Below are 72,089 nucleotides of genomic sequence, written 5' to 3' on the forward strand. Positions count from 1 at the left end.
GATGCCCCATATGGAACTGGAGAGAATTAACAGCTTTTCTACGTGCAATTAGCTTGTTTGGGAAAGAGAAAGTACTATTTGACAAATATCATCCGCATTTTTAAAGAAAAAGGAGCATTCTTTAGTGGCATGAAGGATTCCTGCACATCGATAAAAAGCATATAAAACAAAACTATGCACAAGGAGTTCTCTTCAAGGCTGCAAGTTGCAGCCTTGAAGATGATTGGAGAATTTAAAATCTCTTATAAATCATTAGGCTTGTCTTTTACCAAATAATATCATTGGAGGTGCTCGTGCAAACTGCGTTTTTTAATGTTTGTACACGTAAAAGTATTTAGCGAAGTTACAACGCCAAAGCGAGGCGAGGCGCATATAACTCTTAATAACCACAACAAAATAATGAAAGGTAGACATAATGGAAACAAACAGAATAAAATAAATTGTGCTCGAACGCGGGCACTCAGGCGTACGCACGAAGGGGGGAGGGTGCGCCCCCCCTAGTCAATTCAGACAGAGGGGGGGGGGGGCGCAATGTCTGCCCCCATACTTTGACTCTTTAGTAAGGCGGGGGGAGGGGGGCAGCGATTAACCTTCCTACTTCCCTCCCCCCTGATGGGGAACCCTGCGCACGTCTAAGTGCACACTGATGCTCGAGCACAGTTCAGGTATTTAAGGCGATTCGGCCACACATAGACATGAAAAAATCATTCGAACACAAGTCAAGTTTAACGAACGGCTCCCCGTGCACGGGTGCCGGCATTATCAGGAAACCTATGTTACGGATGAATTAAAACATCGGTACGAATTTAACGAAACGGAATGTATTAGCACTTAGGCGAGCTTCGCGCGGCGTACCTAAAACGAAGCAACATGCTGCGTTAAAATGACCCACACGCATCAACCCGAGCATCACTGTAGTTTTAGCGCACAAAACGAACACGGACGGAAAAGAACGACGCGGACACCACGTCGTTGTTTTTTGTCCTGTTTCTTTTTTTTTTTTTTCTTGTGCGACAAAAAATGCACTTGAATTACCAACAGGCCGAAGCATACGCGCCTTAGACACGCTTGACGCTTAGAGGTAAGAGGCGCCGTCACAACCCAACTATTCTTAAATCAATATAGTGGTTCATCGAGAGCGGGGCCCCCTTCCAACACCACCGCCGACAGGCGGGCACCGCCACAACTGCGTTCAAATCCCTCTCCGATTCACAGCCGCGCATGCGCACACTGCTTTCAACACCAAACAAAGCAAAGCCTGCCCGCGCCTAATGTCACACAACTTTGCCTTCATCCCGATGAAACAATGCACTCACATATGCTCGCTACGTTAACAAATGCTCACCGATCGTCAACCAGTTAAGAAAAGCTTAGTTAACGGCATTAGATCGCGCTCTCGGAGTTAACAAAGCGATGGCCGTAGCAACGTGATAGTGGTACATACCGTTTCAGTTCGAGTGCTCCACGATATGAAGCTGCAGGTCTCCCTTTGAGTATAGTGCATCTTCGTAATAAGCAGCACTGGCAGAAGGTAAAGGACGAGCACACAGAGCAGGCACACTTCAAACAACCGAAACACCGACTGCAAAACTCGACCGATCGAGAGGCGACGCACAACACACGCAGAAAACGATGGAGTCCGGCGGCGTGTCTGAGCCATGTCTGAGCGCGTTGCATAAGTCACGTGGTGATAGAGCTGATATAGAGCTGTTCCGCGCGCTGCGCACGCGCGGCGGCCGCGGCGGCTGCGCCGGCCGTTGTTGGGTCGCGTGGGTGGCGTGGGCGCAGCTTTCTTTCTGCGGCAGTGTTGTGTTTTGTTATGCTTTACACTGTGTATTCGAATCGCAGTAAGCATTGCGACGAAGGGCTGCATGACTACAAGCAGGGCTTAAAGTCTCCCTTCACTGGACGGGGGGCCCTCACAAAGCGGCAATATATATGTATATATATAATCTCAAAGAAAAGATGATCTTTTCGCCGCTAAACTGATGCTGCTGTGGTCTCAGCGGCTCTGCTACGCGCAGATCGTGAGTTGTTGGAACGCGGTGGGAGCTGTCATAGCGAAGAATAAACGCAGGATTTCTCGATATATCGGTCAAGATCCACTTTCGCGGTCGTATTATCCAGTTTTGGCAAAATTGTGATGGTATTAAACGCATGAAAATGCAATATTTTCAAGGGATGTTGGCAGGAAATAAAAAGGAGAACCTATTAGGCTGAAAAACGTATTATGTAGAATCGTGTCAACGAGATTTCACTGTATATGTATGCTATAGATTAAGCGTCAGGAGAGGTGTTTGCGATGATCACAGTGCAGTGAAGCCAACTATCTCTAAACTGAACAAATGCTTATAAATGCTAAACAAATACATATATTATTCCGAATGTATTTCGGGCATTAATTCAACGTGTCAATCCAATCAAGCAATAAATAAAATTATTTTGGAAACGATTTCTCAAAAATAAATCGGGATGTAAAGGCTTAAATATATGTGAGCTCAAAATAAGTAACATCAGTTGACTCACTGCATTCAGAACCTCAGGCACGACAATGCTATATTTTATTTTCACTACCACTTGCCTAATAAAGTAGGCAAAATACATGCGTCTTTGTAATTACAGCAGACTTGTGATGCACTACTAAAAGAATGAAAATTTAGTGGCAAGCTTAGCAGACCAATGTGAACCATTACTGATTCACGAGCAGGTAGCTTCACACTCAGGTGCCTCGTGAAACAGTATCCTGTGCCGAGACGCTCTGTCGAACAGGGTGGTGACCCGTGGTTTCAGGAGGCGTTGCCCGTGGTGTTCAGTGTCTCAGTTAATTGCATTCAGCAGTACAACGATACCTGTTTACACATATGGGTCAATTCAATGCGTGAATTGACCCATAGGTGTAAAATTCAAAGAACACCCATGGGTGTTTAACAGAACATACACCCATTGTACACCCAAAAATGAAAAAAGGGTGTGCGAAGGGTGTGCAAAGAAGACATTACACCCTTTCGGATAATATTGACAGAAAAAAAGGGTGTACGATAGGTGTTTTATCGCAAATACACCTATAAGGGTGTGAAACGGTTTGCAGTGTAGACAATCTGGAATAATCAGCTGAACCTTTGTTAACGCCTACGTATATCCTGGCATAGCCGAGCCATGCCACTGCAAGTTTTTCTTGTCAACCATTGTTCACAATCGAAATGAGCACTGGCGCCGCAAAATGTAATAATATATGCGACAACAGGGTTTGCCGGAACGAATATTTGAATGTATCATTAGCATTGATAAAAAAAATGTAGGCATAGTATGCAGATTTGATGTACGCAATAAATAATTTTGAACAATTCATTTCATGGCGATGTAGCCAAAAACGATAAGAGTCGTTTACATGCCTATTTCGTCGATCCCTTTTGTGTGGTTGTATACGTAATTTACGAACTTTTCGTGCAAAGCTAGACAACAGGACAGCGGCAAAGTCCATTTTTTCTAACCTTGTGGATTTCTGGTGTGTCGTACGATGCGTGGATGTGCAAGACGGCTTTAGTCCACTGTAGTGAACAATCAATCAAGAAACCGCTCATTCGCTTGCCACGACAGCCAGATGGCTTTTTCTTGCACATAATAATAATAATAATAATAATAATAATAATAATAATAATAATAATAATAATAATAATAATAATAATAATAATAATAATAATATATTATTATTATTATTAATCAGAATCATTACCATCATGAAGGGCGCGGAAATATATTTGCCATGGGCGCCGTCCTATCTAGCTACGCCACTGCGCGCGCGCGCGCACACACACACCAGGGAACCCCCCCCCCCCCCCGAAATTTTTTAGTTTTGCTTGCGTATATAGGCACGCACGAACATACATAAAGTATGGCTGAACCCCCCCCCCCCCCCCCGAAAAAAATTTCTGGCTACGCCCCTGACACACACACACACACGCACGCATATAATGCATATGTGTGACACGTTTCCAGAACACAAAAGCATGGCCTTCGTAACTCTTGTGCTGTAAGTATACACTGTACATACGTGGGTTTTGAGTCTAACACCAGGGGTGAAGAAGAAATCTCTCCATATAATTATCGGAAACAAATTTTAAGGGCTATGCCTTTGCGTGCTGCATGCGCCAGAACCAAATGCAGAAATTGGTGAAGCAGCGCACAAAAGACACAAGCGTGAGCACGTAAAATGACGCAAGCACACCGCTTGTGTTTGCATCATTTTTATGTTTGCGTGATTGTGTCTTTTGTGCGCTGCTTTGTCAATATCATGACTCACCAGCTAGCCCATTATTAGCAACTGCAGAAGCCGAATGCGCAGTGTTACCGCTATGCTTTTGTCATTATAGGGGAATTCACCATTCCTGAAATTCCCTGCAATATTGCAAAGATTTTCTTTTTCCCTTTCGTCCAAAATGACGGCTCAAAATTCCCCGAAAAAGGGAAAATAACATCGAAACCCCTTTTGAGAGCGCTGCTGTCGCGCGCGAGCTAGCGCGAGCACGCTGATTCGCCGATCGCGTTTCGCGCCACAACATTGGTTTACGTGCTCAATTTGAAGCAGATTAACTGCACTTCGACGCGGTCACCTTGCTACTGTGGAGTTCGCAATGCCACGCGCGACTGCTGGCACGGGCCGAACAACTAAATGCCGAGGTAAGGCTGCGACCAACGTTGGCGGGACGCCGATTTGTATGGGCGCGTCGAGTAGCGTCGCGGAGGCTTTCTGACGTGCGTTGTGACGTAGACGATGAAAACGCGGGAAAAGAAAGAAATTGATCGTAATGCCGAACCCTCCTTTCGTTTCGCCCAGCGTTGTCTTGCACCGTAACTTAATTTTATTCATGTGGGCATAGGCGTGCGCACGGGGAGGGGGGGGGGGGGGCGGGGCAGCCGCCCCCCCCCCCGTGCGCCTAGGAGGGGGGCGCAAAAGCTGCCCCATACATTGACCCCCCTGGTCACCTAAGCAGGGGTGGGGGCGAAATCTGCCTCGTACATTGGCTTAATAGGAGGGGGGGCGCGCTGCGATGAACCTTCGCCCCCCCCCCCCCTTATGGGGAACCCTGTGCACGCCTATGCATGTAGGCGTATGTACGATGACAGCAGGCCCGTAGCCAGGGGGGGGGGGGGCTGCCTAGGGGCCCCGAAATTTTGGTGAAGTAGGTGTTTTTCTCAAATAGTCAAGGTTCTCAGCAAGTGCCCCCCCCCCCCCCCCCAGAAAAGAATTCCTGGCTACCAGCCTGGATGACAGTGGTTTGAGGTTACGAAAGTAAGAAAAACAATTATTATTTCTGCAACGCATAATGTAGGGTTGCCACCTGTCCGGTTTTAAACCGGCCCGGCCGGTTTTTTAGATAGCGGGCCGGTTGCCGGTCCGCACCGGCCTCCATTGGTCAGTTTTTTTTTGTCATAATATCGCAAATATTTATTTTCTGGGGTGTTTTATAAACGTCAGTTTAACAACAACGACGGTAAATATTTATCGTCAATCACCAAAACTCTTAACACTATTAGTCAACCACTTTTTAAGATCCCTTTCAAGTGTAGCGATCATTGGAATAGAGCGTATTATTGCGCATGTATGTACACATGAATATCCGGCATTTTTGCAGCATATAGACTGTATACATTTTAACGTCAGTTTGTGTCTATAACGCCACTGTTGGAATCTTGTTGGATTCAGAGGCCAAGAAGAGCATTTTATGGACGAAGTATTGCGGTTCCTTTTCAGTGCAGCACATTCAGAGACATAAGTGAAGCGCCATTCCAGTCAGGGGTATTTTTATGCCAGCAATTAGACTATAGTTAACTCAGTGTGTTTGAACATGACGTTTATTTGGCTCAAGGAAAGCAATGTGACATTAAATGGCACTGCTGGCCGAAAGTTGGCATAGCGTCTATTGTACAAAATTATTTTAATCTCCTGTAATTTAATAAGGAGCTCTCTCTCTCCCCTCAACATGTTGGTGTAACAGAAGGAAAAAAAAGGGAGAAAAGAATAAAAGAAGGAAAGAACGCATTAATGTAGTTTCAAGCTAGGGTAGAGTTGAAGAAAGTGACACCTAAACGATTTTGTAAGCAACACGTTATACGACTTGACGCACACAAAATACTATCATGTGATTGATTGTCAAATTGTGCTTAAATGTTTCCACAGCAGGACAGAAGCGAATGCATTTGTGCTTAGCTCCGCCCTAATGGCGTGTCACCAATCGCAGAGGTAGTTGGTCTTTGTTGCTGGCACGAGAAATGGATGCGTACAATTTCGGCCTGATTTATATAATTTAAAACTTTCATTCTAATACAATAGTAAATATTTGTTTACCTTATATGCAAAAGAAGGCATTAAATAAAAATGCATGGCTAAGGAATAGAGCATCTGGTGCGAGACCGAATCAAAAGTTGTTTAGCAGTGCTGGATACCATGCTGTTTATGCTGCAGTATTAACCGGGAACCTGCCTAGGATGAGGCAAAGAATGCTTTGCACTAAAGAACAACTGCATCTTAGACAAAATGTAACAGATACATGCTGGATTTTCCAAAAAATACAGTATAACATTACGTGAAACTAACGTAATGTACTGCCTCTTGAATAACTGAATAAAATATAATTATACCGTGCAAATCGTGATACCGACATCTGACTGTTTGTAAATGCATGCTTTTATTGTGCAGGAGTGGACTAGGCATTATAAAAGGCAGCAGCATGAATTCACTGCAATGCTTCTCCCAGTCCTAAGTTCTTTCATAAGCTGACACTGAATATATGCTCCTTGGTAGCCAAAGCCACAGAAGTAAAGAAGGATGTTAAGAATAAATGGGTTGTAAACTATAATTTTTCAGAGGTACAGTATGAATTCAGACTTGTCTGGGTGGTCAAATGGCTGGCTGCTGGTTGCATGCCCACAGTGGGCACTGCAGGCCTTCAGATCTGTTTTGCGTATGGAATTTATATGTAGCAAATGAACGAAAGAAGGCAAAATGATCAAGGGGTCGATATGAGCTCGCTTGTGGCTTCGCAAAAAGACGGCAACCAAGCTGACCAAGTGAACACTCCAGACAGTGTGCATCATGATTGTGATTCCACAATTTCAATTTTTGGAGGGCAAATAAAAATTTTTTGGCACACCCAGAAACCTTTATGTAGTCATACCAATTGCTGACAACTCCGACAGGTGCGGTGAAGACTTCAAAGAAGAAGTGCAGAGCTCTACCTGAACAAGATCTTCTGGAAGCCCCAGCACGTAAAGAGTGCAAAATGGAGCTAACAATAACTAGCGCTGCACCTGTTGTGTACATGTTCAGTGATGCTGGCATTGGTGCCCTGCACAGTGTAACAGCACGAGCATGGTCTCACAAGCACACCGTGGTTACACCCAAGTGCATCCAGCCCCCAGCTAAGCGGCTCGCACTCAGAAATGTTCCAGGAGTCAAGTTTGTCCTAGAACCGACGGCCACATCCAAGCAGTTCATAATGTGCCTTGTCAAGGGCACTGCGCTCGAGGTCTTGTCAAGAATAAAATCTGCAGCGCAGCTCATCAATGATCGTCACGTGATTAAGTGGGTAAAGCTGCGATCCAGCAAGATCTTGCTGACTTACATCAAGCAATCGAAATCTGGTGCACCTGCATCAGACAATGTACCAGGAGCAGACAGTGCATCCGCAGCACCAGGAGGGTGCACTAGTGGTGGTGCAAGTGGAGGCCAGCAAGTTGACCATGAACTGAATGTTGATGATGATGTGTGTGACCTGGGGGACACCTCAGAGTGGATTTCGGTTAATGGTGAAACTTGCGTTCTCACAAAGCTTCCCAAGAGCTTCAATGAAGAGCAGTGAGCAATGGACGAACACAATTTCCGGTTATCTTTCTTTATCTTTTTTTTTCTAGTTTTTTTTTTGCAAATGTATGTGTTCCAAACATTTGCAAGTCTCCTTCTTGAATTGCACCAGGTGTTGTTTTCTAATAAGTTAGACAGAAAGCAGTGCTCTACCAGCGTTGAGCGTCACTTGTGTAGTGTTGACAGCTGGGTTCAGCTACTGCCATCGGCAAGTTGTTTCTTCGCCCACTTTCACTTCCATTTACCTTACCATTTCTGTATTTAAATTAAAACCACAGTCAATCTCCCCTATGCTTTCTTTGGCTTCATGTGATCTTGTGTAACAAAAATTGAGCTGCTCAGGTACCCTACTTAACGAGCGCACCATCTCTAGCGGTTTGATGCCTTCAGATAACATACAACGGTTTATTTGACAACTTGCCTGTACACTTTGTGATACCTGTGGTTAAAAGTATGTTCTACATTTGCTACTATGGTCATCAGCAGTACTAGCCACCTTCTCCCAGGACTATATCTTGCATACATACCAAATAACCAAGAAAGTGGATGAGAGAACAGCTGTTATCTGTTGGTAGGGCCGCACATGTGTAATGAAAAGGACACTGGCTTGGCTCCAAGTACAGTTCCTTTTTTGTTCACTTTGGTTTCCATATTTAAACTAATACCACAGTTAATTCTTCCCATGTCCCCTGTGACTTTATTGTCTTTTGGCTCTGTGTGGCAATATCTAACAAAAATGAAACTGCCCTGCTGCCCTTCTTGTTCACTTGCAAACAGCTTTTTTACAGGACTCCTAGACTGCACAGCTAACAAGATTCCCAAAGAAATAACATAATTAACTGAATGAGTGAATACTTACAACAATGAAGAAGACAAACAGGAAATATCCCCCAGAAATAGCTTCCAAGGCACAACATACAAGCCATCAGTCCTGTAGGCATGTACAGTTAAAACTCGATCTAACGTAACCTGATTTTACAAAGTTGCCGAGCTAACAAAGAAATTACTATTCCCTGGCAGGTACCAATAGGGCTCAATGCTGTCATCAACCCGAATTAACGAAACTAACTTGGTACCAAACCTTACTTAACAGTTTTTCTAGAAATAAATTAGTGAGAAAAGCCATTATCTTTTTCTAATTTTGACTCAGATGGCTTTTCCTTCGGGTGTGCGCTCCAACACTATTGCGTTAGAGCGTCTTGCTGCCCTAGTAACGACCTTAGCTTTATTTTGACGAGACTGCCCGGTGTGCCCGTGCACTGAACAATGACCACAGCAGTATGCAGTGCTCTTACATACCAGATTTAGCTGGTGGAGGCGATGCTTTAGTGTCCCTGTAAATGTTCCCACAGGTGGCACTGATTGCCTCCTCGCAATTTTCTTGCTCGGCCTGCTTGCACAATCTCTGCATTCGTTCTCCCCATCGTTGCACATCAGCAGCCTGTAATAGCCATGTGTGTCTGCCTACCTGGCCTGCATTGCCCTGACATGGAGCTTCCCATGCCTGGGTGACGAAGGATGCTCCATATTCAGGCTGCCGTCACAGACTTTTCACATGCAAAGGCGTGGGTTGGTGGCAAATACAATACCGCAGTAGCTTTTGGGTGTTGCTACATTACAATTTCAGATTTTAAAGGACCAAAAAAATGTATTCCTTCATTTTACTAATTTCCTGTTTTAATGAAATAACTCAAGCGTGGCAATCAATTCATTCAATCGAGTTTCAACTGTAGTGGAATATGACAAAATTTTTATTCTGTCAATGTCACCCACAGCTTACTTGAGAAGGTATTTATTCCCATATTAAATAATAAATAAACTGAAAAGGTACATATACGAAAGATAACTGCACTAAAAAGTGCATGGCTTATCATAACTGGACATCTGATGTCTTCACGCTCAATTTTCCAGGACAGTGACCTTTGGCAAAATCAACAGCAGCTTGTTCGAGTGATTTGAGATCCATATCTGGCCCAAACGATGCCCTCACATAACAATAAGTCTCTGTCATGTTCGTTCTGGAAGACATAATATTATGTAAGGTGACATAGGGTCCAACAGCTTTCACCCAAGCCTCCGCTTGAAATGTACTGGTCAAGAATTCCTGCAGACGAAAGAGAGGGGCAGGGGTGAGAGTGGTTAAGAAAGCAAATGCAAAACTATTAAATAAGAGGGACTTCGCAATACTTGCCTTCACCTAGTCCCATGTCTTACTCATTCACATCTCACCCTGATGGTATCACAATCTGTGTCATACAGTCACTAAACAGTATGAATATTGGTGCATTTGCTTGAACAGCAATGTCGAGCATCTTCACTACCATACAGCTATGACACCAAGGCCCTTATCAATGCTAGTCCACCTTGGTGGTACAGTAGTTAAGGTGCTCAGCTGCTGACCCGAAAGTTGCGGGTTCAATCCCGGCCGCAGTGGTCACATTTTGATGTAGGGGAAATGCTAGAGGCCCGTGTACTGTGCGATGTCAGTGCACGTTGAAGAACACCAGATGGTCGAAATTTCCGAAGCCTTCCACTACAGCGTGTCTCATAATCATGACGTGGTTTTGGCACGTAAAACCCCAGATATTATTATTATTTATCAATGCTATCAGTGCTTCTGAGCTAGTCCAAACTAGAAGGCTTAAAAAAGCCTGTACAGTATGAGAACACCAGCAAAAGCCAGGAGTCAGCCACAGTTGAGTGGACCCAATTAATGTGTCAATTGAGCAGCTTTTAACTTATTTTGAAGCCTGTAATGCTTGGCTGGATTGTGCCACTTGGTTTGAATTATCTCAAAATATGAATTAATTAGGTTTGACTTAATAAGCTTTGGCTTACAGCAATGTGACCACTGATATCTGCATCACATCAATTGCTTTTTATACTACAAAAGGGATAACTGCACTACCTGACACACATGTAACAACCATACACACACACTGCGCCTGTGTGTGTGTATGGTTGTTACATGTGTGTCAGGTAGCGCAGTTATCCCTTTTGTATTAAGATGCATTAACTCACCCAGCAACAAGTTCTTGTAAACTGCTTTTTATACATTTTCTCAAGGCCTTTACTTTGAAGCAATGTGTGAGCATGCCACAACAGGAAGTTTCCTAGCAAACACAGTGTTTATACACAATAAAAGAAAGCAAAACAAATGCTTTAGACTTACAGCAATGAAAGAACGTTAACATCGTTTCATGACACCTACTGTGCTGAGACCATTATGCTCTCCTAGTTCATTGTAAGTACAATTAAATGCCTTTTGTATGAAGCCGTCGGGACATCCAAACCTTTCGTTGTATAGGTCACTTGTTCACAAAAATTGTGCACTGTACTGCACACAATAGAGTAGGCTTAGCATGCTCAGCGATTAACATTTATGTAACATTAAGTCAAGAGGTACTGAAAAAAAGTTGGCAATTAGTTTTTACAGGAGTGACATAAGGTACAGCTTTTGAGCACTGGGTACCACCTTTGGCCTTCCTCATCATCAAAATTCATCGTATTTCTTGCACAACCTGCATCATTCTGCGGTTTCCAGAGCAAAGAAGCAAACAAAGGATGGATAGCAGGACTGAGCCAGTCCTTTTTCTGCTTCTGAGCTGTGGAAACAACACGATCACAAACTAGCCCATTCCCACACTTTACTTCTGCATCACTGCTGTCACTGTCTGCATCAGCTTTCCTACCGTCCTTAATGGCTTTTATAATGCTGTCGACTATCTATTCCAAGCAGATCATCACTTTAGTAAGACCATCACATAGATTCTGTGAAGTCTGGCCATTTCCTGCATGGTCACTGCGGTGGCGTTGGCCTATGCTCCCTAAGTGCACTGCAACTTAGTGGCAGCTACAGAGGCAGCGGTGCTGCTATGCGCGTTTATTGTAAAGCATCCAGTTAGCTGTAGAGGGTGCCTAAATTTCTTTTTCATACAGGCAAATTTGTCTTAGTCGTCTTAGCAGGAGGTGTTCACAACACATGTGAAAGATAGTATAGTGCATGGCTGCAATGCTAAAGTGGCACACACAAGAACATACACATGAAACACACACAGGCCTTAATGGGGGGCACACAAGAAAACTGAGATGTAAACATAAAATGGGCCTAATGAACAGTCCATGTTCGTCCAATGCATGTATGTGTTCTTGCCTATACCACCCTAGCAATGCAACCATGAACTAGAGTTAAGCCACAAACCAAACTAAAGGCTACCTAAGTTCAAGCACTTCTGGGCATATGATAGAGCAATGCAACAGGAAAGTAAAGAACCATTTGATGGTATGGTGAACTAAAGCGCATTGTCTCAACACTCCTCTAATGGACTGTGTGGAGTGTAGCCCACCTGTATCAATATTCTCACAATAATCATCTAGGCATTATTAACAATCATGATTATAACTCAAATGCTCTTAAAATTCGACCATATAAGTATATGCATCCAATCAGGTACGTGATGGCAGTGCATATTTTCTAGTCATTCTCATCTATTGTGTCACCACTCACGTGCACACAACTTCATAGCTTCGAAATAAAATTAGGCTGTTGACAATAATGGGCCGATACTATCGTAGAAGCTGTTTGACTCGGGTGACACCCCCTGGTTGGCTCGGTGCATGGCGGCCATATCTGAAGGCCGATACCATATGGCTGTCTTGTGAAGGCATAAAACCAGAAAATTGATACTATATTGAAGACAGCGACCTCTGCAGCTAGCTGGACAATACTATATTCCAGTGTTGAATAATTCGGCCAGGAAAGAGTCACCACTGACAAACCAGACTTTGGCTTTAGGATCCTCAAAAATTACTGCTACACCACAACTGCTACAGTGACGAACGTGTTTAAACAAATAAACAAAAAAACAATTCAGTGTCAAAGTAAAAAATTGACATATAAGCTGTATATTAAGGGACACTAAAGCGAAACAATAAATTGGTTTAGATTGATAAACTGTACTCTGAGAACTCTATAGTTGGATACAACTTTATCTGCGGCATTTCCTCATCAAAAGCAGATGCACACCAACCTGCACCAATGGACGCGCACTCCAGACTGAGGTCGTGAGCCGGACGGCCGGTGCCCCTGCCTTCGGAGAACATTGCCATGTGCATGAGCGGGGCTATTTCTTCAGTCGCAGAGGCGATTGACTGCCGCACTTCGGTCATGTGGGTGGGGCTTCTCCGGACTTCTTACGTTGTATCCAACTATAGTGTCGTTAATTTAACTATCATAGGCTTATTAATAGAGGAGATAATGAAGGTCAAAGAGTCATTTTCAAATTTCACGCTGAAATCTCCGCGTCCGACGCCATGGATTTCAAAGGGTATTTTTCGTATTCTGGCGACGTTGGCTCAACAAAATTTTCTGAAACTTGATATGTTGAATCTATGGCCCCCTCAGAGGACAATGTACTTCATTTTCACTGATTAAGAACTATGTAGGGCCTGGTGGATGCCATCAAAATCTATGACATCACGATGTCTGGTGCGGGAATTTCAAGGTGGCATCGCCACCTGCATTTTCTTTTTGCACGTTTTCTTGCTTACCAAGTGCCTTCTCACGTTAAGTGTGGTAATTTTGGAATTGTGAAAGAGTAATTTACTAAAATAAGACAAATCTTTTTTCTCTTTAGTGTCCCTTTAATAAAACATCACTAAAGGCAGTTTTTCAGGGTCTCTAAGCATTATGTGCTGAAATATGGAGGTAAATTTCACTCAAACATCTCAGACGTTTCCAACATTTAAGAAGAAAAATAAGCACCATACAAGAACAAAAAAACACTGCAGGACAGGAGGGATGCCTGTCTTCAAATTATTAAGACTGTTCAAACACTAATCCTTCAAAAAGCTTGAAAGGGCGAAATGTCAAATCTTTGATCAAATATGCTGGAATGAAGGACGCACCTTGGGGACAGCACAGTCTATGCGAAGTTGGTCAGGGTTAGTGTACACAGCAACAAAGTATGGCTTAGAACTGCACTTCTTGGATGCCAGCTTCGACACAAGGTTTCCATCCATGCAAGAGTCAAGGCAAGCCACAATAAAATCTGTGTGCTTCCAGTTCTCTAAGGCCCGGTCCAACATATTCAGCACCTGAAAAATATTTACGTTACATGACTTCATTTCAGCACCTCAAAAATATCTTTAGGCATACATTAGTCACTTGCAAAAATTGTCACAGAGTAATGAAGTTACCTTCGGCACTCCGAAATTCTGGTTGTACTTTCGGATGATGCTGTCTATATGACGCTCCAACTTGAGAAGTTCTGTCTCTGTTTTCCTCTGAAGCAGCAGGGAAATTCCACGTGCAGCTGCAAGCTGGTTTCATTCAAAAGAAAAATAAAGAAAGATCATGTTTAACTTTTAAGACATGTCAGGACACATGATCAATGTTGAACCAGATGGTAAAGAGGAAATTTGCATGGGAAATAACATGCACATACTTTCTGTTGACTTATTCCATCAAAATGAATACAATTTTCACTGAAAATGAAGCACTTTAAAAAAGAAGTGACACATACCTTTCTCACTTCAGTAAGTTTTCTCTTGCAAGCTGCCATTATTACATAGTCATCCTAAGAAAGAAGAAAAGATTGTGATGCTCTATGCTAACTGAATTGAGGCTGTTTCACTATGTAAATGTGCACTTGTTACATAGCAGTTACAAAAAGAGAAAAAAAATGTATTGTCTAAAGGCAACAAATAAAATCAATACACATAGTCTAATAAAGGGTACCTACCAGTGATGTACGGTTCAAAGCTTCAACTTCTTCAACCAGCTCACACATTTGCCTCTGGACATGCTCATCTCGGGAATGCACAACAGCAGCCAATGGCCCAGCTACAGCACGGATGGATCTTACCATGGTGCCAACAGATTGGTGCGACGTCACCACAATTTCTCCCAGGTCCGACAAAGATGAGACGTGCCTTTAGGTGACATATAAAACCACATTTAACACGCAAACTATATCCCCAATGAAAAGGGCAGCTCCCTTGTGATGTGAAACGTGCTTGTGAAAATGCGACTATATTGAAATGGCTGCTCATTCCCCTCAAGAAATTTTTAAAAATTCTATGCTCCAGTCCAAGCTTTTGCAGTCCCTTCAAATCTTTTGATGCAAAAAGGGCATGCGATGTACGCAGCGTAAAAGCTGTCAATAGGTTCATAACAACAGACATCACTAGTATGCCTTCTGCTTTGCCTTTGCCATACAGTCGAATGTCTGCTCTTCCTCACTGCCTCACTTGCCCGTCATGCACAATCCAGTATTTCCACCTCGCGTTTTGCATTTTGCACTGCACGTGCGACAGCAGCAGTGTGTGAATAAAAAGCAAGGAGACATGATAAGCAGAAGTTAATAGCATTTATACAAACAATAAAACAGCACCAACACCACATTTGGTACTAATTCAGTGTCCATGTGTCTTTTAAAAATGCATGTGCCAAGGACGAGAGACTGTCCATAGGGCAGTTAAAGGGTCCCTGAAACGATTTTTCTAAATAGTGTTTACGTTTAGACTACAGCACAATGAAATCGTTCGCACCGTAAATTAAGCAATGCCCTTTGTATCAAGGCAGCTGGGGGCAATTGCATGTTACTTTCTCCCTCAGCACTGCTTTTCCTCCTTAACTCGTTGAATGCGCAGCCATCGCTGGCAATCCGCCTTTTTCACGACGCCCAGGCGCATGCGCTCTCCAATAGTGGAAAAGTCGCGAAACGTCTCATCATCTCGGAGGCGTTGCTTCTGGCAATACCAGTTCTCCCGGCCCCTACCAAACCCCTACCAAAACGGCAGAGGCCAGCACAGGAAAATGAAAGAGGCGGATTACAATGCGCTCGACGGGTTGAGTTGCACTTTCTCTACATTGCCTCCGTGATCAGCTCCGGCGGTGCGCCGGAGTCGTAGAGTTTCTTACTATAATACCTAGAGGGGAATCTGGCGCTAGTGTCTACGCAGGCTCCTTCAGCAGCACTTCAACCACCATGGGAATAATGGGAAGTACAGGCTTCGGATCTGCTTCAGATGGCTTTCGTTCTTGAGATTCGCGACGCTTGTGCACAGAGTGTAAAACAAAGTGACATGAAGTTATCTCCAATTAAAACTTGCGTAAATCTTTTTCACGTAAAATTTATTGCAAGAAGTTTGCGTGACCGTGAGATGGAAGTGAAACCTGGACAGATTCAACCACCTGGGTATGCATTGCTCTACAATTGTGTTCCAGATTTGGCATCGCGATATAATGAATTATTTTTTTACAACACTTGAAAACAAACATGCTTGTTATTCCCTCGAAAGTACGCAATCTCTATTTATGGAAATAACAGTACCGTAATGGGTAAGAAACGCTTAACGTATCATCTGCTGTGATGCCAGGTGCGTCTGTCCAAGTGATCTGCCCCCAACGCATCTCTCGTTTTGTTGTGGAGTCAGAGGAGCGTGTCTCCTTAGCTTCGTCGTCGTTTTGCAGCCAATTTGAACGAGTTGTGGCAAGACGCGCTTATCAAACAAATGTGTACTTTATGCAACTTTGTGCACTGGCATGGGACACTACATCTACGCGCAGCGGTGAGTGCACGATACTTTGCTAAAACTATCAAATACAACCTGTAAACCTGCAACGTCGCAGCAAACCAAGAGATCTAGCGGTCTTCAGCATCTTTGAACAACAAAGGCACTGCTTGAGTGATTTGCAACGCACCCCGCTACCCACGCCTCACGAAGAACAAAACTGAAACTGTGGAAAAAGATCCGTAGACAGTTCGCTAGCTAACGCAATCTAATCTGAAGACTGTACTTCCCACCATTCCCATGGTGGCTGAACGATCGCAGCGCCAGTTTCCTCTCTAGGTTATTGTATGAAACTCTATCGCCGGAGTCAATTGTGGGGCCACACCTTCTAGCGCATGGTTGAGCTTTGCGTCGCCAGGTGCCGAAACAACACTGGCTGCTCACATTTTATTCTACAGTTCACCGATAAACGCCAATACAGGCACTATGGTGTTATCTTCAAGGGTGAAGTTATGGCCGAAGATGCGTAGGTTCTGGTGTTGATTGGAGAGTGAGAGCCCGACGCTTAAGGTACCAATGAGCTAAAGCGACTCTGCTAACTGATTGCCTTGCAGAGGGACATGATGCCACAGCTTGACATGTTGTGAATCACTAGATTTGCAGCCCACACCACAGCAAGGGTGATTCATTATGTTAGCAAAATGAAACGTTGAGGTACATACTGATTGTGCAGCTCTAGTCAACATGGAGCACGTTGTGTCACAGGCAGACGAGGTTTGCTGTCAACTGGAAGTCCCCAAGTCTAGTAGTAAACTGTGATTGTGCATTGTCTTTCTATTACTGTTTTTTCTTAAACAAAACAAATTATAAAGTGTTTCAATGATTACGAACAACATTTGTTCACAATTAGTTTGAAAATACTCAGTCATGTAGACTGGACATCCAATCAGCTAGGTCGCTTGCGTTACATCGCACATCCATATTATGTGCCTTGGAAGTGGGTGGTTGAGTACTCATTTGGCTGAGCCACCAAGATCTGTAGCAATTTGCAGGTTTAATGCCTCGTAATAAATTACATAGTATACGCAGAGAGCTTCAATCAGTCCGCTAATGATCTTTAAGGATGTGCTGTACTGGCTCAATGCGTTCGTACAAAATGGTCAAAACAGCTTCAGGGTTCCTTTTAAGGTGAGAGAGAAACCATTTACTTGCCTTCAAGCTCAATGGTAGGGGGCCTTTTAAAGGGACTTAAAGGGAATTAATTCGACATGCATTGTTAAAATACCTCTCCAGAAAACTCGTGGAGCCTGTTTTGTGCCAAGAAAATGCTTAATTAGGATAATCCCTACTGAAGGGTCCACATACCACTAGCACAATCCAAATCACGTGCCCCTAAGCAAGGATGTGTGATGCTGCATACACCAACATCGGCCTCTAATGCCCAACACGCAGTGCTATGATTTCTTGCCTAAAACACGAAGGTGTACCAGAGAGTGAGCTGACGACTACATGGATGTGGCGCCACATTTTTTTTTATTGCATGCAATTAGAGTGAGTTTCACAATTGAGCAAAGCCAACAAAGCCCTGCACATTAACAAAACTACTAAAACACACGTGCACAAGCGATGAAACTTTTCAGCCACAGGGGTCACCTGCACTGTTGTCAAGATTTGTCAGGGTTGTAAGGGTAACCTGCACTGTTGTCAAGTTTTAATACTGGCGTCAAGGCTGCCAGTCTTAAAACTGGCAGCCTTGATATGTTTCGGGCTTCCGCTATTGAATTTGATGTTCTCAGTACCCAAAAGCATAGCATTTGAGACTGGTGGCTGTCACTCAGAGAAAATCGTCACTGCGTTGTGAGTTTGTGCGCTACCTAGTCTAACTATAAAATTACATTTTCACCAAAAATCAAATAGGGATACAGAGTTAACATTTAATTGTGTCTTATAATATACTGTGAGGATTTTTTTGTTATGAGTGGTTGAGCACTAGAGACAGAATTGTACAGAGGAGGTGCTATGCCATCAGGTTAGTACAAGAGACAACTTAGACTAACAAAAATTCAGCAGCTCTTCCACTACCGATAAAATGGGGGCAAGCGAACCTTGGCGCATGCGTGCCTAACAAACTACTTCTTTTTCTTTCTTTCTATCGCATTGTGCAATGCTCCCTCCTAACTTTTTCCTTCCTCCACGCTGGAAGTCGGACCTTCATCTATCCAGTGCAACACTTCTGTTGCAACCAGCAACAACGACGGTCATGAGTTCATACCCAGGCAACAATGAAATGTGGCAATGTTAAATGACAAGTGACCTTGAAAAAATGCCAGATTGCCATATCAGAAATCTCTGATCGCTGACAAGCCCACGATCGAGAGAGCATCAATTATTTGAAAACAGTGCATACAATTATGCATGTGAGCGGCACACTTTTGAGGGTCGCATTTCTGCCAACTCGCCATTTTTCACGTACAACGCCGCCACTGCCACTGAAATCTGCAACTCATAACAAGCTTTGCTTGAAAAAGACAGAATGCTTAGACCAAGTAAGGATTCATGGTTTACAGACGACATTAGGTTAGAAAAAAATGTGTTCGCAGTTGACAATATGTTTGGAAAGATAAACGTAGCCATGCAGTGAAAAAGGCCAGTTCAATTGCAAGAAATGACCCCACAGGTACCATGCAAAGCACACACATGTTCACAGAAATGCCATTTTGGCATAGCTCATGAAGTTACACTTCGATGTCGCCACTTTTACGTAGTGCAGACAAGTCACTGCATTAATTGAAGATTAAGTGAGCATGAACATTCATCGAATGGTGGAGCATTGTCTAATCTCTGGTTAAATTGCCACAATTACAAATGCACTCTAAAATATACAGACAATGTATGCAAACAATGTAGTTCTGTTTAGACGTAGGAATGAAGAAGAGTACCCTATTGAGGAGCCAAGGCATATCAATAATAGCAACAACACATGTGCAAGTCAACACTCATTTCTCTCGCACAGAGAAGAATTGTCATGTTTAAAAAGTTTTCTTTTGGAAGTTCTTGTAAATGCATATGGCCTACATTTTCAAGTCGCAAATGTAGGTGCAGATGGTGCAGCTGTACCAGCCCTAAGTCTTACTTAAAGGGGTACTGACACAAAAATTTTGGCCTCGTGTTTTTTGCTGCAATATGTTGCTGGGGGCCTGTTAGTCATAACACGGCACATCGTTTGCTGCAGCATGCGACAGATAATTAACTACAGGCTCCTCATTACCGACCAGAGTCAGTTTCGGTTTCAAAAACGACGAGCTTCCGGGTGCAACTATCACCACCTAGCAGGTGCAGCGCTCGATCACATCAGCACACAGAACTGTGACACACTTCCGTGCGGTTCACGAGCAGCTGCCGAGAAGTACCATATTTACTCGAATCTAGGCCGGCCCCGATTCTAAGCCGACCCCCGAAATTTGCAAGGCCAGAAAAAAAAAAAAAAACTTCATCATTGTACTCGAATCTAAGCCGACCCCCCCACTTTCGCACATAGTTTTTTGGAAAAAAACCGGCTTAGATTGGAATAAGTACGGTAGGCTGCTGGAGCGAACACGGCAAAAAACATGGCAGCTATGAAGTTATCATAACTTGCTGCAGCATGGTCACATGAGAGAGGTAGGGGGTCCCCAAGGGTCCCCTTTGAGGGTGTCAGTAGCGCGAGGATGTCGATCGCTCATGCAAACTTCAAAATTCATTTAAAATAACTTCCAAGCTATATTCGCTGTTGGTATTTTGCAGATGATATATGCATGTTCACTGGAATCGATCCCGCAGGCTATTTCGGCCGCGAAATTTTGTGTCAGTACCCCTTTAGGATGCACTGCCTTCTCTTTCAGTTATCAGCACCATAACCATGACACATAAAACTGTGAGAGCTTACATGCAGCTAAATTTTAAAAAATACTACTCACATGCTGCCTAAGGTGATTATTCTGGACCTAAGTAATTTCAGCAAAAAGCTTTCTACATAACTAAAGAATAAAATAAAATAAAGTCCATGAAAACTTACAGTCAGTCCATTTAACTAAACATAGAGGTCACAGAAAACACAACAAGAAACTTACGTTCCGCAACAAAGCTCTTGAGAAAAAATGTCATCATCATTTCCAATCCTGATCACAGAGACAGTTTTGGGATAGACCTGCATTGAGGAAGGTTAAAAAAAAAGCAGCAAGATTCATTACAAATTAAATATGCCAGAAGAACAGCAGGAGCCCAAATAATGTTACAGTACATTATATTTATTAAAGTGATGCCTTAAATTGAAATATGTTACAAATTTCTTACGAGTTGTCAAAAGACAACACCTGTGAGGTTATACTTAAGGGGTATATATACATAAACATTTGAGCTGAACGCTACTTCATACTGAGCAAAGAACTTACTATCATCCTCAAGAAATTGATTTATTGTTCTTCTTTTAGTGCTCTTCAAAGGTTGAAAAAGCTAATGGGTATCTCCTAACATTCCCACACACCAGGCAGTCATGAGAGACAAAAGAGGGCAAATCTCAGCTGGCATTCTCTAAAGAAAACAGGTAACAGCGCATGAGACAAAACAAATGAATACAGCAAATAAAGCCACTGGGTCTGTTCTTCAAATTTTCTTATTCCACGCTCACTTATTCTAACCATGTGAGAGTAGGTGTTCAAGTACAGTGGATGAAATAAATAAATTATTAGTTGCTCAATTAAGCATACACGTTACTGTGTTTGTACAGCTTCAGGATAAAAGTTCTTATTACCACAAAAGACACAAAAGCATGATGTAGTCATACCTCATTTGGAACTTTTACTAGATCTGGTAGGGTTAATGCATTTTCCAGAGGCATATTCCTTCTTGCAACAGTGCAACCAGCTTGGATTGCATCACGGCAGATATCCTGAATTTTTTCTATCTGTTCACTGGTCAGATTTTTCTGAAAAACAGTAATATTCAGAAGTGATGAATTCCCATTCTTTTCTTGAACACAATCCTTTTCTAAAGACTTTTTCACAACTAAAGCAACAACTTCATAATTCCAAAGCAAGGAGCTTCTTCCCTTCTGTATATTCAAACCTTTTAAGACAAGAGCATCCAAGACAACACAAAATGTTGGCTGCAAAGACATGCATTGTTTGACCAGTGTCAATTACTTCGTCTTCCTGTGAAGTCTGTCTTGTTTGGCTAGCTCTGTTCAAAGTGGGGCCAGAGTTTTTATATATATATATATATATATATATATATATATATATATATATATATATATATATATATATATATATATATATATATATATATATATATATATACATACATACATGCATATACATACATACATATATATATATATATATATATATACATACATACATATACATACATATATATATATATATATATATTCCGTTCTCCTATTCGGAATCGGCAAATGAGCTTGCCACGTTGAGCCCTGTTAAGCATGAAATCTATATAGACACTTTAATACTAGTCTGCTGCAGCACCTAAATCTGCACACTGTCAACAGCACATAAAATTAGGAAGTCTTCCCCCAAACTTAGAATATTCTGAAACCTTACAACAATCGTATGTGTATAAAAAAACCAAGGTAAACCTCTACAAACTGGTATGATAAAAGATTAGAACGACAGAAAGTTGAGCCAACTGGCGTTTGCGTTGCCTGGTTCCTTTCTCTTGTGTTCACGTCTGCACTCCTTGCCTTCTTTCTGGGATAAGTCGCTCACCTTACAGATGAAATCGAACCGTAAGTGCTCACTGTCGACCAACGATGACCTCTGCTCAGTAGACTCGAGCACTGTCCTCAGTGCAGCATTCAGACAGTGCGTAGCAGTGTGGTGTATCATGCACTGCAATCGACGTTGCTGTTATAGATAGAAACAGAAAACAATTTACATTATTAATGAAAAGGCATGGGTCTTTAAATTGAAGGACAGTGAACTTTCATAAAAAATAAAAGGGCATGTAAAAACCGCCTAACCAAATATCGCACACATTCTACTTGCAAGTCAACTTCCAGGAGCTGGCTACATGAGACTACCACAGCCCCTTTAGGTGCAAATTATGAGGGACTGTCTGCAAATGTGTCAAATTTGCACAGCATTATTCCAAAGCACTCGATATTACATGCTAAGAAAGAAAATGAAGTAGTTTTTCGTTTTATGGGAGCTTCAGTAGTTAAACATAATTAGCATCTTAATTAAATATTTATTTATTCTGCAATCAGTCATGTTATATTTTTGCATCAAAAGAATCAAATCATAGGCCCAAAATGCATGCACAATTTGTTTTTTTGTTGCATTCATTTCGAGCAAAGAAGAATAATACTTTTGAAATTTGCCCTGGAATGCGTGAAGTCGAATGGCCCATAGAGCAACGTACGTACTGCCTTTGTGAAAGTGCTCGGCTACAGTCATACGCAGCACAATGACGTTAAGTCAAGAAACACCGACTATGCAGAGGGTTCAATTCATCCTATGTGCATGTATCTTCTAGGCAACTGGTCCAAAGAACATCAAAAACAGGTTGCGTCCACATTAGAGGTGTGCACGGGCTCCGGGTAGCCCGAAAGCCCGAGCCCGACCCGGCCCGCGGGCCGGGCTCGGGCGGGCCGACGTAGTATTTTCACCTCGGGCCCGGGCCGGGCTCGCACTACTTGGAGTTTTATCGGGCCAGGCTCGGGCCCGGCGCAAAGCCCGACTCAAGCCCGAAATATAGAAAAGGAGCGGGAATTGTTTTCCAGCACGCACACAGCGCCTTTTCCGCAACCGCCCTTTACCGCTTTTCCTTTCCATTCGCTACTTTAAACAAAAGGGGAGCAGGTAAAGTACTGCCTCTGTTGCACTCCGACGAACAGAGAAGTAACACCACCTGTGCTAGTGACGGCGCCACGCGACTGTTCGCGTTAGATTTAAGGCCAAATCCCATATGAGTGAAAATGCACGCGACAGTGACGAGCGACCCGATGTAGTTCGCCTTCGTGCAAGCTGATGCTTGCATGGGCATACCCCATACACGTGACGGCTATGGCGAGCGAACTCCATCGTTGCTGGCATGAGGCTGCATTTCCCCAGAAGCTCTCCAGATCCTAAGGAAGGCTGGTCGACAGCAGTTCAACAGCACCGCTATCCTATGGTTCCCAGCACACGTCACCATCCCCACCGACGAGGGCCCCCCTAATTCGAACGAGGTGGCACACCGCTATGCGCGAGAAATGACCCGCCGCACAGAGTCGGATACCGCCCCGTCGAGTTCGGACCTCCTGCTTCAAAACACGCGAGAACGCTTGGTCAGGTACAATGACATCACCAAGCACTACCAGTTAGGCAGGCGGATATTGCCCCCACCTCACCCCAAGCTAAAACGACGCCAGGCAGTCGTTTGGTGACAGCTGCAAACACACACCTTCCCCAGTCCGGTGCGATTGCGGCACATTTTCCCTGCCCAGTACCCGAATGCTACTTGTAAATTATGCCAGACAACCAGTGCGACGCTCTCACACATGTTATGGGAGTGCCCTGTCACAGCAGCTCAGATGGCAGTAGCTCCGGATGCTCTCGCGTCGAAGTGGGCAGCCGCACTGCGCAGCTCCAACTTCAAGACACAAGAATGGGCAGTCCAGCGGGCCCGCGAGGCGGCGTTGAGGCAAAGCCTCGAAGTCCCCTCATGGGAGACCTGAGCCCGGGTTATTAAACATCGCTGGACTTTCAATAAAGTTGTTTCCATCCATCTTAGAGACTGTTCGTCGTGTGTCGTTTGATCATATTTGATATGCTCAATAAAATGCCAAATTACCGGAAAACGATGTTTTGTTTGCCGGGCCGGGCCGGGCCCGCGATTGTGTTTTCGTACGTCGGGCCGGGCCGGGCGGGCTCGCAGCCCTTTGCCGTCGGGCTCGGAAATACAGCCCGTGCACAGCTCTAGTCCACATATGTGAACACTGCACCTCAAGGGGATATAGTGAGCCAAATTTGCAGTCAAATAACGATACAGAGTAACTGAATCAGGCAGAATAAGCAGGAAGGAGCACAACATTAATGAAACACTGCAACCATGAGACTTAAACTTCCTCAGATTCTTTCATTACATTTTTTTAGAAACCTGCTCAACTGTCAACATTCACAAAAGGCATCATCATTCAGACGAAGTCTGTGGCAAAACAATGGCATCTCCCAGAACCTCACAATAAGTCATGTCCTGTGCCGAAATTGTTGTATGTACTATCTGCTTCAGTGAAGAATTCTAATTCTTACAAAGAGTGCAGCAGAAACAACAAGCTTATTTTTTTTGCAATGCATTGTTTGCACCAATAGATAATGCAATTTGTCTGATAAGCACCAATTAATTCTCTCATTAACTAACTAAACTGTTTCAAAGATAACTTCATGAATTACATCTTAGAACGTGCCGCAGCAGCTGACCTGAAGACAGCCAATGCTCAAGGCATATCAATCTAAGTGAAATTATGACTCTACAACTTGTTACAAAGTATTCATCTCTAAAACTTGCCAGGAAACATAAATTGGTGTTCATACAGTTTTGCCTACAGTGCGAACGGAAGACATTCTAAGAAAATTGTAAGTGAAGTGATGCCATATTTTGCAGCAAGTTTGTGAACAGACATCTCAATCTCAAAAATCTTGCTAGTTCCAGTGTGATTAAAAAAGCTTATCACAATGCATACATAAACAAATATATACTAATGCACATATCCTGCCATGCAATGTATAAGCCAGGGATAGTTTTCTCACTTCATCAATCCACATTTCCGCCTCATCCTCCTTGTTGATTACTCCCGTTGTGACCACACCTTTGTGAAAAACAAAGCCACTGCAGTTTTTCACATCATGAACAGTGACTTCACCACTCTGAAAACAAAGATAATGTGATGCAAATATTTTAGACCAACTTATGCAGACACATTCAAGCCCAGATATACTGAGTTACATACTATATTGAACACTTGTAACATCCCATCAGAAATCCCATGCAAATGAATAGCACTGTACTATGCATATATTGAAGCCTTTTCACTTCCACATTCAATACATCGAATGCTGCACCATACTACACCACTGCAAGTATACTTCTCCTAACTAGTACACAAACACTTGTGCCATCAAAAATATTCATGCCAACAAAACGGCACTGTTATGGCAAATGCTGTAAAACAGAGTATAGAATTTGAAAGGCAGTGCAAGGAATGGAGCAAAATTAGCAGGTTCCGTGTGTCTCAAGATAAAAAAGGCTTGTACAGCAGAAATACTGCAAGTTTGCGCTCCATAATAAGCATGCCTCATGGCAACATAGCAGTGTGATGCAGTGAAAAATACTAATGGCAGAGAGAACTAATCATTATGAAGTGAAGCATACAATCTGTGGCCATTTATTATCGGAAACATCAAGGACCGTCACCACAACGCCTTTTGTTCTGATACATGCATTCTGAAGACTTCAATGAAAATTCAATAATAAGTAAATGTTTAGGCCTTTGACATGGCCCTGGAGAAACAAATCGGTCAATTCCTGATTTTCATCACGACGAAGTCCAAGCGCGTTCCGCCCAGGACTTCGTCGTCGTCCTTCGCTGCCTTTCTCCGCCCGTGACAATATCAAGAGACTGTTCAAGACATGCGCAGTTTGTAGATGAGCTTTGGATAGGCATATTTTTTATTTCGAATTATTTATATATTGCACCATTTCGCGATTCCCTTCAAGTTCGATATATCCAGTTCTGCTGTATAACACGCAAGAAAGTGAGGGTAAGAAAAGTATGCTACCAGGCAGAGCAGGGCCGCAGCCAGAAATTTTTTCGGGGGGGGGTTAACCATACTTTATGTATGCTCGTGCGTGCTTATGTATGTGTGCGAGTATATATACCCAAGCAAAATTGAAAATTTTAGGGAGGGGTGGGGGGATGAATCCCCCCCCCCCCCTTCTTCGCTACCGCTACACCCCTGAGGCAGAGCAAAGTGACGTGCTTTATGAACTCCTTCTGCTTTAATAGCATCACACTGTGAACTTCACAATGTGTTGTACTGACACAACTTTCAACCAAAGCAGGTGCAAAAATAAAACTATGAATTTCACAATTCGCAATGCACATAGCAAGCTTATTTACCACAATTAGCATAATTCCCTATTTGTCAAATAAAGAACTCTCATCGCTTAGTTCACCTGATTTGCCTGCTCAAATACAGAACATATAGTTTTGTTCTGCTCTCTTCCTGTGTAACCTTAAGAGACAGGAAGAGAGCAGAGTGGGTCAGGGAACAAACGGGGGTTAATGACATCATAGTTGAAATCAAGAAGAAGAAATGGATATGGGCCGGGCACGTAGCACGTCGGCAGGATAACCGGTGGTCATTAAGGGTAACTGACTGGATTCCAAGAGATGGCAAACGCGTGAGGGGGAGACAGAAAATCAGGTGGGTAGATGAGATTAAGAAGTTTGCAGGTATTACGTGGCAGCAGAAAGCACAGGACCGGGTTGATTGGCGGAACATGGGAGAGGCCTTTGCCCTGCAGTGGGCGTAGACAGGATGATGATGATGATGATGATAGTTTTGTTTGAGTGGCCACAAGAAACAAGAAATAAAAGCATGACCGACCTAGTATTGGCAATAAGCAAGAACATCAATTAGGCTCCCCAAAAAGTTTGCAGAGGTTTGTGCCAGTGACCCCCTAATGGTAATTTAGTGGCTTCCTGTAGCACCAAGAATAAGCATCAGCAATCTGCATATGATCCTGTTCTATTGCAAATGGGCCGCTTGTGCTTGTTTGTCTACGACACATCGGCCTTTTTACAGCATGACATAGCCCAATATATAAATATATATATATATATATATCCAAGCAGCTACATACAGGGCTGAGTCAACAATCATACGACTGAAGCTGAGCATTCTCTACTATAAAGCTACGATACAGAAAAAGTGAAACCTAGGGTGCAGTGGGCGCAAGAATCCCTGTAGGTTCCATAGCAGGAGAGCACTGATACCCCCCCTCCCCAAACCCCTCTGCTTTATTGCTTAAGGGTTAACCCTATTAAGGTGAATAAAAATGGGCAGCAGTGATGCCATATGTACTAAGCAGAAATCTTAACACTAGCATAGCACTACTTTCAAGAGATTCATCCTGAAAATGTGCTACTACTAAATACGTCAGTCATTTACTTAAGTTTCCCAAATGTGTTCGCCATACAGTTTGGGACAACATTGGCTGGATTGTCAATGCATTTTTTTAGCAGATTCTGAGGACAGATATCTCAATAGTGATGCTAACCTTATGATATCTTCCAAACCAACTTTAATACTACTGCTCTGCTTCAATTTCAAAATCCCAACATGTGCACTAAAATGAATAATTAAAGAGTTAATTAGTACACTTTAGGTAATAAGCCTACTGAAATTTTTACTGCCACTTATCTATGCCTATTGATGTATTCTATCACAAAAAGCAGAAGCATCCCGACACATAACAGTATTTTTGTTTAAATTTTCCTCCTAAGGGAAAAAAGGCCTGGTGTGTGACAAAGAAATCGGCCGCGACTACTTCTTAACTACAGTAACAGGACAACCACCTTTGTTTTGATGCATCCAGTGTCAGAGACTTGGCCCCCATTTTCAAAGTAGAAGTTTGTAGCATTGGTTACAACAAGACAGTGCTCTCCTTGTCTGGCACTGGTAACATCCTGGCCATTGCAAAAGACAGCTTCAACAGTTGTCTTCAATGATGGGAATTCTGTCATAAAAGTAAATACTCTTTAAGAATGTTGTGTCGCAACAGGAAAATGTTCCTATGATACCTGTTTGCTTATGAAGGAAAGGGAATAGATCGAGAGCTCATTTCTTTGTGAGATACAACCTTTGTTAGATAACAGACAATGAAGCCAAGGTAAAGCATAGAAGACATTATTTGTAGTTTTTTTATAACTGTAGTGTAGCAGTTAAGACGAACTAAACGGAAAGGATTTAAAGTGGACGAAACAGTAACATTGCCGCCAATCAGGACCGAACCGACAACTTTTGAATTACAGTGTTCGATGCTCTACCAATTGAGCTATAGCAGCGGTAACTTCCTCGTCCACTTCACTGGGTATTTCTGTGAGTGTAATCTGGGGAGTGTTAGCCAGCGCCACTTCTAGTCATGGCGGCAAGTTTGAAACACTTTATTTTTGCCAGCCGGTGTCACGTAGCATGTGATCTTATTACGAGCTGGCGGCTGACCAATAAACTCTCACATGCTACCTAAAGGCATCAAGTCTCCCGGGAACAGACCCTCGCTGTGAAAGTATGAAGGAATGGGAATGGATCGACAGCTCGTTTCTTTGTTAGACACAACCTAATGATGACAAGAGACAATGAAGCCAAGGAAAGCCTAGCATTTACAACATATACCCCACTCTACGACTAGTCACTCAAATACAGCATTTCTCAAGACAGCACAGTTCAAAGTGCTAACTAGAGAAGCTGCTTTTTAGTTCAAGCTAATTCTCAGGGCATCACTGGCTTTTGACAGTGTATCCTCTATAAACATTATGAAATATTGCATACATGGAGGAAAGGGGGCGAGGGCAGAATACAACCGCACAGCACTGCAAAGCAATTCGAAAACAAATAAAACAATATGATGCACTCGCTTTTATGTTGCAGCACTTAAATTCACAACCTCCATGCAAATGAGAGCATCATTCATTCAGCAATGAATTTGCACTTGAAACCAGTATCATTCGTACTTGAATTTTTATAATTGACACTCAGTGTCTGTTGTGTCAGTTAGCCATCTATATTGAACCACTGTGACGTTTAAGACAAAAAATTCAACATCAAACAACACATTTGCCAGCAACTAAATAGAAAATTGAGAGATAACCTTCATGCAAAGACTGAACAAAGGAAACAAAACTAAAGCCTAAATAAAGATACAAAAACACTTTTCATACATACATGTATAAACAAAACATTGCCATTCTGTAGACAAGGCTCATGTGAACATGTGAGCCAAATATTATTGCATCGTATGCCACAGTGAATTTACAAACTTTTGTCAAAAGCCCTCAAAAATCAGTCATGCTCACCTATGCAATGTTGACAGCGGTTACGTAGCAAGTGACCCTACAGGTACTGGTAGATTTCATAATCACCAGAACATTCTCAGTAGTACTTGCTAATCTTGAATTAAATAAATTAAAATTATATATGCCCACTAGTATTTCAAAAATACAGACAAAATATTTATCTTTGCTCTTCTGATCTCAATTGACAATCATCTATATAATGTTTTATTTTCTTTTACAATTATGTGAAGCAGACCGGTGCACTACATATGCATGCTCTTACAAACACTAGATGCTTGAAAAGGTGACTTGCCTCATACTGAGTACACTATGACAATACTCACTCACCAATGCACATTGTCACCTGCTAGTCCACACGTGTGACTGCCAGTGCATGCTAGCTCTCCTGTATACGCCTTGCACCTACCACAACTTGTGAGCTAGACACCATGGCAGGCATCGCTTTGTATTGAGATAACTAATATGGCTTCAAAATGTGCAATTTAGATTTGGCTACTATCCATGAGTCAAGTTGGCACAGGACAAAGCCTGTCAGCACCAGGTAATCACCTAGCTCAGCCAGATCGAAGCGAACAAGCGCGAGTTCACACTCCAGCTCGGTCGTGAACAGCTGTGCGCAGGCGTTTCTGCTATGCAGTGTAGATGCTGTGGCTTCCAAGGGTTGTTGCAACAAACCTCCTCACTGGCAAGACGCTTTGACAAAAACATGCTCGACTGGTCTCTATCGAGACATGCCTCCAAGTGTGTGGGGATGCAAGGCAGCCTGAGAACAGACCTCATGTCAAGACAGTGCGATGTATGCCTGAACAAGTAGTAACAGCCAACACATTGGAAATTTTTTAAAAAATAACTTTAAAAAATGCACAAGCTTGTGATGCATGCCAACACAACCTTTGGGCAGGGCCTTGCCACTTTGCTATCCCTCTGTGTAGCTTCCAGCATGCTAGTGGACATTAAAGGGATACTAAAGGCAAATATGAAGTCGACGTTGATTGTTGAAATAGCCAAGGAAGTGCTTATTTTGAAATAAAATCGCGTTTTAGTGGTCCGCATCGCGTAGCACACTTCAAATCACCCGCCTGAAAGTTGTGCTTCTCACGTCACTGCTGCCGTGCCCAACGTTGCCCGCCTTTACTACGCGGCGGCGTGCACTGGCGGCGTGCGCCATTCAGGCATCCGGCAACATCACATGCATGCGGCATTTTGTCGAACTTTCTGTCAGAGCGACTTTCACAAGCGCGCAAAACACACGCGGCAGAATGCGATACTGAAACTACCACTGAGACGTGGCCGTGTGAGCGAAGCAGGGTGCCGGGCGAAGCGCAGTTGGGTGAAAATGGAACCTTTGAACCACGCGCGCCGTTCCCCATGGCAATGCCAAAGAGGTTCTTTTTTCCATGAATCAAACAGAAACGAACAAGCAGCATTTTATTACGTCTCTTGATGCACGGAAGGTTCTTTTTTTATAGCAGCTAGTTTAATTACGAGTGATTAATTGTAGTCGAGCTCTCTCACGTCATCGGGATCATTTCCAAAATGTGCTGCTCGTGGCGCTCCTCGTGTGATACATTTAGCTTAATTTCTCGGTAAATAGGGCACTGCTCTTGCTAACATTGCCGTTTTTAGACGTTGTCATACATTGCACTTTCACTCTGACATAAATTGTTATTTGCTTTTAGTGTCCCTTTAAATGAGAGAGAAAGCCACGCAGAGATGTGATAACTACATCTAAGTCTATTAATACTTGAAGGATTTCAAAAATTTTTCTCTAGGAAATTTGTGAGGCAACCTATTCCAATAGTGATGCCATCCTATGATCAGTCGGAGAAACTTTCTTGTCACTGTTCAGCATATCTTTAATCGCCCACAACATTCAAGATCTTCAACTAAGATAGCAAAAAAAAATAATGATCACTTAAGAGCCTCAGCTAATAACAGCTTTCATTCTTGCAGATTACTTTATGTGAATGACCTTCCCTAACTCCCAAACTTCAAGGTCTTCAACTATGATATACTGTAATGCTGACACCCTACAACGTTCGAAGAATGCAAAAATGCCTTTTCATTTTAGAATGTTTTTCCATTGCAGGTAGGGATTCCCTAAGAAAATTAGGGATTACCTAACATAGACATTAACAATTCCACACATTTAGCAACCAGAACAGACATCGCCCAGGCATTAAGTGCACAATGCACAAATGCAGGTTTGAATGCTGCCTGTTAACATTTTACTGACTGGCAAAATGTGTCTGTTTGGAGAACAAAAATATGCCATTCACCTGACATTTCTACCATCACTCAAGCAAGCCAGACCAGCAAAGTAAATACTACAAGCTGGTGGTCTGGGTACAAAGCTAAGATCTGTTAAAGGGACACCAAAGAAAATCACAAAGTCGACATGCACTATTCAAATACCATCCAAAGAAATGTTGCAGCGCTTGTTCTGTGACAAGAAAACCATTACATCAGGGCCCAGATTCCTCTTGCGTAGTTCAAGTTGCCTGCCATGATCAAAGCAATGTGACACATATGCCATCACTGCCCTTTACTGGCGCTAGTGATCAAAACGGTGCCCCGCAGTCGGCGCTACGGATTTTGCATGAAAACATGAAAGTGTGGCCAGAAACCAAGCCAAGACAGAGTGGACAGTGCAATTAACTGGCAAACGAGAATGTGCGATCATAAACAGAGGACGCATACAGCCCTTCAATGGCTTGTCTCATTGCAATGGAGACATAGTTGATGCCCCCAATGGTCACATATAGGCTTGTGGTGCTGGACTCAACTACAGTGATTTAAGCTCACAAAATCTGACATGCTGCTGAGACCTCATGCAAATAGCATTGTTGTGTATTGAAACAGTGGTCTGCACACTAACTCTGTTTGCAGACCTTCACACGTTTCATCCTTGTCGTCCAAGCTGAACATCACAAGTTATTTTTCTAAGCACTGAGCAGAATTGGACAAGTTTGTTCCATCTTATGATGCAAATATAAAGCAAACATAACTTATTAAAATAAGGTATAAATGCCACACAAAACAAAAGAGATCATCAAATTATAAATTAACTTTAAATTAACCCTTAAGACTTACTGTATTTACTCGATTGTAACGCGAGGGGTGACTTTTTATTGAGTCCGGGAAGCAAAAACAGTAGTTTTGGTATTCGACTGTAACGCGAGGGTCGACCTTCAGTGGCAAAAATCTGGAAAAAAACTCGCGTTACATTCGAGTAAATACGGTAAATTTAATTTTGTTTAAAATTTTAGCAAATATCAAAACCCCCAATAACATGTCGACACTTACCATAGACACCATTTCTTGATGTGTAGAAGTAAATGCTTTCAGTGTTGGTAGGCGCAACACCCAATTTCCGAAGGTGCTCAGCATGATCAGGGAGATTTTGGAACAAATTAATTTCATCATTTGTTCGGCCAGATGCAGACTTTTCCTGGAACATATGAGCAACCATAGATCTTGGTAACTAGCTATGTATATACCACAAAAGCATCCACCCAAGAATTCAGTTTAGGAGGGAACTAAATTATGCCACCTGTTGGAAATTGAAAAATGTAAAGGCCAATAAGATTCATTTCACTAGCTTTCATGTCCACATTACGAGAGACCTCAATACTTTCTTTTAAATTACACTGACAGAGGCAAGCTACTTCTACCTTTATCTTGATATCTACCTTTATCTTGCTCTATTTCATGCCTGGTTTACATTTTCACAACAAACTACAAGTTTCTTTTGTTACACACTTGCCTTCCAACATAATCCCATTTATTAGAAAGTGCAAACTGACTGATATCACAAAGATCAATTTGGTCCTTTGTCCATGCAGAAGTTTTGCTGTTACACTAAGTAGGTTAGTGCTAGGAACCTTGAGACACATAAAAATGTGAATGCAGTAAACTGACAAAAATTATCAAAATGGTAAGGATTGCAGGAACACTGATACACATTTGGCTGCGCCCCAAGAACAGGCAAAACTTGACCATTAAAGGGCACTAAAGTGAAACATTAAATTAGTTTAGACACATCTATTATCCCATGAGTACTCTAGTATCATTAATTTTACAATCAGAGGTTCGTTATTGGATCAGAAAATGAAGGTTAAAGCTTCATTTCTTGAATTACATGCCAGAACCACAACACTGGTATGCCGACGTGACATCTGAATTTCAAAGTATCTTTACATATTTCAACCATGCAGATGCAATGAAAGTTCCCAAAATTTCCCACTTTGTCTCTGAGTCCCTTAGAACACATTGTAATCTATTTTTCCCAACAAAGAATTACTTATGTAGGCCATAGCAGATTCCGTCAAAATCTACGTCATGGCAAGCTGGTGTAGGAACTTCAAAGCACTGTCGCTACTGGTCTTTCCTTTGTGCACCTTTTCTGGCTTACCAATCATCTTTGCACAGCGAGAGTGGCATTTTTGACATCACCGAAGGGTAATTCCCTAATGGAAGTGAAATAATTTTTCTCTTTAGCATCCCTTTAACAAAGTTGCTTATATTTACAATTTACAATAAGTGCCTTTAAACTCAGCCGCCTGCCATGTTAAGAACCAGCTATTTCATGCCAGAACCATAAGTGACTCCAATTTTAACACGGCGAAAAGAAAGTAAACATCTAACCAACCACGTTAGTCATTATGAAACCGTGCGCTTTTTAAGACTATTTTCCCCCATTAATTTGACTGCATACCAACCAATGTTGACATAAATATCTAAGTAAGTCAAGCCTTGTAATACTTTGATACTTTGATCCAGAAAAAAGAAAGACAAACGTTTAAAAAATCTGGCCACAGCTGATGTGCATGCATGCACCCATCAGCCAAACAGCATATGGTGTTTAAAATAAATGTCTGGGCTTTTATGCGTCAAGACCACAATATGGTTATAGTGTACTCTGCAGTGGACTCTGGATTAATCATAACCACCTTGGGTCCATGCACCTGAACAGCGTTTCCAGACATGACAGTAAGCATGGCGTCATTAAAAGATGACTGTCCAGTGCCATCTAACCTTTGCCTTAATTCTTACAGGCATACAGAGAAAAGAAAAAACAAAAACATTTTTACTCGCAAAGATCAGCACAAAGGCAGAAAATGAATTATAAGAGAGGAAAACAAAAAGTCATGTCATGAGTGTAATGAACAATATACATAAAAACTCTAAACTTACGCATACCTGAAATTCCTTGAATAGCTGTTCAAATTGTATCCAGTCAACAGACAGGCCTCTTCTAGTAGCCAGATCAGTAATCAGGTCCTTCTGAAGGCCATGCTGAACGTAAAGCTCCCATGCAGTATGTCCTACACAAAGAAAGTGGTAAACAGCACAAAAGCTTTGTGCAACACAACCTTCTCATTGTCAGACACACGTTACAAAAGTGCCTATGTGATAAAGCTGTACAACTAGTACTATTGCTACAATGTGAGTGACAAATCATCAAAGTACCCGGCAAAACATTAGGTGTCTTCACTTCATTCAATATAGCCTCCGCCTTGCTCATCTGATGAAGGTATTTGTCTTCTTCAGCATTCACAATATTTTTCACCTGCAAGAGCATAAGACTTGCAAATCATGTTGCATGACATGCAGAAGGAATAAAACATTTAACTTGACAGCATAATGGGATAGTGATATGAAACACTGCCTCATGAAAATGTGCCACTGCCAGTTGCACATTTTCACACATATGCCCAGACAACAAGGATGGAAGCTTGAGCGAGTTGGCAACTCATGACAAAACTAAGCGCAGTGCAGAAGACAGGGACACAGAAAACAAACAGTGACACACACATTTCAGAAAGAAAACATATCAAAGGTGCCATATGACACCTCTGACTGTCATATGACAACTCTGACCCCTTTGACTCCTCCAACGCATGAACTTTACTTCTTTTTCCTCTTCCTTTTTCCTTCTAATGCACGCATGTTGCTTTTTAACCACCAATAAATACTGCTGGATCTCAGCACTATTCGTGTGTTTCTTTCTGCCCTCATCTCTAACATTTTTCTTAGTTTTGTCATGCCTAGATAACGTGCAAAAACAGCCACATCACAAGTTGAAAACATAAATCATCCCCTGAAATGCATGACCACTGACAACAAGAATGTCACAGTATTCCTGGCAACTCTGCAGTTTATACCAGGATAGAGCACTGCATGGACTGCTCAAGCCTGAGGGTGCCGTACGCTGGCCCGCACAAACCCGACAAGAACGTGAAAGATTCAGCCCTGGCCCATCCTGTTTCAGTTTGACCCAGGCACGTAGGCAAGGGGAGAGCCCAGGGGGCCCGGGCCCCCCCCCGAAATTCGTCCAGCCTTCTATATGCCTGGGCAACATTTTTTTTCTTTTTGCCGTGGAAAGACTTTCTTTCGAACATTTAGGCTTTGCCCCCCCCCAGAAAAAAATCCTGGCTACGTGCCTGGTTTGACCCATTAACTATTGAGACTAAAAGAAGCATGCTCAAGTTCCTGGCTCTTGTGAGGACAATAGTCACACACATATTATTTGCAAAAGGCAGATTTCACTACATTAAGGTGTGATACGAATGCCCGCACAATACACTTAAGTGGGTTGTGCAGCAATATGTAGCAAAGCCATAGGCGAACACTCCCATTCATTTAAATGCCAGCCATTTAATCTCATTTTTGAATTTCAAATAACTATATCAACATAACATGATGTTACTCCAGCCAATAAGCTTGGCAGTAACGTGAATTTAACTATGCTGGTCAGCTGGTATACAGAATAATTGCAAACGCACTTTCGCTAAAAGTTCAAATAGGAATTGGTGACACACAAGGGTAACATTTGTGCAATCACACAGTATTTCCACACGAGACATATATAATTTTGATTGCTTTACTTGGCTTTAATTCATTGGTATCAACTTTCCAGTCAACAATTTAGGCATCCACGTTTCACAATGTCAGTAAACCCAGATTTCATGCTTATGTTTTATTTATTTATTTTATTTGAAGTTTATTTCTTTCTGACAGAAAGAGGAGTAAGAGCTAAAGGCCATATTTCCTGATAGAGGCTCTTACTCAACTTATAGGGTCTTAAACACATTGCATAGGCAGCGTAGACAATGCAGGTTTAATTTTTTTATCAAGTTTAAGATAGGATGCTTGCTTTCTGAAGTTCATTCTGAGGCTACTTGCGTAATGCTAGAAAAACAAAAATAAAGAAATGAACAAAAGGGCTAAGCCACTTCACGTGTGAAGGAATAATGCACTGAGAAGTGAACTCTTCCAACATTACGCTTTATCTTTCATTTACTTACTGAACGAATGCATTTAAAATTTGCATCATTTTATTTTTTCTTCAAAATGATTACAACCTCACAAAAATCTGCATACTTTTTTGAGCAACAAAATAGTATTACAACTCTGTCATTAGGAAGGCCTTCTAATTTTGGAAAATGTAACCAGTTGCAAAGAATTTCTTTTTATGAATTCTTCTCATGGCTATTATAGAAAGCATAGTTAGGGCAACGGAAAACCGTCTAAGGAATTGTTTTGTGGCAAGCCTTTAACCACTAAAATAGTTTCTAATCTTTCCAACACCGTTGCAGTGCAAATATCTCAGTGCCAATTTGTTCCAACTCTTGACATCCTGCCATTCTTCCAATTTGGCCCTTGCGGCCATTCCCATTTGGCTAATATGCTTCCTCCTGTACGTAAGTTATATTCACCATGCCACCTCCATTCAAACGTTAGTTCATCCATTGCTCACCTAAGGCCCAACGTTTCAGTGAAACTTCAGCATGCGCAAAAGACATGGACACAGTGAATTGGATGCACAAGCCCTTAAACTAAGCGCTCGTTCATCCACTTCACTGTGTCCGTGTCTTTTGTGTGCGCTAAAATTTCGCCATGAATTATAAGCAACCTGCCCAACATTCAGTTCTACTGCACAATAACCTATAGAAAGAAACCTGAGGTACTATGATAAACCTGGGCATGCTGATCAGTATTTTCAAGGCTCATGAAGATGAAAAAACAAAGAGGGGTGTATATTGGGAGTGAGTGACCACTAGTATGTTTTTCCTGTAATCGAATAGTGCTGCATGTGTATACACTAATCTGTGCAGTGCACCACTGCTGTGTAGTGGCTCATGCCCTGCCTGCCCTGGCATCCCCAGAAACTGACAGGTATCACTGAACTAAAATTTTCGTACCGCTTAAGAGAGCTGCAATCGCATGCCCATGCCTATTGCAGGCCTCAGGCTCAGCCCTGAGCCAGCCAAAGCCCCGGTAATGCAGTGCTGAAGTTTCAGGGTACTGAAGTTAACTGCAAAAATGCCCACGGTACGACTACATTAAGTCTAACAAGAATAATTTATTGTAGTTACCAGCTCTATATTAATTCCAGGATAAACATCACCTAGAAGATGCTGGACATCTTCTGCCAACAGTGCCAGAGTACCTCGGTCACACTTCAAATGCCAGATTACTGCGTGAGAAGCCTTGCGTATTATTCTCCTCAACTTGTTTCTGGGAGTAAAAAGGAGAAAAAAAAATTCATAAAAGTAGGTTTTGCATGAAAAGTCCACAAGTTATCCATACTTTAGCTGTAACCACACATATTTCTCACAAGAACGTTATTATTAAAAAGAACAGTGCATCAAACAGTTTGCAATCTTGAAGGCTGTGATAGCAATATATGTTGTACCTCATTTGTGCATGCGATGTTCTTCCTACATCATTTTCCCACTTCCTTTCTCTTAAACCTCCTATTAAGTTTCTCCCAGTGCAGGTTAGTGAACTAGATTGTTTTGCTAGTGGTTAGCCTCCTCCTTCTACTTTTCACTTTCTCTCTGTTAAATATGGAAAACTACACAGGAAAGTGCTTTTTGCAAATGAAATCACACAAAAGCAAACAAACCAAGCTGACAGTTAAGCTTGGCCCACAATGCAAAATTAAAACCACATACCAAAAATACTAAGCAAAATTCAGCAGTACAGATGCTCAAGGGAGCCTATAGTATAGCTCAGGCACAAGTTCAATCTGAACACTAGGCACACTGCTAGATGACCCACATGCGATTTTGATGCACTGGTTAAAATGTAATATGTAAGCCCCTGCACGGGAACATTTTAACTCAATTCGCATGAAAATTTTCATACGCCAAATGCTTTCATCAAAGTGCACAAGAACAACGAGGCAAGCTAGAGCCGAAACATTAAATTTATAGTTAGAGCTCGATGCTCATTTGCAGGCCTCCTAAATTGAGCAAGAATTGAGCTATTCATCTCACCCAGCATCTGCATGTTCTGGAAGTACACCATCTGAAATAGCCACTGTGAACATTCTGGCGTGGTCCACAGCAGTGCGATAGGCAATGTCCACAAAGCAGTCATTGCCCACCAGGCCACTGTAAGGATTCACTCTTGCTTTCTGCAAAAAAACATGGAGAAATACCAGAAGAAAATGTATATGTTAACTGGTTTAATCTACTTGAGGAGAACTTTTTCTTGGACTAGTTGGTATTGCTTACTGTGTAACATTTTGCCGCTAGGAGAGACAACACAAACAAGAAAGACACAAACACGATGACATGGGTGGCACTTCCAACTGATTAATTTCAAGCATGAAACAAAGCGTACATATAAATGTAACACACATGCACAGAATAGCCAACACTGCCTAACATAGCCAGCTCTCAAAAAGTCTATCTCTGAAGAACGCAGCTGTATCGATGCGTCACTGATACATTCAGCACCCAACATAAGAACGTCAAAGGCTTCTAGCAACTCATATCCCGTCTGATGCTTGCTCTTACCCATAATCTCGACCTCATGAAATCATGGTTCACATTTGCATACCTTGCAGTGCACAGGCAGATGCGCAAGTTCATTTTCCTTTAGATTTTGGTCATGTTCCCTGGCTCGTACATTCACACAGCAGCCAGTGTGTCCAACATAATACCTGCCACACTTCAGGGGGATGTAATAAACAACCCCTGTCACACATTTTGTTTAATCTAATAGATGGCAGGCAGCTAACTACCCCAGGCGAACAAGGTGGCTTCTTAGGATCACGAGGCATGATCAAATGAGTCCCATGAACTTGCAAAGATGAGCCAACGAATGTACCAGTAGATGCGCGAGCAGTAAAGAAAGCAATGCACAAGGTAGCAATGACAAGATGGTACACATCAGGTTCAGAAATGCGCAAGATTGCTCCAAAAGCCCTGCATACAATCTGTCAGAAATCCTCGAGTAGATCACGTAAACCATTTGCCCATTGCAGTCATAGTATGGCAAGTAAAGAGATTTGTCTTCCCCATAAAATCATACAGGTATTCTAAACGAATATATATAATTTATGGAATAGCTGAAGCCACATTCTATAAGATGGAGAAGAAAAAAATTTACCATTCACTTCGTTCATAGTAAGATAAAATGAGAATTCCGTAAAGTAAGTCTATGCTGCAAAAATTAATATTAAACCGCTACCTTTTGCAACGCTGTAATGAGAGGTGAAAACAGGTCCGTGTCATAGTTTGATTTGACGTTCTGAAGAACTGCAGCAAGGCGTTCAAGTCCCATTCCTGTGTCGACATGTTTCTTTGGTAGTGAGTGCAACCGACCATCAGCACCCCTGGTAAAGAAAACTGTTATTTCTTTACCTGCATTTTCAAGGCTGGATGTCAGCATTTATTTAAAGAAGAAACAGTAGCTGCTTCAAATAAAAGGCTCTCTATGAAGACATTAGAAAATATTGTAAATGCTATCACACATAAAAAGAAACAGGAACGTGGCAAAATGATTACCTGTTGAATTCCATAAATACGAGGTTCCAGAGTTCCACCATATCGCTGTGTCCAGCATTGACTCGGTGTACAGGAGGTGATGAAGAACAGCTAGACTCAACAAGGTCAATGTGAATTTCCGTACATGGCCCACATGGTCCAATGCTGCCCATCTCCCAAAAGTTTTCTTTCATTCCAAAGGGAAGGATGTGTTCCTCTGGCACACTGATAATTGAAAAAAGAAATGATGTGGACACAAAAGCACACGATCCAAGAAGCTGGCACTTGACATTCTTATTCCTGTTCATTTTTGTGGCAGAATTAGGCAGTACCTGCTCAGGCTCAACTGTTACCGACTTTCACATTCCTCCCCTCTAAACCAGCTGCCATGAAGGTGAACACCAGCCATCTCACACCAAACCAAACATATTTTGTAGCCCTCTGAATTGGTGAAATGCTGAACAAAGTTGCAGCGAACCTGCAATGAGAACCCTGCACTACCCACCTTCCCTGTCAATAGCGTTCTACGTTGAACAGAGATTGTCGCTGCAGCCAATGTTTCGACACGACGACTTGTCTAAACCTTATGCCTGTCGAAGTGTTGGCTACACTGATGTCCACTGTTTAACGATTTCTCATCACTGCAAGCCTCCATCTACGACTGAAGTTCTGCCTTGTTCATGCTCCAAAAAGTGTTTCAGGAACCCTTGAAAGGGTAAAGTAAAGCATATTTTAAAGTAAAAAAAAAAGTGGCCACATTTTAAAAGTTCCTCACTGAAACTATTTGATGATTTAAACACATTTTGAATGTGTGACGGATGTTGAGTAACAGCTTGACTGTCAAAAACAAGATTCAATTGTGACACAAGCTTCTATGAAAGGCATGCAAAACTTTTACATGAAAAGAAACATTTGAATGTAGCTCCAAAGCTACATGGGAAACACATACAGGTTCCCACAATGCAAGCTTCACAGTTGGAGACAATTTTATCTACACTTTTCAGGTTCCTCCATCTTGTAGATTTGTACAGAAGTTATCTGCTTATACTGTGCATATGTGGTTCGAGCTGCGGATTAATTCACTTTCACACTACCATCAGCAAGCCTCTTGGTTAGCTCGGTCGGCAAAGCAAATGCACCAGAAAGGTAGTGGTATACAGAGTTAGTTTCCCAGACAAGTACAAAGCATCTTCTAGTGCAAAGCTTCCTTTCTCAGTAACCTGAATAGGTTTTCTTTGTAGCTTGATGCACTTTCAGGTGAAAAACTTTTCTCACAATGTGTATTTCACCATAACTAAATTCCTGGAAACAGGATTAGCAGTCAGACATCACAGTTAACACATCTCGAAAGTTTGCATTTCAACTCATCAGGTAATAGCTTTTCTCACTTGATGGAACCAACCAACGTCAATATCACATTATACTTATCAGCATGTCTGAACATTAGGTCATTTCCTTATCTATGTAAGTGCCCATAAACAGCATAGTGCCTTGGCGATGGTGCACTTTTACAAGATATGTTAGTAGACTAAACATAACACATCAGAAACATGGAAGAGAAAAAATAAAAACATTTTCAAAATTCAATAAAAACATACAAAAGGCAGCCAGATAACACGAGTGTGAATTAATGATATCAACATCAAAACGCAGACTGTTGTGCTGGGTTAAAAGACTGACAATAGGGCTCAGGTTAGATGCCTCATTAATAATTCAATATGTACAACAATAATGGAATTGTGCAAGCCTGGTCACAGTACAGTAAACACAGGGGACGAAGTTAAGCTGTCACATGAAGCTAGACAATGCCCAATTTTAAATACCACATGCTCACGGTATGTTCAATTAGCATAGAAGCCGCCAGGCAGGATAAATTCTAAAGACAATGCCAAAATTCTGAAAAATAACTCCTTGACACAGCTTTCCGACATTAGCACATTCAACGAGATAAGACTTCCCAATGCAAAATCGACTGTGTGCACAAACGTTCGTCTTCAGGCAACACACTTTCGCCTAACATGAACAATGTGCAAAACAAGGCAGGCTGAAAAGGTGACAGCAAAGTCGTACTGCATTCGAGAGCAAAAACTGTTTACATTATTTCTTGTGCTCTTGTCCAAATGAATGCAGGAATTCCGAGCCTTCTTTTCACGTTCATTGCAACTGCAAGTGATGGGTAAGCATCAGTTTCACTGCTTTGCTTACTCAAAGGCACACGGGTGCCAACTTCAGAGATTAACTTGTATCTACCTGTCATCTAACACACACAGCAACACCCACAGCGTTTCCAGTGTCCCCACTGTATAAGCTATAAAGCAGCAGCAGCTTCAGGCAGCTGCTTACTAAGTAAACATAGTTTAGTGACTAACTTTGAATGCTTCAATACAGGCAGCTTACCCAATCTCCAGCCACACATGACGGCACTCTTCATCTGGCTGCAAACCCAAGGTAGGGTCTCCAGCAAAGTAAGTCACATAAAGCCTTTCCTTCGGTAGCTGATAAACTTTTGTAAGCAGTTCCCAGGCCATTGTGCATGCTTCCTTCTGTAAAAAGAATAAGAAAAGCGAAAAGTACAGAATTGAATTTTTCAAACATACACTAAGGCAATTACAGGCATGAACAGGCACAATTCTAAGGCAATTACAGGCATGAACGGATGTCGCATGACTGGTACTAGTAGAAGCCATCCTCAAGAGCAAAAGGCATAGTAGCTGAATTTCTAAGGACACAAAAAGTGAGAATATTTTTGGCATTTTGTAATTTACTATCTCTAATGATTACTGCTTTGTGGTTGTAATACTGCAAGTAGTGTACAGAGTCGTCCACTTCCACCTTGAACACTGCACCGTGTGGCCAGCGCTTCGCGGAGCACCTCTCTCAGGCGTTTGGGGAACTAGCGCGTAAGTGCAGTGACAGCTGTAGGTAGGGCCTTCGCCGCATCGTCTGCTAAAGCACGGTGGCTGTGACGAATCGCGCTTGTTTTGTCACAAAGCAAGCACAAATCGGCGGAGTCACTGTGCTTTTGTGAACGACTCTGTACATATACAATGCCAAGTTGTAGGGAAAGCCAGTAGAATACAAAGAAAGGATGCACCAGACACAGTCATGTAGTTCAGATTTTACAAACATCTTTAATGCATCACAAAAAATTCAAAATAGAACCGCATAGCCAGGTACAAGTTTCAATAAATTATTTCCTAATGCTGCCAAAACTACCATCCGCCATTCCAGCAATAACCATACTACCATGCTTTCTTATTGGAGCGATAATACACTGGCCTGCCAAGCAACACAGATGGTGCTGTGCCCTAGCACAGTATGCTTCGTCATGGCACCTTAGCTTCATAACTGTTCTTTTTTTTTTTTCACATGATGGAGCGACAGCTGCTCAACAGGCCAGCGTGAAGAACACATGATAGAAAGCAGAGGGTATGCATTATAGCAGAGCGCTGAAATCCGCACTTTCTCCGCAAATCTTTGCATTTTTCTTGGGAGCATCACTCTGGCCACTGATCACGCACTGACACTCATATTGAACATGATAGTACATGTTTGATTATACAAGAATTTAATATGTTTCATGCTACATTGGTGTGGCAATCTAATTCTGGAATAAAAATTTCAGCCGCATAATATGTGAGATAAATTTGACTGCATAAATTTCTTACAGAGCGAGAACAATAGTTTAAAAAAAATATAGTGCAGACGTAAAAGATTTTCTGGCAATCAGCTACAGTGGGTGTGAACTTTGAGTTGAAAACAAGTGTGACTAATCAGTGACAAATAAGAAACAATAAGAAAACTTCATGCATCCACTGCTGTTTGATTTTACATAATCTTTTAAGCGGAACTGCCAAATACATAGAATACACGACTCATGCATGCTTGTTGTTCAGGTATGTGAAATAGAACTTTACAAAGCTGAAAAAAAAAAGACATGGTCAGTCAGGCTGAAGATGTGACACTTTTCGTATTGATCTATGGCCAAATTCATGCCAGAGGGACAGCACATGCTTACCCACACAGATTCTCTCAGTACTTCAAGTTTTACTTTTACATTCACAAAACTGAATCTGCATACAAGAAAAATGCGAAGATGATTTCACTGTTCTGCAATGGCATGTACCCGCTGCTTTACATCGTGTTCTACACAATAGCCTATTGAGCATACATTGTACCCCCTTAAATGTCCCTAACAAGTCTATAAGTTTGTTCACCCTAGAGAAAATTCAGAAAAATTAAGGCAGTAATGTGGATCACCGTAAGGGAAAGGGCAAGAATAGTCAATGCAATCAATTTCGACTACAACCACTTTGCCAGGTCTTTTAATGGCTTGCTCCACCTGTAAAATATTGGCATGGTAGGCTGAAGCGGCCAGAATTACAGCATTCTAGTTGCTTAGTAGTCAAGAGAGATACAAACAGTCTGACAAACATGTGGACAAGTTTCTTCTGTCTAGATGTTCTTTCAATGGACAGGCCTGTGCACAGCCCCTAAGTAATTAATAATTTCATAGATGTGTCAACCACCACAAGTCCTTGCCGTTCATAGGCTAGCACATTCACCCATGAGTACACCGACTTCTACCAGTTCCACACCAATTACGGGTATGAGATTAGTGTGTGTGAAAGGGTGCAGGTGGAGATGAGTATAAATGGGAGTGAGTGTAGATGAGTTTGATGTGATGTAACTATGAACAGGAGCAAATGCTGGTAAACGTGAGCATGAAAAAAGGACAGTGATGGTGAGTTTGAATTGATGCTGCGAAGAACGAGTGGATGTGAGTTAGTACCAATGAGTGGGAATCGACGCAAGTATAAGTGTGAGTTGATTCTGATAAATGTGAACGAAAGAGAGCAAGAGTACCAGTGAGGGTTGCCGAGCATGAGTACAAACATGAATGAAAACTGACGTGTGTATGCACATGAGCGTGAGTGCATAGCCTACAAAATTATTGCCAGGTGAGCATGAGTGAGTATCTGCTTAGTAATCTGCCAACCTAAGGCATAGTGTCACAGCACATACATGGAGATTCCTCTGGTCTGTTCAATGATCAAATTCAGCCAACCATAGTTGCTTGTTGTTCATCAGCTAATTTACCGCTTGCCATCACAAGCAACACAGGAGGTGACAGTCAAATGCAGCAGGTGGAAGTCACATGGCACCTGCTCAACAACATGTAAATTCATTTTTGATTGAATCAAAAGCAGACATACAGCATGGACTATGCTGAGCTGAGCTGAATAGCCTAGCAGATGATGCATAAGATTATGCTGTGTATACGTGCATAACTTCTCTGTTTTCAGAGCTGCACTCCATAACACAAAGCTCACTACCGTGTTAGTTTACGCTCCCTTGAGATCCCTATCACAACAGGTTAGACAAGCTGAGCTTTCATCATAGCAGCAAACAAAAAATTGCACAAAAGCTTCATGAATGTATTTTTTACAAGGCCTACCATGAAAATGTTAGATATATTATAGCTGCTCTGTACAGACAGACCTCCTAGTTCTGGTGTTGATGTTTTAGATTCTTTGAACCTATACATGAGCGAGCGTGTGAAACCCAGTGATCGCATTATTCTCTCGGGAGATTTTAACTTGCCAAACATCGATTGGGTAACGATGTCGCTCGAAAATGATAACGACAGTTTGGGAGAGGCCATGCTAGTCATTGCCTTTTCTTTTAATTTGTCACAGTTAGTCGCTACATATACCAGAATACGGGTAATTCTGAAACAATTCTGGACCTCTTCTTTGTAAGTGCGAACATCAGTAGTCAATCTACGTGCGATGTATTTCCTGGTATATCAGATCACGAGACTGTATTATTAACAATACATAATATCAATTGGAAAGACAACTCTAACGCTGTCAGTTTCCACAACTTCTCCCGAGCTGATGATGTCTCAATTATAGACATGCTTTTGTTTAAGGGGAGACGTGGCACTTTAAAACTTTTTTTTTAATTCTTGATCGATTTTGATGGAACTTTTCAGAGTTTAAGAATGTTTGTGTGCTGATTTCAAATATGCAATTGTTTTTTTCCTATGATAAGTGGTTTCTAGAATATCACAAACACCTACTTCTTTGTTTAAGGCCTAATTAGCTAATTAACCACAACCTGCACACCAATGTACAATCCACAGAAAACATTGAGAATGTTTGTAGTGTGTCATAAAGTATAAATCATTGCTTTAGGACATTTCCAAGCAGAGTTGTGGGCTGTTGCACCCAATTTAAAAAACGCCCCAATTAATACTCAAAACAAAACCTTGATTTAGAACATTTTCTTTAAAAAGTACTATAACAAAATTTGCATTACGACACATCGCATCTATTTATCTTAGCAGCGAAAAGGAAATCATAATGATAACCCAGACAGAACAAAAGATATTGCTCCTCCATTACAGGAAGAGCATGAAAAATTGTTTGCCGTTTGCCCTCATTAAAGGGCAGGATGCACGGTTTTGCTTTTTTATAGTAAGATCTGGATAGAAGAAGACGGTATGCAGCAATGAAAATTTGTAACTAGGGGCACAATGATGTCAGGAACGTGCAGAGATGGCACGCGAAAACTAGATTTTTTGGTTGATTTTCATTCCCTAAGTGCCACGTCCTCCCTTAACTTAGATTCATTTTCAGAAAATGTTGTAGACATGCATGAACTATGGGAATGCTTTAAATATATTGTTAATCAGTGCATTGAAAAATATGTACCAATCATTGTTAACAAAAGAAAAAAGAACCCCTGGATTTCTCGTGAGACGCTGAGACTGAAAAGGCAGCTAAAGAGGGTAAAAAATAAAATGAAAAAACCAAACATTGCTTCACCAGATCAACAAGACAAATTTCTCTGTCTTTCATCTAAGCTTCGTATCCAACCATCTACCGATAAACAACGTTACTGAGCTGCCTAAATTCATCACGGCGTCTCCACAGAAATTTTGGAGGGAGGTGTCGCCGAAACGATACCAGTGTGATGTATTTGAAGTTGATGGCATTCACATGAATGATGAACAAAAATTGCTAATTCATTTAATGAGCACTTCCACTCCGTTTTTACTTGTGATGATGGTGTCTTGCCTGTTTTAGAGAATGTTTTGTCACCGATTCCTGATTTATCAATAAGCGAGCAGGGTATATTCGACATGCTTCTAAAACTTAATGAGAAGAAAATTTCGGGCCCAGGCGATATACCCAACGCTTTCCTAAAAAGGTATGCTTAATGGGTTTCGAAATACTTGTACATTGTGTTTTTACGTTCCTTAGAAGAAGGTCAACTCCCGAATGACTGGAGAACAGCTTAAGTGATACCACTTCATAAAAGCGGTGTCAAACAGTCTATAAAGAACTACCGACCGATATCTTTAACCTCTAACACCTGCAAATTATTAGAGCACATAATACATAAACATATCGTGGATTTTTTAGAGACTCATAACATCTTAACAGAATGCCAGCATGGGTTTTGGAAAGGGTACCCCACTTGTACACAGCTAGTTGCTACCATCCATGATTTTGCCGTATCAATAAATTTCAAACTAATTGATGAAATTTTTATGGACTTTTCGAAAGCATTCGACAAAGTATCACACGGTAAATTATTATTGAAATTACATAGTCTGCTTAGAAATTCTCAACTTGTTAACTGAATTTCAGCGTACTTGACCAATCGCCACTAGTTTGTTGCATTTAAAGGCCATCAGTCTAACCAACTACCAGTGTAATCAGGTGTGCCGCAGGGCTCCGTCCTGGGGCCATTCCTTTTTCTTATTTATATGAACAACACAGTAAAAGACATCTCCGTCAAAATAAAACTGTACACAGACGACTGTGTTCTCTACACGGAGGTTAATGATCAATCGGATCAGGTGTTGTTAAAGGGGGCATGAACCACTTTTCCAAGTAATGATCTAATGACCTCAGTATCGGAGTCTACTGCCTCCCGAATCGATTGCCGCAAAAATGTCTCGAATCAGTCAAGAATGAGCGGAGTTACGGGGGCTTTGGTGCACGCTTTCAGCGCTTTCTCTCTTTTCTTGTGCTGACGAGCGCACTGGAAGCTACACAGGGAGGGATGGCACGGAGGAAAGAAGTTACGTCAGCGTGCGTCATGAAACGCAATCGCTCTCCCGCCGTGATTCGCATGCGCGAGTGCGGCTACCGTGTACTGAGGAGTGTGGCGCCGGCAAGTGGCGGCACCCCATGGCAAGAAGCGCATCTGATCCGAACACCGCTCTCGATTTACGTCGTCTATCAGCCAATAAGCATGCTATGTCTCTTGCGACGTAAACAGGCAGATCCGCGACGTCAACGGGCAGACGCCCCGCCCACCGACGAGAGTGAGAACAGGCCTCTGTTTGAAAAGAGGGCGCCTGAGGAAACGGCAACTTCGCACTCCGCTTGTGGCCTTTACGCAGCGCGCACGACTAATACTTGGCAGAGCAGTTCACAGCCGTGTCAGCTTTCCGCAGGATGTGTTTTTTCAACAAGCCCAAAGAGTGCTTCTTGACCCCTTTAAACAATACTTTTCAGCGTGTTGCCTCATGGTGTCCGTGGTGGCAGATGTATATAAACTTCGACAAGACTGTTTTTATGCGGATAACTCAAAAGAAAAAGCCCTTAATGTTTACGTATAATTTTAAGAATGTGCTTTTGTCTGAGGTGTCCGAATACAAATATCTTGGGTTATGGATATCAAACAGTCTTAGATGGGATAAAGATATCCGTTACGTTACATCTAATGCTTACAGAAAATTATTCTTTTTAAGGAGAACGCTAACTCTGGCTACCCCTGCTGTAAGAAAATTAGCATACAAATCCATTGTCCTACCAGTCTTAAGACTATGCTGCTGTAATATGGGACCCCTATACAAAAGCTAATATTCTTAAACTATAAAATGTCTAGAAGAGAGCCATACAGTTTATTTATAACGATTTTAGATGCAGCTCAGTGACTGAACTACAAGCTCGCGCTAAGCTAACCCCTTTATGCGAAAGAAACCACTCAGCACGTCTAAAATTCTTACATCAATTAGTTGAGGGGCACTATAACGTGGATGTTAGCGAATGGATTTCATTTTCTTCCGGTTATTCAACGCACCAAAGGCATGGACTAATAATAACACCTTTTCGTTCTCATAATGATTCTTTCAAGTATTCTTTTTTTCCGTGAACAGTCAGAGACTGGAATAACCATAGTAGCTACATTATTCAAACAGATTCTTTGTCAGCGTTTTCAGCTCTTCTCGATGACTAAACATAATTGGCTATATTCATAGTGATTGTGTGTATTATATCTGTGTTGCCTGTTCCTCTATTTTATTTGCGCATTTGATAAATGCTTTGTTTAATGACTGAACCTGAATTTGTGTTTTTCGAGTGTTTTTTTACTGTAACCTTTGCATGTACAGTGCCGTCCACTATTAGGGTGAACACGGCGCAGCGTGGCCACGCTCCGCGCAGCGCCAGCGCACCTGGCGGGGCCACGCATCGAAGCGTAGCGACGCATGCGTAGAGGGACGCGCGGGGGCGACTTAGCGTTGTGTGCAACAGAGCTGGACCACTGCCGTGGCGCCGCTCTTGCCTGGCTGTAGTACAGCAAGAGTGGCGCGCTCGTGTGCGCCTGCGCCGCTTCGATTCGGTGCGCGGCCACGCCGAATGCAATGGCGCTACGCGGAGCGCGGCCACGCTGCGCCGTGTTCACCCCAAGAGTGGACGCCACTGTACATATACTTTGAGTGGCATTATGTTGTATTTTCTTTCATGTACTGTATTCCACCCTGCTAAAACCCTGATAGGGGTTGCAGTACCAATAAATAAATTACCTTGAAATAATCTCCAAATGACCAGTTTCCCAGCATTTCAAAAAAGGTGTGGTGTGACAAGTCCTTTCCAACCTCGTCCAAGTCATTGTGTTTGCCACCAACCCTGATGCACTTTTGGTAGTTTGCAGCTCGTTGCAGGCTGTATAATGGGCTGGATGGTTCTACAGTTCCAAGGAAGACTCCCTTAAACTGAAAAATAAGAATTGTGCAGATTCAATTCGTACTCAAATTGTCCAAAACGTGAAGAAATTAAAGGTAAACACTTAATCACACTTCTTGTTTCCCCAATAAATGTTTCTTTCCATTTGCCCCCACAGAACCTAAGAAAGAAGAGGATTGAAAAGCAGGTTGTGTAAACTAGCATTGAGTAGTACCCCGTTGAAAAATGAGGCACAGCCGAGAATAAGTAACAGCCTCAAAACATACACTCAGTAATTGGTACATGGTCCATTCCCTATGCCTGCATGAAAAATATGCGTACACTATGAAACTGTCTCAGAACAGCTGGTGACACTGTTCGCCAGAATACTCGGTGGTCATGTTTCAACTTTTCCATCTTTCACACCGTGGAAAAGTGTACCTCAAGGCTTAAAGTCAGGGGGGGGCCCAGGGGGGCCCGGCCCTCTCTCCATCTTTTTAAGGAGGGGCTCGGCTCCCCCTCGACAGGCGAACTGTAGCACTGCAGCACCCATTCGACAAGTGCTAGAGTTGACTTTTTTGGCAGTACTGCCTTGTGCGGGGAAATACGAACGTTCCAATTTTCCAAATAATGATTTAACCATGATTATTCAGTTGATGTGATGTGAGGAAAACAGCAAAGCAGATTGTGCTGTTGCATACATTTCCTCGAGACACTGCACACGACGGGTTGCCACCGTGTTCGACTAATCTTCATGATGCAGCATACTGTTTCATGAGGCACTTGAGCTTGAAGCTACTGCTTGTGAATTAGTGAAGCTTCACCTTGCTCTCTTTACGTTACCAATTAATTTTCATTCGTTTAGTTGTGCATTACAAGGCTAGTGTAATACCAAACAGGCATGCATTTTGCCTACTTTTTTAGCTAAGTAGGCAAAAAAATTAAATATATTGTTGTCGTACTTGAGGTTCTAAATGCAGTGAGTAAATATCCTGTTGCAGCTAGAGATATTTGCTTCAAGCTCACATGTCTATAACATTTCACATCCCTAGTTATTTTTGAAAAATCGTTTCCAAAATGCCAATGTTATTAGCGCTTGATTGTATCGGCACATTAAATAAATGTCCTAAAACACTCGGAATAATATATTCATATGTAAAATTCATAAACATTTGTTCAATTCTAGAGACAGCTGGCGTCACTACACTGTGATCATCCCAAACAACCTCTGTGGCCTGTGAGAGTTGTGACGAAGCTGACTTTCAGACAGAATAACACTTTATATATATATATACATACATATATATATATATATATATATATATATATATATATATATATATATATATATATATATATATATATATATATATATATATATATATATATATATATATATATATGAGCACATCTGCTCTGTAATGGTCGCCGCCCTATGAGGGCCCCCCTCTAATGAAGGGAGACTTTAAGCCCTGGTGTACCTCTAGCGTGGCTTGAGGGGGGCAAGTGCCCCCCTTTTGCATCCCCTTGTCCACGCCCGTGTCTCCTATGACGACAAATAGTGTAAGAACATCTGCCTCGGTAACATCGGTGTCCAGCGATCAATACAGCACGTAGTACGTTTCCCAACAGGCGCCCGTCAAATTGATAAAACTGTTACATTACGACACAAACTATAGGAGAACGCCGCACGTATAAACTTTGCGTAAGCTACGTGAAGACAAAACGACGTGGTAGACGAAAGAGATTAGTAGTTTTTTACACAGATGTCAACAAACTTCCAGCCGCGAATTAAAGGCTTGCCTGGTTCATTCCTGAATTTGTAAAGAGGAGCGACTTGTCTGCGAATGAGGGCACAACAGAGCTGGATGGGACGAATTGGTGCCCATGACCGTCGACGAAGTAGTCGACAAAGGCCTGGCGAGCTTCACGAGCGCTGAATTTTCTAGTTGGACGGGTGCAGAGACCGCGCATGTTCTTCATTCTCAGCCATGTAAGGTGCGTTCCACACAATTTCAGTGTTTTTCCAGTCATCTCGGATGCCAAGGACCTGAAAGCGGGAGCATGTCGGTTCATATGGTCATCAGCAAACTTTGCAGTCATCAGAATCACGTTACGCTAATGTACTTAAATAATGGCAACGTCCTCATATTTATAGCCTAAAAACAATTAAGAGTGCTACATTAAATAACCAGTTTCAGAGTTAACGACGAGATTAGCGCGCAACGCGATTTTTGTTGCCAAATAATTCACCTCCGACTTCACAAACATTAAAACGTGCAGATCCCACTCAACATGCGGCAACACTCCTGCATCTCATCGCCTAAACTAAAACTTAACATAGCAATGCTTACCGCGTGAGCGACAAGTTTAGTATAAATTAAGTTACATCATTTGAATCATGCCAGAGCCTCGATCATACACGCACTACACGCCATTCCTCTATGCTACACGCACACTACGCACACTGATGGTCGCCGCCATTCTTCCTAGCGTCGTCAGCGTCGTCATAGAAACAAGAATGCAATTGCACGTGAACTGCTGAGAGGCAAACAACTATAAAAATGTATGGACATCATAATAATATGCCTATTAATGCGCTTAGATTATTTATCTGAATAATGGACTCATTCGTCCTAGTCCTGCCAATACACAACCCCGCGTAATAAAGCGCGCGATATTCAAATCTTCCATTAAACGACCTTCCATTAAACCTTCCGTTAAACCAGTTTACACGTTTAAAGTGTAAACTGGTTTTGGGCAACCTGAATCCTAACTAGGATGGCTAGAATTCCTGACTGCCAGAAGTGGCTAGCGGCCCGGCCCGTCAGAGCTTCGGGAAAGCCAACGGTAGCCCTGGACTAGAGGGCCTGCCCTGAGTTCTTAGGAGTATGGAAAACAAATGCAGTTTTCTGTCTCTCTGGTTTAGAGCGCGCCTCAAACAAGAAGACATTAGGTGCGCCTTCGTTCTTTGTCTCCTATGCATTGGGCAAAAGGGTGATTATTTAATAAAAGGCATATTCCATCGATGGCGATTACCACACTCCAAGATATTTCATGATAGGATGGTACAAACAAGAGCGAACGCCAAATTGCATAGTAAGATAGATCACAGTAAAAGCTCGTTAATTCGAACTCGAAGGGGACGATAAAATTGTTCGAATTAAGCGGAGTTCGAATTAGCGGGCGGGCGCTAGAATGAACGGACGTCGCGCCACACTGCGCGGGTAGAGACCAAAGAAGCCACCTCTGGACTCGTTATCGCGAATTAGGCGCTACCACACGTTTGTGGCAGGTGATTTCGTAAGTTAGATTCATGTAGCTCTAACAGCGAACAGAAATTAATTAATCAGTCAGAATTATACCCCAGAAAGAAGCACCGACACGCACTCATGTGAGCAGTGAGCCTTAATGTCGAAGTACATGACGCTATTTATGCTCCAAAACACGTTTATTTACATGGCTGAGATAATGCTATCGAAACTAAAAGCAATCAGTAATTTGCATTTGCTTGCGTTTCTTCTATCGCGACTCCATGAACATCGTTTGCAGCTTGCCCAAGAGTGCAGCGTCCGAATTCTCACGTACTGAGAAATGCTGCTGTTTCGTTGTTTTGCATCTCTAGTAAATTTGGTTTGGTTTTGCAACGCACTGTGATCACTCGGGGCCGACTTCTGCTAGGAGCGATGAAAACCAGGGGCTCCCAGTTCGAATTAACCGCTGTGGACACTGACGCGTTCGAATTATCGGGAGTTTTACCCCATAGAAATACACAGGGCTGTGCCGGGACCAGGACGTCAGTTCGAATTAACTGTAAGTTCGAATTAACCTCGAGCTTTTGCTGTATTAAATAACCTGTTGTAAATAGAAGCATCGCTGGATCTTGAACCACGTTATCCATGTGCACCGTTTCCAAAGTCAACACAGTGTCGCATCATAAAGTTTCACACGTCAACATATTCCGGTTGGCCGAAAAAGTGAAAAAAAAGGAAGGGGGGAGGGGGGGTGCAGTCAAGAGGTTCCCTAATTCTGTACTTGTCCTCCCTTGACAATTTCTGGTGGCTGTGTTCAGAACTTCTTAACTGAGCGCAAACCAACAAGCTCAGCAATGGGCATTGTTTAACTTAATTCCAGAAAAACGGTAAAGTAGCGCTGCAGTCGGTTCGTGTTCAACCCCTTCACCTCTTTTCCCGCCCCGCCAGATGAGTAGCCAGGGAGTGGCACACCGGGAACGTGCCCCTCATGAAGTGCCTTCCTGTCATGGAATACAGAGCACAAAATGACACACGATCACGCATGCCTACCTGGCCCCCACTTTAGATCAAGGACGTGCCCCCACTGAAACAAATTTCTGGCTATATGCCACTGCGCCCCGCTACCCTAAAAAGTAGAGCACGAGTGATGCAGACAAACAGGCGTGAAGGACAGATCACTTAATTGTTTATTTTTCCATACGATATGTTTTCATATAGTTACAGCTGCAAAGGATTGGAGTAATAAAACACCGCGCCCTCCCTGTGCGCTCTAAGAAAAATCGAGTATTTGGGGAGTATTTCTGCCACACAACCAGGGTTGCCGTTGGTGGCTACTTTACGCCAAACTGGCTACTTTACGACCCTGTCTGGCGACAAAAATTTCAGGTTGGCGCCATGGCTACTTTGTGGCTACTCTGAGCTTATATTTTGGCGCATTTACTAGCCAGTTTTTCTTATTATTTGGAGATAAATTAGCAAGCAAGCCTGAAGAATTACACTTGTCTGCAAGCTTTACTGCATTAGCCTGTTGTGATGCCTTGTCCACGTCAGCGGGCTAGTGCGCATCGAGCCACTCAACGCGCTGCACTACTCAGTGACGAGCGTATGTAAAGAAATGCGTGGCTATGGCGCACTCTTGACGCCAGATTCTAACGCTGAAGGCTGAAGCACAGCGCGTGAAAGAGATTCCGCAACAAAATGAAGCTGTACTGTTCATCTTCGTTCAGATTTCGCTAATTGAAGCTGCACTTTCGGTCCACGGCTTCAAAGGAAAACAGCTTCAACGTTCAACGTTCCTAGTGACTTGATGGCCCATATTTGCTTTGGTAAGAGATCTATCTATTCTAGACATAATGCATGCAGGCGCGCTGAAACTATAATACTTTATTAATTTATTTGCAACCTTCATGCGGCTTGGAGACCAAGCAAGAATTAAAAATATTGTTCTTGTTCATTCTCCGTTTTCGCTTGTTCAAAATGTCACCTTATTGCTGAATAATAATATTAACTCTATGCATGATATCGTTTTTTTTTATTTGGCTACAATTTTGGCGCTAAAATTACATGTAATGGCTGCTTTGGCTACTCTTATCTTGATTTTTGGTTCCTTTTCAAATCCACCCAACGGCAACTCTGCACACAACCATAATTTGTGATACATGGTCCATGGCGCACACGGCTGCTTGTATATTAACTGAAATTTACATTTTGCAAACAAACACCCCCACTTTCTAGCGAGGGGTGTCTCCGAGACCCCCCGCCATCATCAAAATTCTTTTCATCAAAATTCCTTTCACAAATGTACCTTTAATCAAAATTCTGTGTCACCCCTGCGCCGTGTGCTACAGAGCTTCGCTGGTCATCCACCTTTACAAAGTTTAATGGCTCACGAAGTTTTTCTTACGAGTGTAATTATTCTTTTGCACACGTCTACAACATATGGATAAAGACGTTATTATAAAAGGTTACGAAAAGGACATTTTTCGTTTCCTTGGCATGCAGTGTTAACGCCCTCTCCCCCGCTGGAGCCGGGAAACCCGTATAAAATATTTCAGTTTCATATATGTTTTCGTCTCCCAGCATCTGCAAGCCAGCCCAACCGCATCAGGCATTATCATGTCGAGTCAACACAGTCTGCTACGGAGTTGGTTGGGTTTGCGTACTCTGCGTCTTGCATGAGGACAAAATCGCTGTCGCAGTCGCTGGACGACAGTTCACTCATCGTAGTTACGTGCAACTGACAGCAGACGGCTGAGCTGCTGCTAGTACGTCACGAGTTGCTGTCCCCAAGTGATTTAGACCAACACTGTTTACACCTACGTACGTCACTGTGAAACGGTCCCCTCGATATCGAAACCGGAAGTGTTCTTTAAATGCGAAGAATTTATTTGCGTACCAAATGCACTTTGACCGTTTCTATCTATCTATCTATCTATCTATCTATCTATCTATCTATCTATCTATCTATCTATCTATCTATCTATCTATCTATCTATCTATCTATCTATCTATCTATCTATCTATCTATCTATCTATCTATCTATCTATCCGCGTATGACTTTGTGCTCTCGCGGCCGCCTCCTTGACTTTGTATATACCAAAATTAGTATGGGAGGACACTATAAAACTTAAAGATACAACTTAATGTTCTCTGAAGGCGAGAACACCGGCCGTCCGGCTCATGACTTCAGTCTGAGTGCGTGCACCCATTGGTGCAGGCGTGTGTGCATCCGCCTTTGAGGAGGAAATGCCGCGGACTTCTAAGCTTGTACCCGAATATAGTTAATGAATGATAGAAGGGAGTTTCTTTTGTTTGACACAGCCGCAATGAAAACCAGAAGATAATGAAGGCATGGAAGTTACTATAGGGGACGTTAATTGTACTGTTTCAAGTGTATATTGTATCAATTGCGATATAGTTGTGAAGAAAGTAAAGGGGACGGAAACACAACTTGCCGCTGGCAGGGACCGAACCTGCAACCTTCGGATGGCGGTCGTCCCCTCGACCACTTTATCGGGCATTTATGCGCATGCAAACCTGGGAGTGTTAGTCAGCGCCGCTCGTAGCCGCTAGTCATTTCGTCTACTTTACTTTATTCACATCTATATCGTAATCACTACAATACACTTGAAACAGTACATTTAACGTCCCACCTTCCTTGACTTAACTATCTGCTGGTTTTCATTATGGCCCGACTATAGTGTATGACGAACATGATTAGCGGATCATCACATGAATAACGTGACATGCTTGCTTGCTTGCTTGCTTGCTTGCTTGTTCCTTGCATTTGGCTCACACCCACACCGGGGGATTGGCCAAGAAGCCGGCGGTTACAGTCAATTGGAACATTGGGTTAAAAAAGAAAATCAGGGAAAGGGAAAGGTGGAATTTTTCAAGTAAAATAAGGTGATTCTCGTGATACGAGAAAAGGAAATAACGAAATAAATAAGATTTTGTATTCGGGAAAAGGGGATGGGAAACCATAAATTGATAAACAAAGGATTGGCAAGGTAATCTCATCGTGTCAATCAGGAATTCGCAGAGGGCCCCGCAGACGTTCCTTTTACTGAATTCCAATGAAGCAGCCCCAAAGGAGAGGATATTTAGAGTACTTAGTGATATTCCTAATTTTTTAAATAAAATTTCAAAGCATTTTTTTCTTTGGTTTTTAAAACGGTGGCATCTTAGAAGATAATGGTCGATATTTTCGGGTTCGTTACAGTTGGGACACAAAGGGGATGGGACCAGACCAGACCTGTTTAAGTAGAAATTAAGCGGTGGAATACGACATCTTAATTTAGTGATGGATACTTCCAATTTACGCGTGGGACACCATTTATTATCCCACGCAAATTGCAAGTGTGAATATTCTGAATTTGGTATTTTAATCTTTTCTGAATCTTCAATAAGAGAAAATTTTCTGAACCTCGCCACTGTGACATAAGCTGTAGGAGGCATAACTGACAAAACTGGGCCTTCAAGGGATACTCTCGCGAGTGAGTCAGCCATCTCGTTTACAAATATTCCACGATGACCTGGAACCCATATGAGCCTCACTAGTCGAATGTTTATGGGGATTAATGACCTGAATGTGTTTAGAATAACTGACTCCGAAGTTTTAGTGAGGGACGAACACACAGATAATGAATCGGTCACTATAACAGCTGTCGAATGATTTGCGGGAAGTTTTTGAAGGGCTAAATAACTGCCATTAACTCCGCTTCAAATATAGGAGTATAATCTGGAAGGCGTAATGAATATGACCAGGATAATGATTGGGAGAAGATACCCACACCTGCTCTCTTATCATTCATGGATGCATCTGTTGCAATTACATTATTAATTCCTCATTGTAAGAGGTGATTTTCGAATATGCCAATTAAATACTTAGAGGGCAAGAGTTTCGCATTTGCTGGGAATATGTCGTCAAATTCTATTTTTACATTGGATATGGATTTATCTAATGGAATGATTTCGGAGATATTAACATTTAGGGGTTCCAGCAATGTTTGAACAAACAAAATCTGAGGTTTATGAAGACGGGACCAGTGCTCATTGAAAAAAGCACTCGATTCAGCAAAAAATACGAATTGCAACCGTCTTGGAGTAGCTTCATATAATTTTAAATATGTTTTAACTGTCAAAATACGGAATCTGCAAGCAAGAGTGGGTACCCGAGCTTCTTGATACAACACGCTATTAGCTGTAAATTTAGGAACACCAAGACAACTCCGAAGAGCTTGGCGCTCTAAGAGAACCAAAGGAGTAATCTTGTATGCTGACCCACCAGAAAAAAGCACGCAACCAAATTCAAGAATCGGGCGAACGTACATACGGTAAATCATGATCAGAGTATCTCTGCGTAGCCCGGAACGGAGCCGACCAAGTTTAGTTATCATTCCGACAGCGCGTGTAGCCTTAGCTTTAACATGTTCAATGTGACTACGCCAGCTCAGTTTTTCATCATATATTACTCCCAGATATTTAATACAGTCCACTTGGGGAATTCTTTCTTGCCGATAGTGAAGAGAAATATTAACAGGCATATGTAAAGGAAAAACAATTATGGCACTTTTGGTAACGTTTAGTTGCATTCGAATATCTTCAAACCAGGAGTCTAATGTTGCTAAATATGATTGCAACGTTGAATGGAGTAAATGTATATCATAATCAGATGCGAAAAACGCAATGTCATCTGCGTATACATACACTTGTACCTTATCACACAGTGGAATCGAACTTAACAAGATATTAAATAAAACAGGTGAAAGAACAGAGCCCTGGGGAACACCTCTCGTTTGACTATGCTTAGACGTAGAAACGCCTCGTTGGGAGCAGGTTGGGAGCAATAAAATTTTCTATCTTTTAAAAATTCGTACAGCCAATTTGCAATATATTGCGGAAAATTTAATTCGTTGAGGGCATTAAGGAGAATGATATGTTCAACGCTATCATATGCCTTGGCTAAATCTAGGGTTACTAAAGCCGATAATTGTCTTCTGTGCCGGGCAAGCTTTATACGAGCCTCTAAATCGACATGTGCACACCATATCGAGCAACCGGGTCGAAATCCAATCTGGCACGCGCTCAGTATTGCTTTATCTGTGATAAACTTCATAATTCTTATGTATAAAATTATTTCTATTAATTTAACGACATGGGACGTTAGAGCGATTGGTCTAATGTTGTCTATCTGCATTCCCGCTCCCTGTTTTTTAAGAAGGGGAACAATTTTTGCAAGTCTCCAGTCAGGAGGAATCCAGCCATTTCTAAGGGAGTGGTTGACGACGTTAAGAAGATCGTTTGGAGAGATATCAAATAATATCTTTAACATTTCTGACGTAACTCCATCTGGGCCTGGAGCTGAATTAGGGAGAAGGCGAATGACATGCGCAAGATCTTCCATATTCACTTCGATAAAATCGTTCACACATGAATGCTTCACAAACTTTAGTTGTAACTGTGATGTAAATCGCTTTTCAAGGCCCGATGCAATTTCAGTTAATAAATCTGCCAATTCCTTAGGTGAAAGAATAACCGAGTCAATGTTTACGGGCGCTGTAATAGCCTTACGACTACGAAGAAATCTAAACAGAGCTTTTTTATTACCACTCTTGGATAGAAAATTATATCGTTTTTCGTCATATTCATCTTTTGCTAATGATACTGTTCTTTTGAACATAGCTTTAGCGTACAAATAATTTCGCCAATTAGTAGGACTTTGGTTTATAAGAAGTTTCTTCCAGGCCGCTTTTCGGCGTCTATAATCTCTTGCACAATCCGAATTCCACCATGCACACACTGAATTTCCTTTTGCTGACGATATAGTGAACTGTGATTTTGTTATGGTACGTTTTAAAACTGAGCAAAGACTCATAGCTTTAACATTTCTCTCCATACTGGACAATGATGACAAAGTTGACTGTAAATTCTTTTTAAATTTGGAGTAGTTTACAAAATTTTGCGCCTGGTAGTCTACCGATAATACTGGGATCTTGACTTCAAATACAAGTGGACGGTGATCACTACTTGTAGCAGCATCAAGCACGGTCCAAGACGAGATTAAAACGTTTGAGCTAGCGAATGTTAAATCTAGGACGGATCTCGACGTACATTGAACAAAAGTGGCAACTTTGGAATTTAGACATATAAAGTTGTTTGTGTTAGTCCAGTCAAATAACCGTTTTCCCGATGTGTCTGTGCGGAAACCCCACGACACATGATGGGAGCTGAAGTCTCCCGCAAACAGAATGTTCTTTTTGCAGAAGCTCAGAGTGACATTAAGAGCGCTTTCATCATGTATCCCAGTCGGAAAATAGTTATTAACTATGGATAGTGGAGCGCAGCCAGGAAGGTTTAATTCCAGTACCAAAACTTCATAGTCAGACGACATTGCTTTATAAGCTATCTTCGCTCTATGGCAAAATTTTTAAGAAATGAAAACAGTTAGACCTCCACCACGTGAGTTTCTGTCCAATCGAAAGCATTGATAATTTTTTAAATAAAAGTTTTGATCAGCTGACAACCAAGTTTCTTGTAAAAGTACAACGTCGGGAGATTGCTGAGAAGTAAGGTATAATAAATCTGTAGCTGCAGAGAGAATTGAACGGCAGTTCCACTGAAGCACCCTAAGACACCCTATGATGATAGACGAGCAGCGGAAACTGCCTGCTCTAAAATACTTTCTTTCAACAGGTCAGTCCTAGTCACGGATTCCTTCACACACTTCTTTGTTTTTGGATTCGAAGAATTATGGATCTTGTTAGTGGGGGATCTGGTGCGTTTGAGATTACGGGCATCCATATAAACGTCCCAGTTGCCCATTGAATCTGAATCAGAGATGTAATCTTGATCAGTCTTCTGAGAGGACGACGGCCCTGCTCCATAATTGGTGGGGGCAACAATCTGATGTTCAGCAGGCTTATTGATTGGAGCGATAGGAGTTTGGAAGCGCTTTGTGATCGCCTCAGAAACACCAGCCAACTGGGAAGATATAACCTGAGTCATGAACCCCTTTCTTTCGGTTATGTGTGGCACATACCCGCATACCGCGCCCCATGGACTGCGTGTATTCACAGTTTATATCGACGAGGTGATTCACAGTTTACATCGACCCAGGAACGGCGAGAATAGACTTCGGAAATAAAAAATTTTGCACCTTGTTTTTTTTTGTTGCAATAGATAGCTTATGATCCACTTATCACGGTGGCAAACCTCGTTTGCGCGAGTGCGCGACGTTTATTTATTTAGAGACGTTTTTAGAGCGCCCAGTCGCAGTTTCGGTTTCAAAGAGCATCGAGCTAGGCAGCACTACTTCCGGAGGACGGGTAACGACAGCTGGCCACGTGAACACGCAAAATTGGGCCCGCTCACGCTAGCGGCACGGCAGCTCGCCGTTTGCCGTTTGACGTTCTCAGGCTGCCGTGCGCAAGCGATTTCGTTCGCGCACGTCTGCCGTTCTTTGCCGTCCGCAGAATAGGTCCGAGACCCATTTTCTCGCCGTCCTCCGTCTGCCGCAGAGCGACGTGGCCAATCAGCGACGGAGGAGCGGTTGCCATGACTACGGCGCGCCGCGTCGTCTGCTTTTGGCTTTCCGTGTCGTCTGCGTCTGCCGCGGGACGCTTCGAGCTGCTTGCTCTTTTTTTCTGCGCTTTTCACGCTAGAAGTGCGTATTTCGTCCGTGTCGTTTTCCAGGCATGGTTTCAGCAGTCGATAAAGCGTTTTAGTCTGTCCCGCATTAAAAAAAAGCGTCGCGCACGATCAATCCCCAAGCTGGCGCCAGGTCAAGTGGCGCCAGCTATGGAGAATCAGAAACAACTAACAAACGCGTAATCTATGTCCCCCGAGCATTCGGAAGCGCCCTTATCGACTCGCTAAGCCTACAGCATCGATTATTTGAGCACGGCTCCCAAAAACGGGGCCGAATCGGCACGAATACTTTGCTGTCGAAGCTTAAGGACATGAATCTAAAGCAAATGGAAGCATCAGTCAGGAGCTTACACGCTACAGAGCGCACGGCGGCCACTTGATAGATTCGAGGTGGACGACAACCGCTTTCAGCAGTGCGGCCATGTTTTTCGGAGGCTCGCCGGCGAAGCTTGCCGTGCAAGTAGGACAGCTCTCGCGAGTGCGGCGACGGCCGACGTTCTGCGGCACCGCGCCGTTGCGGCAGGCTTGCCGCTAGCGTGAGCGGGCCCTTACGTAGGCGGCGCGCGAGCGTGAGTGCGGTAAGTGCGGTGGGCGCCGAACCAAGTCAAGTTGCGCCAGCTATGGAGGATTAGAAACAACTAAAAAACGCGTAATCTATGTCCTCCGAGCATGCGGAAGCGCCCATCTCGACTCTCTAAGCTTACAGCATCGATTATTTGACTATGGCTCTCAAAAACGGCGCCGAATCGGGACGAACACATTGCTGTCGAAGCTTAAGGACATGAATCTAAAGCAAATGGAAGCATCAGTGCGGAAGTTACACGTTACAGAGCGCACGGTGGCCACTTGATAGATTCGAAGGCGCGAATGCCTCGCCGGCGAAGCTTGCCGTGCAAGTTGGACACCTCTCGCGCGTGCGGCGACGGCCGACGTTCTGCGGCACCGCGCCGTTGCGGCAGGCTTGCCGCTAGCGTGAGCAGGCCATAACATCTGCCAACGGGCACGACGAGCGAACAGCAGAAGAGAACACAACTAGAACACGCCAAGCCGCAGGCACGGAGGAAGAAATGGCAGGTAGCACGGCACAAGCGCGAGGGCACAACCAGCCACCAGCCAACACAAACTCGTGACGTAGGTTTGTTTACACATCCCCCGCGTTGATGTCGGCGTCGTGAAGCGCTCGCATCTCGCTCAGTCGCGCGGCATGCACTTTAAAATTGATTTTAAATATGTTCTAGGCTATATTGGCCCTTGATATTTCGTAGACGTTGTGTACGGCTCCACATACATCTATTTCACTCATTATCTCGACTTCGAAATTTTGTGTCAGTGCTCCTTTAAGACGTAGCGTTCGGGAACCCGTGTCGTCGAAAATCCTGTGCCGGCGGTGTCGGTGAGCGAAAAATCCCGATAGACGCAGAGAATGAAAATCGCGGTTCGAGCTGTATCAATTGATTGATACGGCTCCAACCGTGATATTGAACGCGAACCCAGACATCCTGCGTGGCAGCCAAGTATTCTACCACAGAGCCATGCCTGTACTCGAAATAGAGCACTGCGCGGGCCGGATTTTACGGCCCGGGCCCGCTTTATGAAGCCCGAGCCCAGCCCGGACCCGTGGTTCCAAGCGCGGGTCCGGCCCGGGCCCGGGCGTACATGACCGAACCCAGCTCGAGCCCGGCCCCGGCCCGTGGTTCCAAGCCCGGGCCCGGCCCGGGCCCGGGCGTACTTGGCCGTACCCAGCCCGAGCCCATCGTTCCAAGCCCGGGCCCGGCCCAGGCGTTCATTACTAAACTAATCCAGGGCGCGCTTGTTCATGACCGGACCCGACCCAGGTCCGCTAGAGGATATTAGTTGTTAATGATGATTATTAATGATGCCGTGTGCTTTGTAGCGGGCGATCGGACGGAAAATCCGGTGTGTACATGCATCGAAATGTTGCTTTGCCTGCGGTGGTAGCTCAGTGGTTAATCTGTTTCGCTGTTAAGTCCTAGGACGCGGGTGCGATTCCCGCGGTCACGGCGGTCGCAATTTGATGGGGGCGAAATGCAAGAACACCCGTCTATATACTTTAGGTGCACGTTAGAGAACTCAAGGTGGTCGAAATTATATCGTGATTTTGGTACATAATACCAAGGAATATAAATGATATATATATATATATATATATATATATATATATATATATATATATATATATGAAGGAAAGAAGTGTTAATTTCAAGGGCTCGTTTTCTTTGTTATACACAAAATTAATGAGAACTAACAGACAATAATGCCAAGGAAAGTATAGGGGATGTTTTTTTTTTTAATAGAAAATGTAAAGTAAATGTGAAGAAAGAAAAGTGGACGAAAAGATAGCTTGCCGCGGGCAGGGACCGAACCTGCGACCTTCGAATAACGCGTCCGACGCTCTACCAACTGAGCTACCGCGGCGGCCATCCCCCCGTCCACTTTATATAGGGTATATATGTGAATTTAAACGTGGGAGCGTCAGTCAGCGCCGCCAGTAGCCATGACGGCGAGTGTGGAACACTCTTTTTCTGCATGTTGGCGTCACGTAGCACGTGAACTTATTACGAGCTGGCAGCTGACCAATAATCCCTCGCATACTACCTGAAAGCATCAAGTCTGCCAGAATGAGACCCTCGCTATGAATGAAGGAAAGAAGTGTTAATTTCAAGGGCTCGTTTTCTTTGTTATACACAATATTAATGAGAACTAACAGACAATAATGCCAAGGAAAGTATAGGGGATGTTTTTCTTTTTTTGGTAGTAAAGGTAAAGTAAATGTGAAGAAAGAAAAGTGGACGAAAAGATAGCTTGCCGCGGGCAGGGACCGAACCTGCGACCTTCGAATAACGCGTCCGATGCTCTACCAACTGAGCTACCGCGGCGGCCATCCCCCGTCCACTTTATAGGGTATATACGTGAATTTAAACGTGGGAGCGTCAGTCAGCGCCGCCAGTAGCCATGACGGCGAGTGTGGAACACTGTTTTTCTGCATGTTGGCGTAACGTAGCACGTGAACTTATTACGAGCTGGCAGCTGACCAATACTCCCTCGCATACTACCTGAAAGCACCAAGTCTGCCAGAACGAGACCCTCGCTATGAATGAAGGAAAGAAGTGTTAATTTCAAGGGCTCGTTTTCTTTGTTATACACAATATTAATGAGAACTAACAGACAATAATGCCAAGGAAAGTATAGGGGATGTTTTTTTTTTAGTAGTAAATGTAAAGTAAATGTGACGAAAGAAAAGTGGACGAAAAGATAGCTTGCCGCGGGCAGGGACCGAACCTGCGACCTTCGAATAACGCGTCCGATGCTCTACCAACTGAGCTACCGCGGCGGCCATCCCCCCGTCCACTTTATAGGGTATATATGTGAATTTAAACGTGGGAGCGTCAGTCAGCGCCGCCAGTAGCCATGACGGCGAGTGTGGAACACTCTTTTTCTGCATGTTGGCGTCACGTAGCACGTGAACTTATTACGAGCTGGCAGCTGACCAATAATCCCTCGCATACTACCTGAAAGCATCAAGTCTGCCAGAACGAGACCCTCGCTATGAATGAAGGAAAGAAGTGTTAATTTCAAGGGCTCGTTTTCTTTGTTATACACAATATTAATGAGAACTGGCGTGTTTATACTGGCGTGTTTATACGGAAACCCGCCACGATGTACTTGTTACTTTGACAAAGTCGAAAAGTTAGTGAAAATATACAGTGCCAATCTACATCTATACTGGTGAAACAAAAAAAAATAGCACGTCAACTGTTTTTCTATTTTTATTGCTAAGCTTTACTAAGAGCCAGCTCTTTGCACGTGTCACTTCAGCTTGGCACAGTATACCTTAGACCATGCAATGCATAACGTTCGCGTGTGCTCGAAAGCCCGACTTACCGAGTCCGGCCCGGACCGCAGCCTCAAGCCCGGGCCCGGCCCAGGCCCGCGGCTTCAAGCCCGGGCCCGGCCCGGGCCCGCACTTTCACGCCCGAGCCCAGCCCGGGCCCGCCGAAAAACGCTTCAAACGGCCCGGCCCGGCCCGGGCCCGTGCAGTGCTCTACTCGAAACTGCTTCGGAAAAACACATGTCGGGTCAACGTCAATTGTGGTTCCAGTGTTGACTGTCCGATTTTACAACAAAGTTATAAACATTACATGTATACTCTCATGACTCCTGCTCGACCCCGTAAGAATACGCCAACAACCGCTCCTTATGATATCAAGATCGTCACAGCGCAGCATGCTGTTGGTTTCGATAAAAGTGACGCCTGTGCCGGAAAGACGTACCGTGAGTGCCGACGTTACTTCCGACAAGCCTGCTAAGCCCTCGATATCCTCACAATGTAGTCGATGTGCCTGTAAGCCCTAGATATTCCCACAAGTACTTAATGTAAACAAAAACGTTGATCCACCTTGCAATGCTTAGTTCCAAGCAAAAAAAAAAAAAATGCTGCGTCGCCAGCTGCTCCGTGACTGCTTCACACTTCATCAGTTCCCATAATGCGTGGGATCTGCCGGAATTATTTTAAATGAGCGCTATTTAAAATATATTCATCGCGTTCAGAGGCACCACGATACTCTATTTAGGCTTCTTGACACCAGTGTTTTATTTATAGCAACAAGTGAAAAAAGTTATAACGTTCGTGTCAGTGCTTCCTTAATCAGGACGACAGTGCGCTTCCCGAATATAAGCTTATCACCGAAATTAGACGCTATTCAATAATTATCACAGAAAAGTAAGCCCGCAAAACGGAGCAGGTGCGTTTGATTGCGACAAAAGTCATGCCCTTGCCGCGTAGTTAAATTTTCAGCCTACGATCCTCTCATGAGGTGATAACCTCGATTACGCAGTGTTCGGACGCTCAAGTGCAGTATCGCGAGAAGTTCCTTGAATGTATCAGCAATCTGAACGCGGGCTCCCAAAAAGTAGCTATCGCGTCTCCGCAGTGTTTGAGAGGAATAGCCCATCGCAATTCCACAGGCGAGACGGGATTCAGCTACATTTAGACAGATCGGCACTGCGCGTGGGACATTTCGAAGGTCTTTGTAACCAGCGAGGCGCATGCTGGTGCCCAAGCGGCGCACCCCGGGCCCCCTAGACGACGGGTTGTGCTCTATACTACCGATCCTGAAGCCCATCAGGATCACTGTGTCCGGGTGCGACAGCGAACACGACGGGTCCTCTAGCCACTTCTCCTTCGCCTTGACGAGTTCCGGCAACGTGCGCGGGTAGTTCCGCTAAGATGGTGGGCACGTTGGGGCAGAAGTGGTGAGCCTCCGTCCTCCTCGAAGCCGGGTTGCTCTCCAACGAATCAGGGGAGTCGATGCTGAAGCACATGAGGATTACGTCTGTGTCCGCGTGCGACAGCGAACACGACGGTTCCTCTAGCCACTCCTGCTTCTCCCTGGCGAGGTCCAGCAACGTGCGCGGGTCGCTCCGAAAACCCTTCTCCCTCCCCGCTGAGATGGTGGGCACGTTGGGGCAGAAGTGGTGAGCATCCGTCCTCCTCGAAGCCGGGTTGCTCTCCAAGGAATCCGGGGAGTCGATGCTGAAGCACATGAGGATTACGTCAGTGTCCGCGTGCGACAGCGAACACGACGGTTCCTCTAGCCACTCCTGCTTCGCCTTGGCGAGTTCCAGCAACGGGCGCGGGTCAATCCGCAGGTCCTTCTCCTTCCCCGCTGAGATGGTGGGCACGTTGGGGCAGAAGTGGTGAGCCTCCTCGAAGCCGGGTTGTTCTCCAAGGAATCTGGGGAGTCGATGCTGAAGCACATGAGGATCACGTCTGTTGTCCGGGTGCGACAGCGAACGTGACAGGTCCTCTAGCCACTCCTCCTTCGCCTTGGCGAATTTCGGCAACGTGCGCGGGTCGTTCCGAAGGTCCTTCTCCCTCCCCGCTGAGATGGTGGGCACGTTGGGGCAGAAGTGGTGAGCCTCCGTCCTTCTCGAAGCCGTGTTCTCCAAGGAATCCGGGGAGTCGATGCTGAAGCACATGAGGATCACGTCTGTATCCGGGTGCGACAGCGAACATGACGGTTCCTTTAGCCACTCCTGCTTCGCCTTGGCGAGTTCCGGGAACTCGCGCGGGCCGTTCCGAAGGTCCGTCTCCCTCCCCGCTGATAATATGGGCCCGTTGGGGCGGAAGTGGCGATCCTCTGTGCGCGGGTCGTTCCGAAGGTCCTTCTCCCTCCCCGCTGAGATGGTGAGCACGTTGGGGCAGAAGTGGTGAGCCTCCGTCCTTCTTGAAGCCGGATTGTTCTCCAAGGTATACGGGGAGTCGATGCTGAAGCACATGAGGATCACGTCTGTGTTCGTGTGCAACAGCGAACATGACGGTTTCTCTAGCCACTCCTGCTTCGCCTTGGCGAGTCCCGGCAACGTGCACGGGTCGTTCCAAAGGTCCTTCTCCCTCCCCGCTGAGATGGTGGGCACGTTGGGGAAGAAATGGTGAGCCTCCGTCCTCCTCGACGCCGGGTATTTCTCCAAGCAGACCGGGGAGTTGATGGTGAAGCACATCAAGGTAACGTCTGCGTCTGGGATATGACGGTGACCGCTGGACATAAGATGATAACGTAGAGTTCGAAGGCGGCAAGCACAAGTTTGTGGAAACGTTCCGTTGCAGATGAAGACGATGATGATAGGATGATGATGATGATACTCCCTATGAATGACACAAACCACGGAGGAAGCACAAACCCACAACTAGGTCGGTATAACTAAATAAAAAAAATAAGTATATAGATGAAAAAATATGAAAGAAATCTATCCAAGTCACTTTACGATGTGTTGGCTACAGCTTGCTAATGTTGGCTTACTGTTGCCTATCACTGAATATTGTTCGGTTACTTTGAGTTAGTGTTGGCATAATGTGGACTTGTCTGGGCTACCATTTGATAATGGTTCATATAATGGTGGTTAAATGCAGAAATCTTCAATCATGTGAGTGATTAAACGCCCCATAGGCTCCATGTATCAACATCCGGACACTCCAATAGCCGAAATCGCGGAGATCTGCTGTTTGTGGCGCCATCTCTAGGCGGGAAAAACAAGCTAATGAATGGCATTTTTATTTGTTTCGATGGATAAGCTCGCAAGTGATGCCGCATTGATAAAGCGATATATGTGTTTATGCTTGCGGCTTACATCTTGCAGACGATACTGCGGCCATAGGACTCTTCGACCTTTCTTGAAAGCACTCCTTATTCTGGCCGCGGCAACTCGCGAAATGACAGCGAAAACACCAGCGATCTTGGCGATTCGGTGTGTTTCTTTCATTGGTCCTAGGCGGTGCGTCGGTCTGCTATCCGCCGCAAATTCGCTCATGGGCTTGTCTGGGTTTCAGAACGCAGTTTCGCAACTGGTATGACCGAAGAACTCTGGTTAAGCGCGGCTAGTTACGGCTAATGCTCATATTGACTGGTGAAGGCTAATTGCTAACGTGGACTTAATGTCGACGAGTGTTCGCTAATGCATGCTTATTTTGGCTAGTGGTGGCTAATGTTGGCAAACCAACTGCTGCTTGTTGGCTACCACTGGATTGCGTTGGCCGACTAACATTTATTGTTGCATGATTTTGGCTATTGTTGACTTATGTTGGCTAAAGTCGTGTAGTGCTCTATCCGCTCTTACAAAAATGTGATAAATATTACATTGGCACTTCCATGACTGCCATTTACAGTCTAGCGTTGCTCGACCCCTCAGTTTTGAATAATCGTCGTGTGCATATATATAAGGAATGAAGAAAGAAACTACGACTTTCGTTGGTTTGGCACTGTATATTTTCACTGAAAGTGAACGCTGAAAGTGAAGTTATAACGTTCGTGTCATATATATATATATATATATATATATATATATATACGTGATCTGGCGTGTTTATACGGAAACCCGCAACGATGTACTTGTTACTTTGACAAAGTCGAAACGTTAGTGAAAATATACAGTGCCAATCTATATCTATACTGGTGAAACAAAAAAAATAGCACGTCAACTGTTTTTCTATTTTTATTGCTAAGCTTTACTAAGAGCCAGCTCTCGGCACGTGTCACTTCAGCTTGGAACAGTATACCTTAGACCATGCAATGCATAACGTTCGCGTGTGCTCGAAAGCCCGACTTACCGAGTCCGGCGCGGCACGCAGCCTCAAGCCCGGGCCCGGCCCAGGCCCGCGGCTTCAAGCCCGGGCCCGGCTCGGGCCCGCACTTTCACGCCCGAGCCCAGCCCGGGCCCGCCGAAAAACGCTTCAAACGGCCCGGCCCGGCCCGGGCCCGTGCAGTGCTCTACTCGAAACTGCTTCGGAAAAACACATGTCGGGTCAACGTCAATTGTGGTTCCAGTGTTGACTGTCCGATTTTACAACAAAGTTATAAACATTACATGTATACTCTCATGACTCCTGCTCGACCCCGTAAGAATACGCCAACAACCGCTACTTATGATATCAAGATCGTCACAGCGCAGCATGCTGTTGGTTTCGATAAAAGTGACGCCTGTGCCGGAAAGACGTACCGTGAGTGCCGACGTTACTTCCGACAAGCCTGCTAAGCCCTCGATATCCTCACAATGTAGTCGATGTGCCTGTAAGCCCTAGATATTCCCACAAGTACTTAATGTAAACAAAAACGTTGATCCACCTTGCAATGCTTAGTTCCAAGCAAAAAAAAAAAAAAAATGCTGCTTCGCCAGCTGCTCCGTGACTGCTTCACACGACATCAGTTCCCATAATGCGTGGGATCTGCCGGAATTATTTTAAATGAGCGCTATTTAAAATATATTCATCGCGTTCAGAGGCACCACGATACTCTATTTAGGCTTCTTGACACCAGTGTTTTATTTATAGCAACAAGTGAAAAAAGTTATAACGTTCGTGTCAGTGCTTCCTTAATCAGGACGACAGTGCGCTTCCCGAATATAAGCTTATCACCGAAATTAGACGCTATTCAATAATTATCACAGAAAAGTAAGCCCGCAAAACGGAGCAGGTGCGCTTGATTGCGACAAAAGTCATGCCCTTGCCACGTAGTTAAATTTTCAGCCTACGATCCTCTCATGAGGTGATAACCTCGATTACGCAGTGTTCGGACGCTCAAGTGCAGTATCGCGAGAAGTTGCTTGAATGTATCAGCAATCTGAACGCGGGCTCCAAAAAAGTAGCTATCGCGTCTCCGCAGTGTTTGAGAGGAATAGCCCATCGCAATTCCACAGGCGAGACGGGATTCAGCTACATTTAGACAGATCGGCACTGCGCGTGGGACATTTCGAAGGTCTTTGTAACCAGCGAGGCGCATGCTGGTGCCCAAGCGGCGCACCCTGGGCCCCCTAGACGATGGGTTGTGCTCTATACTACCGATCCTGAAGCCCATCAGGATCACTGTGTCCGGGTGCGACAGCGAACACGACGGGTCCTCTAGCCACTTCTCCTTCGCCTTGACGAGTTCCGGCAACGTGCGCGGGTAGTTCCGCTAAGATGGTGGGCACGTTGGGGCAGAAGTGGTGAGCCTCCGTCCTCCTCGAAGCCGGGTTGCTCTCCAACGAATCCGGGGAGCCGATGCTGAAGCACATGAGGATTACGTCTGTGTCCGCGTGCGACAGCGAACACGACGGTTCCTCTAGCCACTCCTGCTTCTCCCTGGCGAGGTCCAGCAACGTGCGCGGGTCGCTCCGAAGGTCCTTCTCCCTCCCCGCTGAGATGGTGGGCACGTTGGGGCAGAAGTGGTGAGCCTCCGTCCTCCTCGAAGCCGGGTTGCTCTCCAAGGAATCCGGGGAGTCGATGCTGAAGCACATGAGGATTACGTCTGTGTCCGCGTGCGACAGCGAACACGACGGTTCCTCTAGCCACTCCTGCTTCGCCTTGGCGAGTTCCAGCAACGGGCGCGGGTCAATCCGCAGGTCCTTCTCCCTCCCCGCTGAGATGGTGGGCACGTTGGGGC

General features: G+C 43.5%; 2 protein-coding genes and 1 non-coding gene across 3 annotated transcripts; 1 reads left to right on the forward strand and 2 right to left on the reverse strand.

Moving 5' to 3' along the window:
• The first annotated feature begins 4,587 nt into the window (after positions 1-4,587).
• Positions 4,588-8,851, forward strand: LOC119388083 (uncharacterized). The gene is made up of 2 exons (XM_037655713.2): positions 4,588-4,677; positions 7,198-8,851. The coding sequence occupies exons 1-2, from the start codon at positions 4,632-4,634 to the stop codon at positions 7,857-7,859; spliced, it is 708 nt and encodes a 235-aa protein (XP_037511641.1). The 5' UTR covers positions 4,588-4,631; the 3' UTR covers positions 7,860-8,851.
• A 734-nt stretch (positions 8,852-9,585) lies between these two features.
• Positions 9,586-52,710, reverse strand: LOC119378869 (alanine--tRNA ligase, cytoplasmic). Its single transcript, XM_037647918.2, has 21 exons — positions 52,605-52,710; positions 52,054-52,300; positions 50,112-50,300; positions 42,680-42,825; positions 40,304-40,507; positions 39,987-40,131; positions 38,786-38,925; positions 37,880-38,021; positions 34,971-35,070; positions 34,701-34,825; positions 32,805-32,949; positions 28,002-28,162; positions 25,171-25,287; positions 22,147-22,284; positions 21,201-21,341; positions 20,488-20,564; positions 14,605-14,794; positions 14,386-14,439; positions 14,060-14,182; positions 13,769-13,957; positions 9,586-9,965 (listed from the first exon to the last, which is right to left on the reverse strand). The coding sequence occupies exons 2-21, from the start codon at positions 52,282-52,284 to the stop codon at positions 9,732-9,734; spliced, it is 2,991 nt and encodes a 996-aa protein (XP_037503846.1). The 5' UTR covers positions 52,285-52,300; positions 52,605-52,710; the 3' UTR covers positions 9,586-9,731.
• An 11,807-nt stretch (positions 52,711-64,517) lies between these two features.
• Trnat-cgu (transfer RNA threonine (anticodon CGU)) lies at positions 64,518-64,590 on the reverse strand. Its single transcript has one exon. It is a non-coding gene; the product is annotated as a tRNA-Thr (tRNA).
• Between the last annotated feature and the right edge of the window lie 7,499 nt (positions 64,591-72,089).

This window comes from Rhipicephalus sanguineus, chromosome 1, assembly GCF_013339695.2.
Source record: "Rhipicephalus sanguineus isolate Rsan-2018 chromosome 1, BIME_Rsan_1.4, whole genome shotgun sequence".
Taxonomy (NCBI): domain Eukaryota; kingdom Metazoa; phylum Arthropoda; class Arachnida; order Ixodida; family Ixodidae; genus Rhipicephalus; species Rhipicephalus sanguineus.

Excerpts from the sequence above, each read along its gene's own strand:
- LOC119388083 (XM_037655713.2), top strand. The coding sequence starts at position 4,632 with ATGCCACGCGCGACTGCTGGCACGGGCCGAACAACTAAATGCCGAG. Across the intron at positions 4,678-7,197 it reads CCGAACAACTAAATGCCGAG|GTGCGGTGAAGACTTCAAAG; the intron begins GTAAGGCTGCGA and ends CAACTCCGACAG.
- LOC119378869 (XM_037647918.2), bottom strand. The coding sequence starts at position 52,284 with ATGACTGGAAAAACACTGAAATTGTGTGGAACGCACCTTACATGGCTG. Across the intron at positions 40,508-42,679 it reads CATGTGTGGCTGGAGATTGG|TGTGCCAGAGGAACACATCC; the intron begins GTAAGCTGCCTG and ends TTCAATTATCAG. Across the intron at positions 38,022-38,785 it reads CCAGAACATGCAGATGCTGG|AAACAAGTTGAGGAGAATAA; the intron begins GTGAGATGAATA and ends TTTTACTCCCAG.